The 72,089-nt window shown below is 36.7% G+C and overlaps 1 protein-coding gene across 1 annotated transcript; it reads right to left on the bottom strand.

Moving 5' to 3' along the window:
* Window positions 1-40,122: 40,122 nt before the first annotated feature.
* LOC148932564 (uncharacterized) lies at window positions 40,123-41,933 on the bottom strand. Its single transcript, XM_089065159.1, has 2 exons — window positions 41,728-41,933; window positions 40,123-41,503 (listed from the first exon to the last, which is right to left on the bottom strand). Exons 1-2 carry the CDS (start codon window positions 41,931-41,933, stop codon window positions 40,123-40,125), a joined length of 1,587 nt encoding a protein of 528 aa, XP_088921285.1.
* Window positions 41,934-72,089: the final 30,156 nt, after the last annotated feature.

The raw sequence follows: 72,089 nt of genomic DNA, 5'->3' as shown, positions 1-72,089 counted from the left end.
AGTTGAAATCCTAGGATTTTGTGTTTGTATGTATAATACTATGAAAATCAATGAGATTCTCAGTATTAATGATATTGGTGAATGTGGTTTGTTTAATATGTTTTAAATTTAATTATTTTTTTTAGTTTTCAGTCATATATTTCAACGATTTCAACGATATCTTATTTGCGATTCAATTTTCAAAAAACAGACGACCTGTTCGACGGAATTCTTTGTTGATTTTGAAGTTTTTCGGTCGATTTTACCGACTTTGATTTTGTTTTTATGTTTTATTTGTGTTTCTCCAGTCAAATTTGTTCCTAATCAATTTTTTCTTTTTTTTTTATTTTCTCATCTTTAGGTTCGACTTCAATTCGTAATCAACAACTAAGTGTTATTTGATGGATTCTTCATCTTATTCCGACTCTACATCGACCAATGGTGGAGGTAGTTTGGTTTGATTTTCATTAACATGATTTTTTTGTGTTATGTTGGTGATTTATGCTCTGTTGACATGACTTAAAAATCTGTTGACATGATTTATGTTCCTTGGTAAATATTCTGTGTTGTTGCTATGCTCTTTGTTGATTTTCTGTTTCATTAACATTATTTTGTTGTGTTATGTTGGTGATTTATGCTTTGTTGACATGATTTATGTTACTTGTTAAATATTCTGTTGACATCGTGTGTTTGAATTGGTGTATTCTAATTAAACTGGACATTTTGATCCTGGTAATTTGAAGCATGTTCTGATATTTTGGCTTACATAACTTATAACAATTGTCTAAGAATTTTACAAGAGTGCAGCCACCTCTTTAGATATAACTATAGGTGTAATTTTCTGATTTATGTGAAGCTACTTGAGAAATCAGCTCAATAATTCTTGATTGAGGAAATAAACGTTAGTCTAAGTGGATCAATGTTTGGTTGGATTTTCTTGAATGTAAAAGTCCATATGATATAACCATGATGAGAGTCCTTAACTTGACATAAAAAAAATCGGTTAGTTATTGGCTAAGCAAATGACTATAAAGCCTGAGAAGGTTGAGAAACATGGTTGAGTTTGGAATCTATGGATACTTTAGGTGCAAACTGTTAAACCCTTTTTTCTTAATCAGTTATGAGCTTTCAATGGAGATGTATGGGTTATGAGCTCTTTGTTGACATTCTGTTTCATTAACATTATTTTGTTGTGTTATGTTGGTGATTTATGCTCTGTTGACATGACTTGAAAATCTGTTGACATGATTTATGTTATCTGTTAAATATTCTATGTTGTAGGATCTGTTATTCCAATTTACAAGCCTGAGTTGAGGCCTTATCAAGGTCAAAAATTTTCTTCCCTTGAGGAAGGAATTTCCTTTTATGAAAAGTATGCTCAGGAGTCTTGTTTTGATTGTCGAAGATTTGGAAATAGGTCTAGTGGTGGTGTTATTATTTTTCAGTATGTTGTTTGCAATAGACAAAGATTTCATACAGTAGATTCGTTGGATGTTGATGTAAGTGTATCTGAGGATGGTAACGTATCAGATGATGATGAAGTATCTCCAAAGAAGAGACGTAGACGTGGCACCAAAAGGTGTGGATGTGGAGCGAGAATTAGTTTTATGTTTTTTTCTGATTTTGGTGTTAAGTATTACCTTGTGCATCAATTCGTTGAGGAACACAATCATGCTATGGTTGACAAAGATCATAAGCGATTTATGAAAGGTAATCGGAGTTGTTCACATGATATTAAAGAGAAATTAAAAGAAGTGGATGTGCAAATGATCCTAAATCAGATGCAAGAGAAGAAGAGAATTTGTGAAGGATTTTTTTACAAATATCAATTATCACCTGAAGATAATAAGTTAGTGAGCTTATTCTGGTCTGACGCTGAGTCTCAGAAGCATTACCACAGGTTTGGAGATGTTGTAGCATTTATACAACATATTCAACAAACAGGTAGTTTATTTATTATACTTAGTAATTGATAGAGATAGTAGTTGACATGGTAGTTGACATAGGATACATTTGTACTTTGCATCATTTCTGATTTAATAGTTGACATAGCATATACCTATAATTGACATTGTTGATGTTTTGTGTTGATGTATTTGTTCAATAGGTATCGTATGGTGTTTGGTCCATTTACCGGGAAAGACAATCATGGTTGTCCTATTGCGTTTGGAGCTGGTTTCGTATCTGGTGAGAATTGTGATGCATTTTCATGGCTTTTCACTGTATTTGTTGAATGCATAGGTGTTGCTCCAAGAATCATAATCACTGACCAAGATTGAGGAATGAGGCTTGCCATTGAGAAGGTATTACCTGGTACAAGGCATCGTTTGTGTATGTGGCATATTATGAGTAAGTTATTTGAGAAGATACCTGAATCAATTGCTGATAGAGAAAAGTTTAGTAAGGAGTTTAAATCTTGTGTTCAGAGTTGTTAGATCCGGATGAGTTTGATATATTATGGACTAGTATTGTTGAAAAATATAGTGTAGAAGATCATAAGTGGTTTAAGGATGTATTTTTGATTAGACATATGTGGATCCCAACCTTCTTTAGAGATGTTCCTATGGGTTCTTTAATGAGAACAACATCTTTTCAGAATCTGAAAACAGTTTTTTTAAGAGGTACTCGAAACCGTTGTTCAATTTTGCTCTTCACTCTTCAGTATAACAATGCCATTGATGCTCAAAGGAATCAAACTGAAAGGCTTGACTATTATGATTCTGTAATCACTCCAAAATATGTCACTGATTTAGCATTTGAGAAGCAATTGACATCTGTATACACATATAGGATGTTTAGAGTGGTACAAGAATTGATTGCTGAGGCCGATAAGAGTTGTCAGATGATTATCATGTCCACATTGGAGAACATCGAGGTCTTTAAAGTTTCTGATGCTAGAAAGAAGATCTTTACAGTTACACATGAGATAGAGACTGAGTCATATGAATGTGAGTGTAAACTATTTTTAAGGTGTGGTTAGATGCAGCCACCTTTTTTTCATCCTTAGAAACAAAGATGTCAACAATATTCCAGAGAAATATGTTGGTAACCGTTGGCTTAAAAGTGAATTACTAAAGGCAGTTCATGGTCTCACGATTGATGAAAGTGCGTCTGACAGAGGTATGCAAACTGTTTTCTATAGATATTTTCGTTTAAGTTTTAGCATGTGTTGTATAAGCTGTTGACATCTTATATAGGTTGTTGACATTTTATATGTCTGCAGGTTCTAACAAAGATGACAAACTACAGATTGCTAATAGGTGTCATGGACGTTAGTTTGGTCTATATCAGCGTGCTTTTAGGAATAAAGATCATTTGATTGCTTTGGATAATTTTCTTGCGGGTATTGGTCCTCAAATATTTAAAGATGACTGTGCTGGATCGTCGTCTCTTGATAAAAATGATTCAATCATGAACATATATGGTATTGTTGTTCCTGAAGAAATAACTGCCCATGCTCCAGATGTTACTGATCATAATGCTAGAAGTTGTGGCAGAAAGGAGACATGATTGTTTTTTTTAATAGTCAGAGTTGTTTTTTATTTGTTGACATAGACTACAAATTATTGACATTTTCTCGTTTGTTGTTTATATCTGATTTTAATCTCTATTGACATCTATTTATGATTCTGTTTTTTTTAATTTTATGATTTATTTTCTGAGTTGTACACCTTTATACAAAAGTGTTGACATTTGATTATAAGTTGTTGACGTTTCAATACAAGTTGGACATGCCTTGCTTTCATGCTCCTTCATGTTTTTAATGTGCACATGTCAACAACTTAAAAATTAAGTCAACTATATATACTGGCCATGTCAACAAGTAATATAATTATGTCAACTATGGTGCACATCGTGTCAACGACACATACCAGTCATGTCAACTACGCTACATATCGTGTCAACTACACGTACAAGTCATGTCAATTATGTTACAAGCCATGTCAACTAAACGTACTAGCCATGTCAACAACTAATATAATTATGTCAACTATGGTGCACATCGTGTCAACGACATATACTAGTCATGTCAACTATGTTTTAAGCCATGTCAACTACACGTACAAGCCATGTCAACTATACATAGAAAACATGTTAATATCAGTATTACAATTATATCAACTATGGTGCATATCGTGTCAACGGTACATAAAATTCATGTCGACTACACGTTAGAGCCGTGTCAACTATATTACATAGTATTTTAACTACTCATAGAATCATGTCAACAAAAATTATAAGTCATGTGAACTACGTATAGACCCATGTCAACTACGTTACATACTATGTCAATTACGCACATAATCATTTCAACAACAATTATAAGTCATATCAACTATGCACAAAACTATGTCAACAATAATTATAAGCCATGTCAACAATAATTATAAGGCATGTCAACTATGCACAGAACTATGTCAACAATAATTTTAAGCCATGTCCACAATAATTATAAGTCATGTCAACAACAGTTTTATCAACTATGGTGCATATCTTGTCAACTTTACATTAAAGTCATGTCAATTACACGTTAAAGCCTTGTCAACTATATTACATACTATGCTAACCACACATAGAATCATGTCACCAAAAATTATATATCATGTCAACTACGCACAGATCTATGTCAACTATAAGTATAAGCCATGTCAACAACAATTATAAGTCATGTGAATAACAATTATATCAACTATGGTGCATATAGTGTCAACGGTACATAAATGTCATGTCAATTACACGTTAAAGTCGTGTCAACTATATTATTTACTATTTTAAGTACGTATAAAATCATGTCGACAACAATTATGAGTCATGTCAATAACAATTATAAACCATGTCAACAATAATAATAAGTCATGTGAATCATAACAAAATTAACAGAAAATATACATTTTAATAAGTTCAAAAGTTAGAAACCACAATAGTAGCTGTTTTGAAATCCACCCCAAAACAAGAAAGTTAACAACATTAAACGTTAAATACATCCCAAATTTTGTTTCACTTCTTTCTATTAACAAACCACTTTCTGTATTTGTTGTTTAAACTATTCAATTTGTGCTTGTTTTCTTCCATCCATGCATCAGCTACTTCTAAAATGGGCACTCTCTGGTTGTTGTAACTTGATGCAATCAAGTTGTAGCAATATCTTCCACGCAGTACCTAGAGTATCTTTATGCTGCGTGCAGAGAAGCCAACATTCCATTCACTATCTTTGTTTCCAACATAAGTTTCCATGTGTCTCATTAAATAAACACCACAGTCCTTTATGTTGGTGCTTGTGGCCCACTTCAAGAAAAGAACATCGATGTAAGACTTGTTAATATTTTCGAATATCTCTAACAGGTTCTTGTTTTTGTAGTATGCCTCCAACATATCTTTCTGCAAATATATTAATAAATAAATAAAAGTACACATAAAAAATATTTTAACATTGTGCATAAATTATATCAACAAAATGTAGAGATTGTTTCAATAAGATAAACAAAATCATACCAGTAAACCAATTTCATGTCCATACTCCTCTAATGCATCCATGCCCTTAGCTGATTTTCTGTTGTCTATGATCTCAATCTTACTTTGTTTCACCCAAAATACTACCAGGTAGTAATGTCGGTTTTCACATATTGGAAAGAAGACCTATATCACATGGAAGATAAAATTACATTCAAAGAACACATCCTAATATTTTCTCAAAATTTTAATTGTTAGATCTAATTACCAAATCAATGTTTCTCCAATCAAATTCTAGTCTTTTTTGAATCTCATTCTCTATTTCATTAATGAATTTGTTCGTTGCCATCGTAGTATTCCAACTTTCTGGCCGATTTGTAACATTGAAATTCTGCAATTAACATATTCGGTTAAGGAGACCTGTAATTCAAATATTTTACATAAATTTTTAGATTACTTACGGTTGGAGATGTTGTCATGAAAAAGCGTGCAGGTGATGTTGTTGGCTTTTCTTTTTCAATGTTGTTCAAATGTGAAGCCCATGAGTCAATAACACCAGATTTGATTTCTTCATGGGGCTTCAGTGAGTTGAACAATTCCTTGGTTGCCCAAGTAAAATCATCATCATATACACATGTATTCCTGAAATGAAGTTATAAAAGTGACATATGAACAACAATCATAAATCTTGTCAACTGTTTAGAAAACTAACTTTTTTTTTTATATTGTGAATATAATTATATTATACATACTCATCTGTTCTTCCTGTTTCTACTATGTAGTAGTAGAGATCTCTTTCATGAACTTCCAGGTATGGCAGTTTATCAACAACATTTACTTCTGCTGTGTAGAGTTCTGATTTGTTTTTATCTCCTGGAAGTGCAATCTCAGATAATGAAGCAATATTCTGTTTTCAGTGGACATAAAATTCATGTCAACTACAAATTCTTGCCATGTCAAATACGGTTCATATCTTGTCATAAAAGTAATGTCAACTACGGTACATAATATGTCAACTACTCATAGAGGCCATGTCAACAACACTTATAAGTTATGTCAACTACACGTAGAAGCCATGTCAATAATTATTATAACTCATATCAACTACACTATCAAGTCATGTCAACAACACTTCACTCATTTTATAAAAATAATATACTGTTTAATCTTAGTTTTAGTTACCTCAACAATATTATCTTCTTTATCCAGTGGATTTTCTCTGTCCGTTTCAACATGTGTGTCATCTTGGTTCTCCTTATCTTCCTGTTGTTTCAATTGAAACACATTACGTTATGTCAATTATATTTTTACCTACAATATGCAGAATATCTTTATAGTTTAAGATAGTTATTGTAAATTCTACCTGTTCAAGATCTTTCTGATTTTCTGTCTCAATCCCCTTGTTATCAGATTCTAGAACAGGTGGTGATATATGAGACGCTGATTCATTATTGACACCACATGTTGTGTCCTCTTTTGATCCTTGTCCTTCTTCTTTTTCCTTTTCTTGTTCTTCATGTACTTCTTCTTCAGCAGTCTACTGAAATAGTAATTTATAATTAATATTAAATTAATTTCAACTTAGAGAAAAGTATGTAAACAAAATGATGTACTTACTTTGTTATAGCAATCTCTCCATTTGAAAGTTGGAAATTCAGTCAAATCTTCAAGTGCTTCCTTTTTCTTTTTGACAGTAACTAGTGATTCAGATATTGTTTTACAGTTGTCAAATGCATCATCTTTGTCTTGAAGAAATGACTCTGCCAATTTTACACACTTGTCTTTCACAGATTGAACAGAAGTTGTTGGGCTTCCAATTGCAGATCTAGCAATATCACACACTAATCCAAATAGATGATTAGTTTTGACGTGTGTAGGAACTTCTTTAAGGGTTTTTCCTAGATTGGTCTTCCCATAATTCATGATTTGAATGTATTTCACTACATTCTGCATGATATCTTTTGGGACAATGCTTTGGGAAGACCCAACCCCACTGTCAACTACGTGGGGAATCTGTTGTTGAGGCTCCTGCTCCTGATCCAGTTCACGGATATATCTTTTGAAGATAAGTCCATTACCAAATATTCCCACATCTATCTCCCGATTTTCCCTAGCCTGGAGATGTGTGCTTGTCCAGCCTTTCATTAATGGGAATGTGCGAGGAACTGAACGTTTGGCTTGTAAAACTCTATCCATGTAGCAGAGCTTTATATAAAATACATATCAATAACAATTATAAGCTATATCAACTACACATACAACCTAATGTAATTATGTCCACTGTTAATAATCTTTAATGTGAAATGTAAAACATACCATGAGCAATGGAAGTGGTCCTGCAAAAACATTCTTCTCTGTCTTTGACCAATTTTCCTTTGCAAACTTCAAAACAGACAATGTGTACGAGCACCAGTTGACATTTCGAATATTGTCAAGATCATCAACTATTTCCCCAATCTTAGACTTTATTGTTCCACATGTTGATGGTTTAATCAATGCTGATTCTAATAGTAACAAGAACAATCTTTTGAACCATGGCCCTCCTTCACAATCTTCTAACATAAGCTCTTCAACAGCTTTATGGCTAACATTTCCTCCTTTTTTTGTTTTACAATATCCGGCTATATCTCTCATGAAAGACGCATTACTTTTACAGTTAGCTCTGGAGTAATTTATCCTACCTCTTGGAAATCCGTATATGAGCTCCACATCGTCCTTTGTGATACTAACACTCCTCCTATTATTTAGCTTTATCTTGCACTCTTTTTCATCAAAACATTTCACCAATTCAAATGCCAAAAAGATAGGAATGTACTCGACGTTGAAATGAAAAACATTCCCAAAACCCAAGTCCTTGACAGCATTAACCTGTGCCTCGTTCAATTTCCTCAGTGTTTCAATAAAATACAACGTCTTCCTTTTGACTAGAAGCCGTTTAGAAAAGCAATTACTTTTCTTTTTTGGTTCCTTAGCCTCTGTATACTTTTCATTCTGTTTTTTGCTTCTAATCTCAGAAGCAATTAATGGTCTCTTGTCATCCTTATCAATTGATGTACTTCTTTTTCTTTTTGTTCTGTTCTTTTTTTCTAGTTTAAAATCAAGTAAAATAAAAATGTCAACAATACAGTAATATAATGTCAAAATTAATAGCAACTACAACTCTACATATGACAAGTGCAGTCATATGTTGTTTAACATAAACAATCCTTTCTCAACAGAACATATCTAGTTTATATCAACCATATAACTATCTTGACAACCATTTAAACAAGCTCACATTATGTCAATAATTATTGTATAAAATGTCAATACCACTATTTCAACAAAATGTCAACAATACAGTATTATCATTTCAAAATTTATAGCAACTACAATCATACATATGACAATTGCCGTCATACCCTGTTGATATACTCTGTAATCCTCTGACACTTCACATATGAATTCATGTTTGTGTGTATGACACTTCACATATGAATTCATGTTTGTGTGTACAGAACATATCTATTTTATAGGAACCACACTTCACATATGAATTCATGTTTGTGTGTACAGAACATATCTATTTTATAGGAACCATATGACTATGTCAACAACAATTCAAACAAGCATACATTACGTTAACAATTATTTTATAAAATGCCAATACCACTATGTCAACAAACATCTTCTAATGTCAATAATCATAACCAAATTTAAATACATACTACTTAACCTCAAAATTATTCTTCTGTTATTTTAAAAAAGCAAAAGTCGAACTCATCAGATTATTAAATAATGAAATCTAAAAATAAAATCTTTTAAATAATCAAACTGTGTTTTAAAAAACTGAAATTGAAGTCATACAATTAATAAACGAAAGAAATCTTTAACCTGAATGAGTCGTTTCAGTACTTTTTGTTGATTTGCTGTTGACCTCCATTTCTGACGTCGTTTTTCCAGGAACGGTCGACGATCCAACTGAATCACTTGTGTTTCTTTGTCCGGTTGACATTCCTAATACTCTTAATCGAATTAGAAATCTAGAAAAGAGATGAAGTCGAGTAGATGAAGGGTTTGTATGTGAGAAGGTAGTCGAAATGTTTTGAGCGGTAATCTATCTGTGAGAGAGTAGATGGTTGAGAAATATTTATTACTCTGCTTTTTATTGAGTTAGCGAAATAGTTTGTAGAGAAGAGAGTTTTGAATTAATTTTTTTTCCTCCATTTTATTAGAAAAAAAGACAATTGACATCGTTAACATTTGAAAAAAAAGCAGTTGACATGACATTTATTTAGTTATTGACATTACATATAGTTTATTTGTATTTTCTTTTTTTGTTTTTGACATTTAATTTGCTTTATATTGACATGTATTGTATGACCATAATTCATGAATATGTTCCAAATATTGAGTTATCTGAAATTTTATATGAAGCCTATTGACAAGATGTTCAAATTTTTTGCTATAAGTTATTGACATTTGATAATTAAGGTATGAACAAAATGTTGAGTTTTTATATGGAAACTATTAACATGTTTTTTTTGTGATAATGATGCCATTACATATTTAAAATAAAAAAATTAAGAAAAATAGGTGTATATTTTTTTTAGTTACAATGATTGTTTTTGAGCTGTTGACATTCAATTCAAGTTGTTGACATTTCTATTTAAGTTGCTGCACTGATTTCATAGTTGACATATTATTATAGACTGCATAGTTTAAAAACCACATTTGATAATTGAAGATGCTACGACTGTTTAGACTGTGTGCACAGAAAAGAATAACAAGTTTCCTAGGTCCAACAAATCCACTAGATCACAGGGTCTAGGAACTCACTGGTCGTTGGGAAAATCTCTGTCGTCGGACACACAAAATACTTCTTCAAAAACCCTCAACCACTTATACTAAAACTTAGCACAGGGAAGTAGGGATCGATCCCACAGAGATGGCTGCGTAATGAACATGCTCAAGGATTTGGGAATTATTTTTGGGTTGGCTGCTGCCACGCATTTTTTTGGGTTGAGGAAATTAGACTAAACTTGGAATTGAAATCTGCTACGCTAACAAATAGATGTAGGCAGAATAGAAATCATGCATGTAAACTGAAATCGAGACAGTCACTAGATCTAAGAAACTATTCTAAATTACCTAGACCTGGGAAATAAACTGACGGTGGGGACCATGACTGAAAAGCAGAGTACGGACGAAAAGCTGGGAAACAACTAACTAAAGTACTAACTAACAGCGACATCATCTTCTTCAAATCAAATTTCATCAAAACTCAGCAGAAACAGGCGTGAAGCGTAATCGGAAAACGAGTAGACTGGAATTAAACAATTTAGCGAAGAACAATTATGAACTAAACAGATCTACGGCTACTAGACGAAGTAAAACAGAAAGGAAGTAGAAAAACTCAAAAATCCATGCACTATTTGAATCCCCTGTTCAGATCCAACCTCGAATGCTAAATCCACTCCGGATCCAAGCATCCGACACAAACTCCGGCCAAAAACATTCCATGACTACAAAATCACCAAACAACCTCCGATCAACAACAACACCACAAATCTACAGCCAAATTCCCCAGATCAAGCACCAAAGTGACAAAAACAAAGATTAACATGCAACTTGCCGAAATAAAACTTCAAACAACAGGATCAACGTAGATCAACACGAGATAACACCAATATAACAGAAACTAAAGGAATGCATAGATAATCAGTAACTGCAACAACCAAATCGACTTCCAAAAGTGACGTTCGAACGAAATAAAGTGCAAAGGAACCGAAAGTAAATAGATTGTATCTTCGCCCTTCACGCGGACGGTGTTACGACGGACTTTCTCTGAAGATGAGACCCTTAAAACCCTAAACTACCCCAGAACTCCCATTTCCCAAGTGTGTGTGTTGTGTGTGAGCTAAGAGCGAAAATTGTATCTCTTGGCGTGTGCTGCATGCTCCTTATTTATAGGCGTTGAAGTGGGGCCCAGTGAGGTATAGATAGTCTTTGTTGCCCTCAGCTATTGACTCCCATCTTCTAGCCATTCTTCTCCTTTTCTGCTCACTTTCCTTCATTTCCTTCGTCTAGTCCATTTCCTCCGGCTTCTCCTGGATCTAGCGATTCTGTCACACACCTGACTTAAAAACTGTGTTAGACCCAGTAAAATACAGTGCTTTTCCACACTTAACCGATGCATGAAATTAGCCTTATCAGTAATTGTTTTACACATCCATCTAAAAAACATGATAACATCAAATATTCAATTCAAGACAGCAGGAATTATTGGTTCTACGGCTAAGCATCAAATCAAAACATGATAATCTTTGTCCAAATATTCAAAACATGATAAGCATCAAATCACTCTTTGTCCAAATCAAAATAAAACAGTTGTTTACTTATTGGTTCTATGGCTAAACCATTCCTTGTACTTGTTCTGTAACACATATAATCTTTGCTTGTTTGCATTCATCTCGATGTTAACATCGCGTATCATATCCATACACTTCTTGTTGCTCTCTGATGTAAGCATTGCTTCGCAATATCTTCCTCTGAGTACCTGTAGAATCTTTAAGCCACGTGGAGAAAAGCCTACATTCCAATCCCTTCCCTTGCTGCCAAAGTATGTCTCCATATGTCTCATCATATAAACACCGTTGTCTTCTTTGTTGCTGTTTGTGGCCCAATCTAAAGCAATAACTTTGTATGGAGACTTCTTTATATTTTCTGATAGATCTGTCATGTTATTCTCTACAAAGTATTCCTCAAACATATCTTTCTGCAAATATATAAACAACTAAATTAAAATTTGCATACAAAGCACATTATCAAGATACATAAATTATGTCAACAAAAATCTAAACATAATGTTAGCTATATTTAAAAAAGTATACCAGTATTGCAACATCAAAGCTATACTTTTTCAAGGGATTCCTATCTCTAGGTGGTTTGGCACTATCAATTATCTCAATTTTGTTCATCTTCATCCAGAATAACACAAGATAGTAATAGCCACTTTTAAAAACAGGAAAGAAGACTTGTATTGTATGATAGATAAAATTAGAGAAAAGAATTTGACAACTCCTGTCCAAAAGTATGATAGATAAAAACAGGCGCGGAGGTGACGATTCTGCCCTTTCTCTTTCCTTGTAGTTCAGGTGCGCTGCCCATACATCAATTACACCTATACTGATTTCTGAATGGGGTTTCAGAGATGAAAACACTCCTTTGTTTTCCCAAACAAAGCCATTAGTGTAGACACATGAATCACTGAAATGACAGCGTGCAGACAACATTTATATATCATTCATAAATTATGTCAACTGCATGGAAATATAAAAGGATTGTATAGATTATTCAAAGAATTAAATTATGCATACTCATTTGTTCCTTCAGTTTCTACTATGTAGTAGTACATATCTCTTTCATCTGGGTTCAGGGTTGTTTTCATATGCACGGCTCGTATTTCAAATGGTGAGCGTAGCACTGGGCTAGGACGCATTTCAGCACGAGTCTGTTTCTCTCTAACTTCAGCCAGTGGAATCTCAGAGATCGGAACAGGGTTCGGATGCTTTTGTCAGTGAATTTAATATTAGTTGCAATTACAAATCATGTCAACTATATTACACTAACCGTGTCAATAACTAGTATGATTATGTCAACTACACTACATATCATGTCAACTGCACAAACAAGTTATGTAAACTAATCTACATGCTTTGACAACTACACATACAAGCCATTTTAACAACTATTACAAGCAATGTAAACAAAAATTCATTCATTTTTTTAAGAATAATAAGGTTAATTTTAATTTTTTTACCTGGTAAACAGTCATTCTTCTGTCCGTGTTTTCAGGAGTTTTTCTTTTTCCTCATGCATCTTCTCTTTTCCTTAATGTTCTTGTTTTTGTATGTTCGATTCAGGAGGGGTGTCATCCAGTGTTTCAATACCCTCTCTCATCATATACTCAACAATTGAGCATGCAGCTGCATCCTCCCTGTCTTCCTGAAACTCCATGCTATACCATGTCAATTATATTTTTATCTATGTCAACTGCAATATCCACAATACCAATAACTAATATAAAATTAAATATAAAGATTCAAGAGTTTAATATAATCATTATAAACTGTACCTGTTCATTTATGATATCAACAATAGCATTTGTAGCCTTGATTGCTTCTTCATTGTTGTTGATTTCAAAGTCAGTACATGCTTTTAATAATATATGCAAGACATTTTGTGTTCTTAAGTCTATATCAGCTTCATCTTCTGCTTGAATTTCAAACTCACTTCTCATGTTCTCAAATCCTATAATTGATGCTTGAATATAGACATGTCCAGGAGATTCATTTGTTGGTGATGTCCTATCAACTTCATCTTCTACTTGAATTTCCAACTCACTACTATTCTGTACGATTAAAATTTTTAATATAATTATGATCATGGTATTGTGTTTTTCAAATGAAGGAACTACCATTTTCATTTTGGAGGCAACATCTACCTGAAAGGGAAAGTCATCAAATTGTTCTTACGAGTTATCGTCGACATTATTCTATGAAAGTAACACAATTTGATGATGATTTGCTAATATTGCATAGTGGTTGGAGAATTTTCTATGATGAAAATGGTTTGGAAATTGGGAGCATAGTTACTTTTGTGCTCTTTCCAGATTCATACATCACTTTCAAGGTTTCGATTGAACCATGATATTTCAAGCTTTAATGATGTATATATTTCATATTTTGTGTAATTTTTATTAGTCATATATGTAAGATGTTTGTATTTAATAGTATAAGTGTTTAATTATTCAGTATAAATACTTCGTATGATTATATGTTTAAACGTATGCTTTTGAATTTTGTGCACAATTATTGACGTTTTATTAAGGATGTTCTGGCATTGTTGTTATATGGTATGTTTATTTATTAAGGAGTACTATACTGAATGGTATGGTGTATGAGATATATTTTGTATTTTACAATTTTGATGTAAAATGAGAACTGTCAATCGGTGGTAGTGTAATGATGATTTGAACAATGTTTGTCATTAATATTTGTTGATTCGTGTTAGATTTTGTAATGGTTTCATTGTGGTGCAGTTGTTTTCTTTTATATATATTAATTTTGTCAATTTGATTTCATTTTTCATTAATTAAAATTACATATAGAATTAGAGTGTTACTGTATTTGCTTTTAATGATATTGCTATTTTATTACTATTTGTTAAGTATTTCTATATTACTATACTATTAAGAGCGAAAAAGCAATAGTGCAAGTAAGAGGCACGTAGGGGGTTTATATTAGTAGATGTTTATATTTGCAATCAATGTCATGTAATTGATAATTGCATCATAAAAGAAAACAAAATAGATATAATTTATGAGTATATGCAAGATATAGTTTTTGTACTAATACTAAAAGTGTTAAATTTTGTAAGAGTTAGTATTTACTTTATTTTTTCCACTATTATGTATTTAGTTTAACATAATTCATGATATTTATTTATTATATTAGATGTTTAAGTTCTTAATAATTAGCATGTTGTCTATAATTGCATTGTAAATATAATACAAAATAGATGCTAAATCATGAGTACATACTATATTTTAGCATACTACTAATAGAGTACTTAAAACATAATTAAGTAAAAATACATATTGTTTGTTTCACAAAGCAGTGTTTTTGAAATTGTCTACCTGATCAGCAAGTCCTCAAATGATTGTATGTTGTCACCTGTCATCACTGCTTTAGTTAATGCAAGATTATTTTTTTATTCATCAATCAAAGAAATATTATTGTATTGAGTTAAAAATATAAATTATGGACTAATTATGATTTACCTCAGCCACAGTAACTTTGAATTTGAGTGTAGGGTTGCTCCTTATCATCTGAAAATTCAATCGCATTCGAGCATGAAACGATTTCTCATTTTAGAAATCTTTCCATCCTTTGTAGACTATCACCTTATCTTCAACCTTCTTCAATTTTGTTTGCCATGTTTTCTTTTGGAATTCAAAGATTGCGACTTCAATATCTTTGTATGTTACATGTGCCCTCCAGAATTGGATTGGTATGTGCTATAATGTTGATTACATTAATTTGTCAATTTCAATTTTTCAGTTTATAAATATGTAAACACAATCATTATTAAATATATTTATGAAACGAAAATATTAATTCTTACCAATAATCTGTAATTTGATGTTCTTAAGATCGTTTTGAAAGAAGGCGATGCAATAGGTCTGGAGATGATGCTCTGTCGATTTCAATGATAGCGCCTTCTATAAAGGATTGATTAAAACATGGAATATTGAAATATTTTGACAAAGTTGAATTTACTGTAATTACTTACCCCAATCTGGTTGTTATTCTTTACCACATTGCGTAGTACCATCAAATATAGTCACGTAGAACCTATTTGGTGAAATCAGCTCCAGACTCAAGAAATCTCCTTTTTTCAAGTGGTTATCGTTGAGGAAGTTTTTCCATCCGTCTTCCAAGCACAGTCTTCCGCTTGGTAGTATTCTGAGTTTTGTTGTCTAGAATCTATGGAAACCGTTTTCGAGTTCATATGTTGGGCCAAGCTCATTTTGATATTTTGCTTGAAATTTTTGTGGGAAGATCTGTTGTATTATTTAACATAAATATAATTATATTTTTGAAACTAGATGACATAGTGAATGTTATATGAAAAAAACAAAAGTATTAAATAAATTTCAATACTTACCAGCTTTGATTGTTTTTCGGATGAAATTACTGTAAAGAACTGTACAATGCTATCTGCCTAGTGTCTCTCCTCTGGTTGCATAGACATTTTTTTAACAAATTGAACGTTTGAGATTAACAAAAAGAATAATTGAAGATGAAAATGGTTTTTGGTAAGAGAGAAAATTTACAGGAATAATTGTGGAAGATGGAAATGGTTGTTGTCTTTATTGAATGGTAGGTAAGAAAGATTTAAATATTTTGTATTCGATTTTGTACATGCGTGTTCTTTGTTGAAAAATTTGTTATTAAATAATATTATAATTATAATTATATCATTACGTAACAAATTAATATTATTTATATATTTGTCATCATTAGGGATGTTATCAAATGAAAACTCTAAATATTGTACAAACTCAAAACTGTGATCTGGACAATTGAAAAATGTTAACAGATCACAAAAAAGCATCAACAGGAAAATATCAACCGAATTTCAACGGTAGTTAGTGATTGATGCTTTGTTGATATTGTGTTGATACTATGTTGACATTAAAATCTTGAAATTTTACGTTGTGTTGATAATGTAATGAAAGGAGTTTTGAGTTTGTACAGTATATAAGTTCACATTTTATCAGTACCCGTCATTATTAACTCACATAGGTTTATTAATGTTTATCGGTTGGTGGAGGTGCACCTCCATGTCATTACTCAATTAAAAAAAAAAAGGAATTGAAGGTCTTCCTCTCTCTTCAACCGTGGTCTCATGGTGGGCAACCTCCAACCACTTGATTGCTCATGTCATTTATTGAGTTAGCCATTGAGATTGTGCCAAATGGCATAATATCATTTGTTGATATTTTGTTTTTATAAAATTTATATATCTTTTACATGTTATGTTAAAAATTTATAAAAGTTATACCAAAATTCATAATTTTTCATCCTCTATAAATACAGATCACATTTATTATAGTTTTGTACACAAAATAATTTCATATTTTTTATTTGTCTTTTTTATATAATTTTTAATTTACTTATTGTATTTTTATAAATTTTATTTTGTAATACTAATATTTCATATTATTATAAAATATAAAAAAAATAAATATAAACATTTTGAATGGTTACTGATCTAGCTATTGGAGTGTAGAAAGAGCCAAAATGGGGTAATAACATTCTATATTGTAGATGTAATAATTAACTTCGGTGTCATTATAGATGTAATAATATCGATCTACAGAGATAAACATCTTGTCAACAAATTTAGTTTATTAAATGTTTTTTGCAATATTTTGTATGTATAATTTTTTATTTGTCATGTAGATATTTCTAAACAAATAATTATAAATATGTATATATATATAAACCTATGTTTCCAAATTTTGTACATCCAAAAATTGGTTTATTATGTAATAAATTTGTAATTTGTTTTTTGTATTATTATACGATACACTATTATTTGATTTTCTAGATTGTCATGTTTTTGGAAAACCTGTTGTGCACAAATGTGGTTCTTATTCATAAAAGGAGGTTTTCATTTTAGAAATTGTATTTTTATCGTTTACCTGAAATTTTTTTTTGTTTATCATTAGGTTTACTATATTTATGTTAAATGTTTGTATTTGTAGTATATACTAGGCTATCGATACTTGCATCGTAAATGTAATATCATATTATTATTTTATAGTTACAGTTGTAGAGATTTTTAAAGTGATAACATGGAGTAGATATAACCAAAATATTACTCACTTCTACAAAGCATTAGAAAGAGAGGTAATTAAAGTACATATTGTTTGGTCTTTAAAATATTGTCATCAAATTAACTTACCTGATTAGGCTTTTCTTCAAAATACTTCATTTCATCAGCTGTTATCACTGCATAAGATATAGTGCAAGATTGCTTATTTATTTATCAAACAAACATTTATTGTTTTATAGAGTTAAAATATAAGTTTTGTACTCCACTAATTATGATTTACCTCGATCACAGTAACTTTGAATTTGATGGTAGGGTTGCTGCTTAGCAATTCAAATTTCAATTGCATTCCAACATACAATGAACTTTCATTGTAGAAAGTGGACCATCCTGTGTAGATTGCAACTCTATCTTCAGCTTTCTTCAAGATCATTTGCCATGCGTTGTTTTGGAATTCCAAAACAACCACTTCAACATCTTTGTCTGTCGCATGTGCTCTCCAAAATTGGATTGGTATGTGCTATGATATTGATTACATTAAGTTATTAGTTTCGATTTTTCAATTTATAAATAAATTAACACTATGTTCATCTCAAATGTGTATATGATGTAAAAATATAAATTTTTACAAATGTTTTTCGGTTTGATTTTGTGATGGTTGATTTGAAAGAAGGTGAAGCAAACGAATGTGAAGATGATGCGTTGTGCATTTCTTGGCCAGTTGAACCTATAAAGGAGTAATTAAAACATGGAGAACTAAAATTTTTATTGACAAAGTTGAATTTATTTTAATTAATTACCCGATTGTTGGAACTCTTTACCAGACCCTGATTTATCAAACATTTCCACAGAGAAATGATTGTGTGCCACATAATGAAAAATCAAGAAGTCTCCAGAGTTTAAGTTGTGAGCCTTGTGGAATTGCTCCCATCCCTCATCCAAGGACATTCTTCCATTCGGAAGTATTTTGAGTTTTGTTTTCCAAGTTTTGCCAAATTTGTTCTCTATTGTACACTTTGGTTCCATTGTATCTCCATAATGTCTTTGAAAACATCTTGGAAACATTTGTTTGAATATTTAAAATGAATGTATTAGTTTTGTTTATCTAGATCAGTTTCGCTGTTTGAAAACTAAAAGTACCAAACAAATTTCATTATAATTGATAATCTATCTTAAAAGATGTTGTTCAGCATATACATACCAGTTTTGATTGTTGCTCTAAATCAATCATCTTGAAGAATTTGCTAAAATCGTCCATGTATACTATGTTGTAAGATGAAGAATCTAAAGACATTTTGTGACAAAGAGAACTTTGTTGAAGATTTAAGTGGACTGACTTGAGAGAAGATTCGCGTGAGTTTTTGTTTTGTATAGGTGTAGTTGTTGTTGGTTTTATTTATTGGTAGGTGAAAAGTAAATAACTAATATTATAATTTGATGAAAATCTACGAGTATTTAAAAAGAGTATAATTACATTTTTAAATATCATTGTATAAAGATTATACTCAATATTGTAGTGCGTATAATTTTATTTCATTTACACTTGCTTTATTAAATATTATATTAACATTATATGGAATATTGAATTGTATCTTATAAAAGTGAGTAATAATATTGTACAAATCATGATATATCAAAGTAATATTAATAGTTATTTACTTATATTCAATTCGTTGTATTTCGTATATTAATAGTAATTTTTCTATATTGTAAAGTTTTAAATAGATTGAATCATTTATTTTTACCACAAAAAGTAATAGTAGTAGTACTTATAATATTAAGTATATAGCCTTAAAATATTGTTAAATAATTTCCTTCATTCACACCTCGCTCGGATTATAGGATTTGGTATGAATTTTTGTCGGCTAGCCTATCCGCTAGCCTCCATTGCGGCCGGCGAGAATAATTTAGGCTAGCCGATCGGCGAGCTCTAGCCGATTCGTGGGCGCTAGCCGATCCGCTGGCCGATGCGCTAGCCGCCATTGCAGGCTCGAAATCGGCTATCCGACCGGCTAGAATTTTTTTTTCCTTTTTTTTTAAATTTCCGAACTCATACGTGAATGGCGTGTGGCGACTGGGTCTGAGTGTGTGGAAGTAGGAGGATTTTTTTTATGTATTTTTTTTTTATATTGTACTTTTTTTTAGGATGTGCTTTTTTTAATATAAATAAAATTATTGCATTTTCCCGTACCTTGTCATAAATTTAATTCCGTGTTTTGCGTGATTGTAATTTATTTGTTTTTTATAATTTTATTTATTGTGGCTAGTCCTAGTGCTAGTACAGTTTCTTTTCCTAATGATGTGGCAGACAGTTTCTTGTCCTAGATGATGTGGCAGGAGAAGTTTTTTGGCTAGGCTATTGCTGGCCTATTGTTGGGCTATTGCCATTGGAGATGCTCTAATAAATGTCTCATTTGCATTTTTACTACTTTTGATAATGGACACCATATTCTATTAACTTTATATCACTCACATTTATTATTTACTTTCCATCATTTTTTTAAAAAACATGTGCTAAATCAAACTGAGTTTATTATACGTAGATGAATGGAGCATATAATTATGTACTCAAATGATTACTGTAAAAGTCGTTTGTCGCGCATCACGCGGGAGCTAATCTTGTTATCTATAAAATGGCAAGTTTTGGCCTTATTTTTAATATTTAAGAAATCCAGGTATATATTTGAGTATTTATAAATATAGGGTATGAATTCGAATTCATAACTATATTCAAAATAAAAATTAAGTTAAAAAAATAAAGTAACTGGTAATATATGACGAGTTTTGGCCTTTTTAATATTTATGAATTCTGATTATAAATTTGAATATTTATATATATAAGATATGAAGTTGAATACAATTTATAACTATATTCAAAAATTTTATTAAGTTAAAAAAAACGTTAAGTAACAGCTAATATATAAAGGTGAATACAATGAAACCGCTATATTAAAAAAAATCAACCAATCAATTACTCCATTCGTCCCATAAAAATTTGAGCAATTGAAATGACATAGGAATCAATACACAATTGGTAAATAAGAGAGATGAGGAGAAATGTAGTGTGTTAGTGGAACCCACATTATTATTAGTGGTTAATAGGCTGTAATGGTAGGCCATACTTGTATAAGTTGTAAATCAATTGATGTACATGGGTAATGAGTTAAGGACAACATTCCATTAATGGAAATGCTCATATTTTATGGGATGGACGAAAATTGAAAGTGCACATATTTTTATGGTATGGAGGGAGTACAATATTATATTTATACACAACCAATATTCAGACAACCTAAATATAATGGCCAATTGATGATTCCAAAAAATAACCTCAATTAATGAAATATATTATTTTGCCCAATTGCGTATCGCAAAACCCTACCCCAAATCTTAACGAAGCCCGACGGAGAAGTCTCCGCGCACAGCCATCAAACTCTACCACCGACCCTACAATTGGATGCTGGAACTCAGCCCTCTTCGGGCTATCAGTTTATCTTGAACGGTTAAGGAATTCTGTCCTTAACAACTAGTGCTTTTATCTCGTGCTCATCCTCCACTCAGTAATCCCGATTCAACCCTTAGTTGATCGACGGAGAAACTTCCACGCCAGTGAACGACAATTTTGACATCATCTGGTGAACCTTCCACTGGGAACATTACTCTTTCACCAAACACTGCTCCCACCAACACCACCTACCAAACTAAAATCCACAATATTCAGTCCATTCTTCAGCTAACTAGCCTTTTCATCCGCAAAGTGGAAGGGCCTCAAGATCACTTTTTCCATTATCAGTTCCGCGACTTCTCACCATAGCCTACCTCATTCATCATGTCACGCAACTACACCAGAATGGGGCGCTGCGAACAACTGATCGATCAATTGGATGTCACTACCTCGAGGTTGGAATAACGTTGGGAAGAAATCGATTGACGCGTCAAAAGCAACGTATGGACAACATCCCTAGCGACAGCTACGCAGCCCATATGCGTACAATGGGTCGAGGCAGCAAGACCGTGCATGAAACTACCTGCCAGATCGCTCGAGACTACCACCGCCCTATTCTAGTCGGGATGGATTTTTATGTGCATCAGCGATGTTCCACCACGAGACACTACTCGTGGCTCGACCAACATCCCTCAACCGGCTGGTCACTGCCACCACCACGCTGGTGTCCACCGAGTCCTGTCATTCAGAAGCCCCACCGTCTGCTGCGACTGTATTTAGTTTTCTTGAGAAGGTCGACGGGTGCTCGAAGACGGATTCTGTTCTTGACAAGAAAGCTATTCAAAACCCAATTTAGAAAAAAATGGTTGTTTGGTCTTTGTTTGCATCGGAGCCGGAGTGGGACAGATTCATCAATTTGTGGTAACAAAGTGATGCACTTTTTATTAGCACTAAATATACCTGCAAGTATACAGGGTAGATCTAGTATAGCTAAAGATCAGTACCGGGTTGTCGAACACGGGGAATAATATCATCGACTGGTAACCTTCTACTAAGCTTCTTTTACTATTTGGAGAGACAAAGATTTTTGGAAACTTTTTTAAAACAAGAGTACGGAAAGCAGTAAAAAGCTAATTGCAACAAAAACTAGAGTAAAATATATGAGATAAGAGAATTCCAGGGATGCGCGTTCACAGTTATGGTTATACAAATTCCAACTACAATACCCTAGCACAGTTTATACTTCGATAGAACGAGTCACACTAGTTATGCCCATGCGGTACAAGCGTAGATTACTAACACTAGGGTTGTCAATCCTAGATTCGTAACTCCTAAAAGCTCCTAAGACCCTTGAAAAGTCCTCACTCTCAATTAACAGTACCGTTTTAAGGGAAGCTAATTGTAGTGTCTATTAAGTGGATCTAACTCGCCAACTTGCTCTCACGATTATGTAGCAAGTTATATTAAATCTTCATCGAATGTGTTACTCAAACATGAAGTATTACGGAACAACTTAAGGAAGAAACGAAGTAAAAACAAAACGGATATTAAATAGAAAAAGGAATTGTATAGCCAAAGTCGTTACTAACACATGATAGAATAATCTAAAAACATAGTATGAAGGGAAAGCAAAGTAAACATAAGAACTAAAGCGATAAAACCCAAAGGTAGAATCCTTGTAACCATGATCTTCACTTGAATCCGTCTTCAACCTCTTGCACAACAAAGAACTCTCAAATATTATGCTCTAGAATTATGAGGCAAAAAGTGTGTAAAGTAAGGTATGAGTTTATGTGATTGAAGAGGTTTGAGGGGGTATATATAGGGAATAATTCGAGTCTTATGGATATAAGGAAAAGGTTGGCTAATTTTGGTAAAATCTGGAGAAAATCTAGGTCAAATCGTGCGCCGCGTTTTCACAGCGGACCGCTGCACCATGGCCAGCATTCGTTGTCCGTTGTCCGTAGCTTCTGCCCATTTGTGTAGCGGTCGCTGCATGTGTTGTAGCGGTCGCTGCAAATTAGTCCAGTGGCTTCGAGACCTTCTCGAGCGGTCGTTGCGCACTCCCCAGCGGTTGCTTGACGTCTTCAGATTTTTAGCACAACTTTCTCCGGAGCGGGCCGCTGTAGGTGTAGCGGTCGCTATGGTCCAGCGGTCACTGCACATGGTGCAGCGGGCCGCTGGACGGCTTGTACACTTCAGACTTCCATCTTCGACTTTTTCCTATCTTTTTGGCTCAAATATGCACAATTCTCATAAAACATGTAAAAATACCAAAATAGATAAAATATGTAAAATATGGACATGAATTGTAAATTAGACATTGAAAACCGACCAATTATGGGCCTTAAAACAGTGCAAAATCCGACAGTATCAACTCCCCCAAACTTACATTTTTGTTTGTCCTCGAACAAAACAATAAAGACAAATATAGACGCACGGAATGCACAAGGACTAGACCTCATAATTGCTTCAAAAGATAAAAGAATAGATTAAGCATGAATTAACGCAATCAAATCAAGCAAGGCTTATTAGTGCACTTTCATTACTAACTCATGGAACACCTTGAATTCAAGCACTCACATGTGGCAAACTTCCAAAGATGGGAAGTGTTCTTTCTCTCACTCTCAAAGTGTATATGGGTTAAGTGTATAAGCACTCAAATCATGCACTCAAAATCTAATCCCTCCTCTACTAGAAGTGATTAAGCATCAAAAGTCCGAAAGGTCTTTCTTTTTGGTTGTAACATAGGCACTTTGGTAGGCGAGGAATATTTGGCTAAAAAGTGACTAAACATAAAAATATCCCAAGTAGAGTAAAATTGACTCCACTTTTCTAAATCCCCAAGACACTTTTAACACATTATTTTTCTCCATCAACTCACTCTCCAATCCTTTGATTTTTTTCTTTTCTTTTCACAAACTTTCACAACTTTTTCTCCTTTTTTTTTCCCATAGGCATCCTTTCTATGATCAAGCACATATTTGAATTTTTCACTATTTCACAACTTGTACTTTTTCTACATTTAAGTACACTACTTTTTTTTTTAACTTTTTCTCCTTATCTCTCCAATTCCTTTACAAAATATATAGAACTATACTAACCCAAGGAATTGTCCTCATTTATTTGGCTTCCAAAGAAAAGGCTTAAAGGCTCTAAATTGGCTCTAAAGGGAAAAATTTGAAAATTTTGAGAGGGTCGAAAATTTGGATAACAATTAGGCTAGAAAAGATGGCCTAACATCTTCCCTTATCAACTTAAACACTATGTAAATTTAGGCAGACTAGGAGCAAGTTCTAGAAACATATACATGAATGCAGATATATCACACAAGAAAGGATTTAGGCTCAAATCTGACAAGGTATAAAGCATGAATCAAGGCGAGGAACAAGCAATTCACTAATTATGCACCTTTTCACCAAACCATCAAATCAAGACGTCAAGCCACACTTAAACATGGATGGAATGTAATATCATTGGTAACTCAGTCTAAAGTGTGTCCCTAAACATGCGTGTTTCTAAGTTACTCATGTAATGCTCATGACATATTTGCACAAGAAATTCATCTTCAGATTTTATTTCAAAACAAAAACAAAACAAAAACTTAAAAATCTAAAACAAATACCCTAAACTTACGGTCCACAACGTCAATCCCCCAAACTTATTTACAACAAAGTGTAAAATAAGTTTGTAGAGTCGGTAGGGATGTGAGTAAACTAGAAAGCAATAAAGATACCTTGAAATTTCTCGTGGGGTCCGGACGGGGCGAAAATTCGAAAATTTTGAAAAATTGCGCTGGAAACTGAAATTGGGCAGTGGTTGCTGTGGACGAGTCAGATCCTTCGTGGCCAGCGGACCGCTACGGCGTGCGTAGCGGTCGCTGGCGGGAGTCCAGACGCTGCGAAAAATTTCAAGGATTTAAAAACGAAAATTAAAACCAAAATAACCAAAAACTTAACCAAAAATTGTCAAAATATGGTTGGGTTGCCTCCCAACATGCGCCTTTATTTTAAAGTCGTTGGCTCGGCTTCACCCCTTTTACTCCTTTCGGGGCTCATCCAAGTCCACATCCTCCTCCATCACTTTGTCGGTGCTATAATACTTCTTCACACGGTGGCCATTTGCTTGAAACAGCTTACCATCCGGAGCCAACAATTCAACCGTTCCACTGTCATAAATCTTCTTGATCATGTAAGGACCGGTTCACTTGGATTTCAACTTGCCAGGAAAGAGGGAGAGTCGCGAATCGTGTAACAAAACAACATCCCCAAAGTGAGCTCTCGTGGACTAATCATCCGGTCATGTATGCTTTCATCCTTTCCATGTATGTAGACGAGCTATCATATGCTTCCATTCGAAACTCGTCCATCTCATTTAGAAAGAGACGTCTTTCCTCGCCGGCTTTGTGAAAATCTTGATTCAATTTCTTGATCGCCCAATAAGACCTGTACTCCATCTCAAAAGGCAAATGACATGATCTTCCAAAGACTAATTGGTAAGGAGACATACCTATAGGAGTTTTGTAGGCAGCGCGATATGCCCACAATGCAACATCCAAACGGAGTGCCCAATCTTTCCTATTAGTACTTACTATTTTCCGTAGGACAGATTTGATCTCCCTATTGGCAAGCTCGGTCTGCCCATTAGCTTGGGGGTGATATGGTGAAGTAACTCAGTGCTTGACTCCATATTTGTCCAATACGTTGTCGAGCCACCTATGTTGAAGTGAGATCCTCCATCACTTATGAGAGCGCGTGGCGTACCAAATCTGCAAAAAATGTTTTTCCTCACAATAGTAGTTATGACTTTATATTCGTTAGTTTTGGTAGGAATTGCTTCCACCCATCTAGACACATATTCAACTGCAAGTAAGATGTATTGGTGCTCTCCTTCTTCTTTGATATTCCCCCCGTGCGCTGGCATTCACTGCATTGCAGCACAAAACTGGCAGAATCACGGTAAATGGTTGGCCAATAGAACCCACTTTGTAGGATTTTAATGGCGGTCCGTTGTACTCCAAAGTATCCTCCAGTTGGTGACGAGTGGCATCTTTCTACTATGGCTGCCCAATCCTCTTGTAGTGCGCACCTCCTAAGAATCGTATCTGCACATCTCTTAAACAAGTAGGACTCGTCCCAAACATAAGATCTAACATCTCTATAGAATTTCTTCCTTTGATAAGGAGTGAGATCGGGAGGGTGTACCTTGGCTGCCAAATAATTGACAAAATCGGCATACCATGGAAAAGTAGCTTGAGTGTAGAACAGATGCTCATCGGGGAAGTCCTCATGGATTTCTCGCGATAGGTCATCTCCTTCCACCGGGTGCTCTAACTGCGACAAATGATCTGCCAAATGTCGAATAGTTGCATGGTCAGTGTAAACTATGGTCTTAGTTCCAACAAGATAAGCCTTGAATTTATCAAAAGAATACACTATAGCGAGCATCTCCCTTTCTGTGGTCGTATAATTTTCTTGTGCAGAATCCAAGGTTCTGCTAGCGTAATAAATGACCCTAAAAATCTTATCTCTCTTCTGCCACAAAGCGAACCCAACAGCTATATCGCTTGCGTCATACATGATCTCAAATGGTTGGCTCCAATCTGGGGTGATGAGGATGGGCGCGCTCACTAAAGCCTTCTTCAAATCTTCAAATGCCTACAAATAATCAGATGTAAAATTAAATTTCACATCTTTTTCAAGTAATCTATAAAGAGGCTTACAGATTTTCGAGAAGTCCTTGATGAATCTTCTATAGAACCCTGCATGCCCCAAGAAACTTCTCACGGCCTTCTCGCTAGACGGGGGTGACAATCTCTCAATGGCTGCAATCTTGGCTCGATCCACTTCTATCCCTGCAGAAGATACCTTGTGTCCTAGAACAATACCTTCTTTTACCATGAAATGACATTTCTCCCAATTAAGGACAAGGTTACTCTCAACACATCTTTGCAAAACCATAGCCAGATTTTCAAGATATTGATCATAAGATTTGCCAAAGACAGAGAAATCATCCATAAAGACTTCCATTACCTTTTTAATCTGATCATGAAAAATGGCCATCATACATCTCTGAAAAGTAGCAGGGACATTACAATGACTAAAAGACATCTTCCTATAAGCATATATCCCATAAGGGCAAGTAAAGACACATTTATGTTGATCCTCGGGAGCAATTGCAATTTGATTATGACCAGAATAACTATCTAGGAAACAATAGTAATCATATCCCCCTGATCTATCAAGCATTTGATCAATAAAGGGCAAAGGGAAGTGATCTTTCCTAGTGGCCGCATTTAACATCCTATAATCTATGCAAACTCCCCACCCTACTCTTGTGGCAATCATCTCACCATCCTTTCTGGGCACAACAGTCATCCCCCATTTCTTAGTTATTACCTGCGTAGGACTAACCCTTTCACTATCTGTTATAGCTTAATCACTTCTTTCCTCACTACATCTTGCATGATTGGATTAAGTCTACGTTGGTTTTGCACTCGGGATTTATGCCCTTCCTCAAGTAAAATCCTATGCATGCATATGGTTGGGCTAATCCCTTTCAAATCACTAATAGACCATCATATGACAGACCTATACTTGTTCAAAACACATAGCAGCTTATCACATTCCTCATCACTTAAAACAACAGACACAACAATGGGGTAGGTGCTATCTGGTCCTAGAAATGCGTATCTGAGGTGTTCGGGGAGTGGCTTCAATTCCACTTTAGGCGGACCTCGTGGCTTTCCCAATGCTTTCTTCCTCTCTTCCTCTTCCTCGAGGGTTTGCAATGGCAAGAATGTATTCCCCAATTGAGGGACTCTTTCGGGGAGTACCTCAAGCTCTGCAATCATAGCACATACATTGGCGTCAGTAGTAGTGGGAGTGAGAGAATTTGATAGACAAGATTCCAAAGGGTCTTGTTTCCGATGATAAGTGACTTCTACTTCCCCCACGCAATCCGTGACCACTTGGATGACATTTCACTCTTGATAGCCTTCTGCTCATTCCTTTCAGGAAACTTCAAGGCGTCATAAATGTTGAAGGTGATGCTTTCATTGTGTAGTCGCAACGTCAGCTCCCCCTTTTAAACATCTATCATGGCCCCTCCGGTTGCTAGGAATGGTCTCCCAAGTATCAAAGGTACCTTCTTGTCATCCTGCATGTCAAACACTACAAAAACAGCGGGAAAAATGAATTCACCCACTCTTACCAAAACATCTTCGACGATTCCCCTTGGTGTTTTTGTTGTTCAATTGACGTGGGGCGGAGAATGTCAATGTCGAGCTTCCTCTAAAAAGATAAAGGCATCAAATTAATACTTGCTCCCAAATCACATAATGCCTTACCCTCTACATTATTTCCCAAATCACAAGATAGAGTAAAACTCTCTGGATCTTTGTGCTTGGCGGGTAGCCTTTTATGGAGTATAGCACTGCAGTTCTCCGTGAGGTTCACTGTCTCGTACTTTCCCCACTTCCTTTTCTTAGCCACCACATCCTTCAAGAACTTGGCGTAATTGGGCATCTGTTGCAGTGCTTCCACTAATGGGATGTTGATGTGGACTTTGCTTATTGCATCCAATAACTTGTTAAATTGGGCATCTAACTTCTTACTCTTCAATCTCTGGGATATAGGATGACGGGAACACTGGAGAAGACCGGATCAGGGATCTGGAGCTCAGGTAGTGGACCGCTGGCGGTGCGTCATTATCGCTGTCCAAGTCTGGTTTAGCGGTCTGGAGATTTTCTGGCGAACCGCTGCGAGGTGGTGCAGCAGCCGCTGGCGGTTGATCAGTGGCCGGCCTCAGGTCGATCGGCCCCTTTTCTTTCTCTTTTCTCCCCCTTCCTAGGTCCGATGCTTCTGGAGGTTGATATGTAGACCCACTCTGGAGCTGCACGGCATGACAGTTTCCCTTAGGATTGATCTCTGGTAAACTCGACAACGTTCCTAGCATGTGCTTGCTCCCTATTGTCGTGGCCAACGCGCCCATGTTGAATTCTAACTCCGCCACTTATACGGCTAGGGTCTCCAGACCTTGCTCCAACAGTGTTCCTTTCCAGATTTAGCAACCTTTGGTTTGCCACCTTCCTGTTTTCCTGGATCTCGATAATGCACACGTCCAGTATCTCATCCCATTTGGAGGAGGTCTGCTCCTCCATACCTGCACAAATTTTAGAATTATCGTCCACATAAAGATCTTGTGCGTCATATGAGAAATTAGAGCAGTTTGGGTCATAATATGACCCCCCTTGGTCGGGGCTATAGTACTCCTCGTAGTATCCACCCAGCAGCTCATCAGAGTATGGACTCTCCATTCCTATGAAGAGATCCATTAAACTAAAAAGAAAAAGAAAATAAAAAAAATAAAAATGGAAGCAGTAAAATCTAAAGTAGCAAAATCGTTCGTTGGAAGATATCAATCACAAAAAATAGTAATTGAGTTCTAGTAGGAGATAAACACTTTGTGTTTGTTTTTCCCGTGTTCAATATCCGGTACTGGCCTTTAGCTATACTATTCCTACTCTGTATACTTGCAGGTATTCATAGTGCTAAAAAATAGTGCATCAAGTTTTTGGTATCGTTGCCGAGGAAGACAACTCACTTTGGAGTGATATCTTCAAACGGAAAATTTTACTACATTGGAATTTAATTGCTTTCTGTTTTTGTTTTTAGTTTTAATTTGTTTTGTTTTTGATTCTTCCAGGTTTTGTATGCGAACGTGTTCTGGGAAGGACAGCCTAGAACCGCTTGATCTAGAACTTGAAAGAACTCGTAGGAAAATAAGAAGTGAAAAAGGATCAGGTTCAATGAGTGACAAAACGGACCTCGAGAAGCTGCAGAAGATGGTGTAGCTGTTCATGGATGAGAGAGATGCGGAAAGGGCAGCCCGCGAGGCTTTGGAGAAGAAGAACAAAGAGATAGTACATGTGATGAACATGTTCAATCACGAAAATATGGTTACTTTTCCAGAAGCACCTCGTGTAGATGCTAACAACTTTGAGCTACGCATGACCCTTATCCAAAGGGTCGAGCAAACTCCTTTTGCAGGTAGGGCTGCAGAGGATGCCAACCGCCATCTCTCAAAGTTTGTGGAAATTGCCAATACTCTGAAATTGAATGGTGTCGACGACGATGTCATAAGGGTAAGAAGACTCTTTCCCTTTTCTCTAATTTATTCTGATAAAGAGTGGTTTGAGTGCATGCCCACAGAGAAGGTCTCCACATGGAAAGATATCATAGCGGCCTTCCTCGATAAGTATTACCCGCCGGGCACTATCTTGAAGCTTAAGAGCGAGATCTTCCATTTTATCCAAGGCCATGACAAGCCCCTCTACGAGGCATTTGCTCGTTTCAAACCTCTTCTCCGAAAGTGCCCCAACCACGAGTTCACCATGGACCATCAGGCAGGAATCCTTTACAATGGATTTAACGAAAAAATTTGTGCTATTTTGGATTCAGGGGCAAACGGAGGATTTTTTAGGAAGACAGGGGAGGATGCCATGGCGGTAATCGAGGAATTCGTCACCAACAGTAGGGGGTGGTCGAAAGAAAGGCACAACACAAAGAGAGTAGTTGCAATAGAAGAGGCTGAGGAGAACTCCTTTGCAAAGGAATTGGCGGAGCTCAGAGTTAGGATAGACCAAATGGATACATTGAGGAAGGAGGATCCGGTTCCACCAACCTCCATCATTGTTGTCTCTAAACCCGAAAGTCTTGCCCCGATAGTGGAAGAGATCAACTACATGTAAGGAGGGGGTCTCAATAGAAATTACAACAACAATTATCGCCCTAATCAGGAGAGCGGTAATTTCAATAATTATAGTGGGAATCGTCCTCATCCTAATCTGTCATATTCTAACAACAATTTCTTGCAACCCCCCGCAGGATTTAATGTTAGCAAAGGAGGAGTAGTGTTAGGTTTGGTATACTGAAAAGTATGTTTCGAGCAAGTTTCGCTCGAATAGAATCTTGCTTGTATACGTAAAATTATATAATCTACTTTGAACCCGATTTAGTATTATTCGAGCAGTTTCGCACAAATAGAATCAGTATATTATTACATTGTGTTTGCTTGTGCATTTATAAGATGTTTTATAAACATTTAAATGTATAAGAAGCAAACAGAGTCTGAGTCTTTTGCTTAGTAGACTGGTTGTGGGCGACGTCCACTTTAAGGTAACACAGTCGGTTCTATGCAATGCTTTGCAAAAGAAAAAGAAGAATTTCACAAGCCAGATAGGCTTAGACTACCTATCGTGAAAGGTTGCAATGTCAGTCCGATTATTTCTAAGCCTTACTGAAATAAGATGACGTTGGTGTGGTATAGCACTGAATGGATCTAAAAGCAAGACGTGTCTTTATGCTATCTACTGAAAGACTAGATCTTGATAAAATAATATTTCTTAATCTACATACGTTAGCATTGAGCATACGGTATTGATTATGCACTACTTTGACTTATGAAATGGTGCGGGTTTTTCGCAACCCAATAATCCTGATATATTGGGTAGTGGTGATTAATATCTAGCGGTGCTAGGATTGCTATTATGTTGAATCGCGCACGAGGTGAGTCTCGTTTGATAATGTCCTCAAGAGGAGCTCGAACAAGGTTTTATTATTCGGGAAATTGGCCAATTGGAGTTTTATTACTCTATGAATAATAAATAAGTGTTTCTTGCTAAGACCACTCTTGGAATTAATAAGATGTTAATTAATTAGTTCAATAGCAGACATTAATTAATTAATGGACATTTATATCTTAAGCGCGGGAAATAAATAATGATCAAAACGGAAGCCCGGATTACTTATAATTTCGGATTTGGATGGGGAGTGCAATATTACTTCTGTAGTGGCTGCTCGTAATATTCCAATATAAGCTTGTATTAAATTATGGGTTCAATTTAATTAGTAAAAAGCTAATTGGGGGAGCCCATATCCAAAACCTTCCATAGATCCCTGACTGTGCCCAATATGAACTTAATATAAATAGGAGAATAAAGGAGAGACAGAATCACAATTATTAGATGAAATTTTCGTCCCCCTCTCTAATTAGTAGAGGAGCTCGAAAATTCTTCAGCTCTCCTCCGTGAGGAATTTCTGTCTTCTTTTTTATTCAAGTCCTAGTATTTTGATAAGATCAGCCCATAGTCTATGTGTTGATTAATTAATTCCCTAACATATGTAATCATTATAAACAATGGTTAGTTGTGTATGTAATTGTTTAAATTACTTACGGTTATCACATGGAGAATCAATTGTTTGGCTTTTGTTTGAATCGGTGTCTGTTCGTGATTTGTTTGCGACAAGAGAGAACACCGTGATCAAACGAAAGCAGCAACAAGTGATCTCCAAAGGGCAGCAGCGTGATGGGGCTGGCCTAGGATCGTGACAGCAGCAATGGCTTTTTGGGTCGATCATGGCAGCAGCAGCCCCAAAGCGGAGAAGCAGCGCCAAATATCTGCGCGTGACAGCAGCGCCTGCGACTGCGGTACAGCTGCAGCAGCGGTTGCGATCAGAGTGGGAGCTTGCCGTCGGTGACTTCCCAGACTCGTGAGGCAACTGCAGGGCAGCAGCAGCGTTGGGAGGCAAGCTGGGCACAAGCGGCAGTTCGATCGTCGCAGGCTGGCCAAGCTGTGTCAGCAGCCCAAGCTCTCGAGCTGGGCCGCTTGCGCGACGCAGAACAGCAGCAGTTCGCAAATCGAGTGGGAGCCCTTCGTGGGCAGTTCCCGAACTCGACGGACGATGGAGACGTCGCACGCCTCGTTTCGTGACTTCGCTTTTCAAAATTGATTAGGATTTTCTCATCCTTGGATTCAATTTGGAAAGAAATCAAGATTAATTTGGAAATAAGATTTGAATATATCTTTTGTGGATTTTATATATTATATAAGATTTGATTTAGTATTAAATCATGGATTAATTATAGATTTTATCCTTATTTTATGGTTTTGTAGGGATTTAATTCCTAGATGAATCCTAGCTAAATTTGGATAATGACAATCTAGTTTTTATCTATATTCTATGGATTTGTATGGATTTATTCCTAGACAAATCTTAGTTGGATTTAGATAATAATAATAATAATAATATTATTTTAACCTTATCCTATGAGTTTATATGAATTTATTCATAGATAAATTCTAGATGGATTTGGATAGTGATAATATAATATTTTATTCTTATCTTATAGATTTGTATGGATTTGTTCCTAGATAAATCTTGGACAGATTTGAATAATTATAATATAATATTATCGTATTCTATGGATTTATATGGATTTAATCCAAGATAAATCCTAGATGAATTAGGATAAACATTTATATTAATTCATTTTATCCTATGGATTTGAATAGATTTAATTTTATTAAGACAAATCTTAGATGGATTGAAATAAGTATTAATCCAAGTTATCCTTATCTTTTGTATTTATGTCCTAGATAGATTGGGATGTTAATGATACATAAGAAAATCCTTATTTAATTGAATTTAGATAAATTTATTTATCTAAGAAATCCTAAGTAATGCTTGATATATTCTGGATGTCTATTTTAAATAGAATTAAGATTTGTATAAATCTTAATTGATTGGATTTTATTATTATCTTATGGATTAGGATGGAAGTGTTTCTATCTAGTAATATCCTAGTACGATTTAAATAATGATAATCCTAGATCAACGTTATCTTGAATTGTAGGATTTGATTTTATCGAAATAAAATCTAGAATAATCCTAAGTGGATTTAGATAGTTGACTCTATCTTGATAAATCCTAAATGAATTTGGATAATTATTATCCAAGATAAAACTTAATTATTTAATTGATTCTCCCTTGACTAGATTAAATAATTTTCGATAATTATCATGTGTGTTTAAATGTCATGCATTAAATGGATTTATCCGTTTATTTGGTGTTTATCTATTTTAAGTGGATTATCTGCTTTATCTGCTTATGTGATAATTATGCAAAAACCATATAAAAATATCTAAGTGATGATTACAACAAGTGCGTTGTATACGGTCTCCATCGATTGGTTTGCAAATTTATGAAACCATTTTCTAATATTATCGCCACCCATGTTGTGGGGACAATAATCCTAAGAAATAGCAAGTTCATAAGGGCAGACTTCTCAAATATAAATAGTATGAACTTGAATGTGGTTTCTAATATTATCGCCACCCATGCTGTGGGGACAATAATCCTAAGAAATTACAAGTTTCAGAAGTTCAAACAAAATTTATAAGATAGCTTGGTTTTGTTATCAGCACATGAGCATTGTTATGAGAGTGTGTTGTAGAAACAAGATTCTGTAATGCTAAATCTGATGGTAGTGCTTAGGCAACATTTGGCGGCCATGCCGTGCTGCGGTCTCTGGACTATTCGTCGGTGTTGTGACTAGTAAAATTGCTAAAAATTTAATGCGTATTGACCTCTGCTTGAGGGTATAAATTTTTAATTTTACAGTTGCAAGATACATAATTGTTTTGTGGTTATTTGCGATTATGTATTGAGCATGAGTATGTGATAATAAGTTTATTTGCCGAATCTTCATTATGTCATTCAATATTTGTCTGCGATCCTTAAAGAAAGTAAACTCGAATGCCTAAATTATGTAGACCGGAAACGAAAATGGATAAGATTCTCATCGCTGAAAGCTTGGAGTTTATACTCAATGATTCATGTCCTCCAATTCCTCGACATAATTCCACGAAGAATGTTCGAGAATGCATTATGCATGTACTTGACAAGCTCTTTGAGGAATAAGGTCAAGCTATTTTCCTTTTAAGTAGCAAGGCAAGTCTTGGCTAATGACGATCAAAGATGGATATCAATAGAATCTGTCAAGATGATTCGATTAGAATATCCTAGAGTGACAGAATGTTTTGAGGATCTTTTGATCACTCAAATAGTTTCTGACGCAAGTCATCGCCTAAAGTAATAAGAAATGACTACAAGAAGGTTTAACTGAAAAGTAGAAAATCTTCAGAATAATAGTCGTTATATTACTGTTAGAGGAAAGTGACATGATATATGACGAATTCAGAAAGGCTGCATTTTTCTTAAGTCCTAGTTCATTTGAACAAAAGACTAGATATGGAAATGGGAGAGCCTGGATTGTCATCGAAGTTTGTTTAAAGCGAGAAAAGATGCTTTGTGAGTTGGATTGACCTATTTTATAGAAGGACAATGACTTACATGAAAATGCAACTTCTAAGTAAGAGATCTTGATCCAGTTAGGTTTTTGTTGCAGTGGGAGCTATTAATGCTCAACCATTGTTTTATGGTTGATGCTTAAGGCATCATAGTATTAAAATAACATAAGTGCGACAAGGTTGAGTATTCAACAACACATCAACTTCTTAATCATTGAATGATAAAGTATTTATGGCTCTTAGCCTTAAGGCCAAGAAAATACTTAGAAATTGTTCGAACTGATCTAGACTATCAATATTTTAACATTTCGTTAAATAGCTTGCCAGTTGAGAAAGTCTGTTTAATGCACTATGAGTTAGAATCATTTGATTTTTCAAGAGATTCAGACTACTTATAGAAGTGCAACATAGAAAGACTAGCAAGTCTTAATGGTTTACACCATAAGGAGACGAGCAAAGGGTTATGATCAGTAGTGGGAGTCTAATCTCCATTAACGTATCCAAGCATTCATCTAATGAATGGAATAGTTATGTAAGAAGGAATCTAAGTCTTTCTAAGACAAGATTGATTAAGTGATGAGTTGTACTCATTAAAATCTTATCATTGATGGGATAAACATTAAAGAAACTACCAACATCAGTACCTTCTACAAAACACGAGTTGTGGACTGGAGCGACTCTAGTCTAGCACATCTCAAGGTGTAATGTTGTTCCAACACGTGTTGGAAAAGTGTCCAAGAAATTGGAGTTGAGTAGTGAGCCATGTTTTAAGGTTTGTCCCAAATGATGTAAGGTTATAAGTTCTGTAATCTTCAAAGATATAATTCTTGTATGAAGATCAAGAGATGAACTACAAGCCTAACAGCTGATAACTCTCAAAAATAAAGAGAGAGATATCGGATTTTCCACATTACCAAGAAGTCATACCATTAGAAACTTTTGCACTAATAAAATCAACTTCAGTACCTAAGATTGTATGAACCATATCGTAGTGGGAGCGTTCCACTGGAACACAACAAGTTCATGGGTCTAAGAGTGTCGTAAGACTCAGTCTTAGATTAACTTGAACATAATCCCTTTAACTACAAAGTAGTATTGGTTAATTTGGATAATCATCTTTGAAAAGGTGATAGATTCAATATTACAATCTAAGATAGACAACATGTTTTACAAGACTTGCAATACTATCCACAGGCTGTGTCAGTCAGTGGGAGCAAGTATCTTTGCAAGTGTAAATGTGGATCCTAAATGGCTAGACAATGACAATGGGTTATGCCCAAAGAGAATTATCTTCTCACTATCGTTGTGCCATAATTTATTTGATCATATTGTCTATTAGAACTTACATAAATTAGAATGTATGTATTATGATTGTCAAGACAGCCTTCTATAAATAGAAGTCTTGAGGAAATCATCTACTAGAACGTTCTAATGGATACGTAATTAAGGGCAAGAAACGCATGATTGGAAGCTTATAAAGACCTTCGTGGTCTTAGGCAAGCATCTAAATCAGAGTATATGTGTTTTATCAAAATTATCAAATATCTGGAATTTGACTTTTTCCCATAGCAGTGATGTAAGCACCAGAAAGTTGAAAGTGCATTAAATGTGGTATTATTGGTACTCGTTATAAAATGTCTAGACAATGACAATGGGTTATGGCCTAGGAGAATTTTCTTCTCGTTATCGTTGTGCCAGGATTTGATCGATCATATTGTCTATTAGAACTTACATAATTTAGAATGTATGTATTATGATTGTCAAGACAGCATTCTATAGATAGAAGTCTTGAGGAAATCATCTACTAGAACATTCTAATGGATATGTAATTAAGGGCAAGAAACGCATGATTGGAAGCTTATATAGACCTTCGTGGTCTTAGGCAAGCATCTAAATCAGAGTATATGTCTTTTATCAAAATTGTCAAATATCTGGAATTTGACTTTTGCCCATAGCAGTGCTGTAAGCACCAGGAAGTTGAAAGTGCATTAAATGTGGTATTATTGGTACTGTACGATGATGAAATCTACAAAGTTGCAAACAACTAAGATTGGCATCTGGCGTAGGAAACTGGTTGTCTACCCAGTTTAAGATAAATGATTTAAGAGAAACTAATTACATTCTTAGCATCTAAGTCCTTTTAAGATTGCTAGAAGAATATTGAGATTCTCTTAGGAACCCTATATCTACACATTGCTTGGAACATTTAAGCATTAGAAATTCCATGAAAAGGTTTATACCTCTCAAGATGGAATTGTCTTGTCTCTAGTCAAGTGTCGTTTGACACTTAGTGATGTGGATCCATGTATTTTATGATCCATTTCCCAAGGATTACCCATTTAATGATGCTTGATCTAACTATTTTTGTGAGATTGATTTTCAATTTATCAACACAAGACACAAGATAATAAAGATCCAACCAACAAAAATTGAATCTAAACAAAAATGGATGGAAGATTAGGAATGGAAAGCATGTGTATAAAGACGAGATAAGAGAGCTACAACCATAGGACCTTCACCAAAAAGATGGAGACAACCCTAGGCAATTTTCATTAGCTCTATCACCCCTTGGCTCCACTACTCAATGGATACACTCCATTGATGCATACCTCTACTTGAATCAATCAAAGATGGAAACAAGCAACCTTCAAGGAAGGAATTGGATACAATCCTCAAAGAGGAAACTCTCTAGGGAAGAAACTTTAATTCAGCAAAAACCCAAAGAAAAGAAATGACATCAAGAGGTATTTATACTATGGGTCCAAAAATAGAAAGTTGGCCCACAAAATCTAAAAAATCGGCATAATCACCCGGTCGGGCGTTTTTCACATGCCAAAATGCCCGGCCCGGGCGTTTTCCCCGTCCCCGGGCGATTTTCACAAGCGAAACGCCCGGTCAGGCGTTTTTCCGGAAGCTCCCGGCCTTCTCTGCGCGAAAACCGCCATAACTCCCTCATTCGGACTCTGATTGGGATGTGCAAGATACCCACGCGAAGCTGTTTCCAAGACGAAGACAATGGTGGTAGTTTCATAGCTTTCGGATGTCATCTCAATAGGACGATTTCCAGTTGAATCCAACTGTAGTTGAAATCCTTGACGCACGGCTTCCATGATCGTATCATCCTCCCCTTCTTGGAAAGGATTTGTCCTCAAATCCGAGCCGTCTCTATTCATTGCCTCATCGGGAATCCCTCTAGCTTTGTTGGACCATTGGCTTGTCTTCTCTTTCATCCTTGGGCACAATCAACCCATGGCTCACGCCGAAATGAAGACCCTTGACGTCTAGCACTCGTGGTCATATCATCCTCCCCTCCTTGGAAAGGATTTGTCCTCAAATCCGGATTTCGTGCACCTATGAAATGGAAAAAGAGCAAATCAAATATGAAAGTATGATGAAAAGGATTAAGACCACTAACGGCTCTAAGAGACAATAATATACCAAAGACGTTGTGTGGGCCTCCAGAATCATGTTCCCTCAAGCTCAAGGCCAAGTGACAATAAACATGAGAGCACGAATTAATGATTCCTTTCATGTCCAAATCCCTCCCATAAGAAATCAAGACAAAATCATCAAGATACCCTTCATAACAAAACTCAAACAACCTCACAATATAGGTATAAGATATATGTGCAAATAAACATAGGCATTCCTTCACAATGTAGTCCCAAACAAAGCCATTAGATATAAAGTTCTTCACAAATAGACCATAAAACATCTCAACTCCATTGAATGGTTTGATGGACATGCAATAAAAGCAATCAACATGCCAAAACACAAATTCCCCAAGCACCTTGTTTCTATTTGGTTCGATCATCCTCATACAAATGATGCCCAAATCCTTGAACATCTTCACAAAAGATTTGGCAATCTCAACAAGACTAGTGACGGCCTCTGGTTGGTCTCTTCCACTCTCTTGAGTGTTGATGGCGCAGAAAAGAAACTCATGCACGAAAACTTGACTAAACATAGCTACAACTTTGAATCAACAACTCCCGACAAGAAATACTTAGAAATTGAAAGCAATAACTAAATCTAACTTTCCTAGGCAGAATGAAGCAAACTCGAACCAAAGTGACATGCGAAATAGGAACTTCATAATGTAAATGTTTGAAAATAACAAAGTACTTCAAAAGAGCAACAGCGATGAGTGTTTGCAAATAACTAACGATGAAAACAAGTAAACTTTAAACTAAGAAAGCGATTAAGATTGTTTGTGCCACTCCGGGCGATGATACTACTACACTGCTACGATAACTGGCTGGAACGGCGGACTGATGACTTCTCCGGCAAACTCTTCGACGTCAAGTGACCATGGCTGTGGCGAGGAACGAGAGGTGGGATAATGCTGAAGGAACTGATCTTCTAGAGAGAATTCTACTAAGTGTAATTGTCCCCACTCTTCTCTCTCTCCAAGTGGCTTCTTTTATAGGGAGGCTTGCCCTTGCTTTTAGGGTAGACTTCTCCCGCGTTTTGACCTTTTTGCCCTTGTCAATGATCATCCCAGTTGTCCTCCTTCTCCATCTCGAGCCTTTTCTCTGGCATGCATCCTGGTCAGTATCGCACCCTTCTGGCGCCCTTTTCACTTGCGTCACCCGAATCGTCTCCTACTGACTTGGATCCTTTAATCCTGCACACTTAAGCAACTGTTTTGCAGATAATACATGCATTTCACGACATACTGACCAGTAACCAAGGCTTAGAATACGACTTATCAACTAGGCATATACAAGAAAGGGTCCTCATAGTGTGTATATTCAAAGGTAACCGAATAAGGTTTATTCACAAGATTCCTATTCTCAAGGTTAAACAACAAAAGACCATAAGGAACCATTGATACATCATTCTTGCTCAAATGAGAGCTACTCCACAAATTGACAAGCCCATATTTAACACATAGAGTAGGTTCATCACAACACACATCAAGTTTGCAAGAAGGATTATCATTTAACAAACAAAGTTCATCAATATGGATTTCATCCCATTGCCCCATCAATTTCAAGAGATTATCAAACATAAGGGAGCAATGTGTCCATAAACCTTCATGCACGACATGGAGACAAGACACAACACCATGCATATGATACTTGTAAAAAACTACATCAAGTATCATGAGAAATGTTTCCAAATTAGCCCCACACAATTGCTCTAGCAATTTTAAAACAATACCACAAACATGAGAACGATGCAATTTTATGCCATTAGTCACAACATCATCCTCAAGAGACATATGAGTGGAAAAATCCTTCACAAAACGGCCATAGAATACTCCAATCCCATTGAAGGGTTTAACCACTTTGCAATGAAGACATAGCAAACACCAAGTTCTAAAGTCATTATCCATGTTACTCTTCTTGGTCTTAGTATCCTCATCCACATAAACATGAAGCTCAAAATTACAAACAAATGAAAGTTTAGGCATCTTAGCATGCAAGGAAGTCACTCCAACATTCAAGGTAGAAGCCACAATAGAAATGTCATGTCTCTCAATGCTTGATTTTACCAAGAAAGGATCAATATATGGTGCAAAGGTAGATTTAGCATTCAAAGTTTCAAGCTCATGAGACCACTTTTTACACAAGACATCAATAACAAATTTATCAACACAAAGGGGCTTCTCTAATATAATCTCATTCAATGAAATATCACAAGGAGATAAGGATAGTGCACTTGAACCTTGGGCAAGGAGTTCATCCACTTGCCCTCGTTCCTCTTGTTCCTTCTCCGGGTGAGTAGTTTCCAAGCCATGTACAACATGATGCCTCACTTCCATGCCTTCAATTAAATTTCCTACAAATTCATGAACACAAAAAGACATAGAAGAAATGTTATTGGGTAAGGGTTTAGTTTCCTCACCAAGGGCAAGAGGCAAAGGATCATTTGGTGCCCACCCAAGGTTGACCTTAGAATCTAACAAGCACCCTTTACTCACTTGTGCTTGTGGTTTTTCTCTCATTTGATATTTTTCTTTTCTCTCACCCCCACCACTCTCTCTTGACTTTTGCACCTCACACTCTTGTCTTTTATCACACTCTCTTGGCTTTTTAGACTCACATTCACTCTCAAGCCTTTTCTCTCTCTCTCGTTCTTTTTTTCTACTAATTTGGATTAAGCTCTTCGAAGAGGAGACATTTCCATATACATCAAGAGACTTATGTGATAAATGGAAAGAAGAGGGTGTAGCCAAATTACTTGATGAGTTACCTCTTTGGTTTGTGTCAACACCACCATGTGGGTAGGTAGGCCTCAATCGAGCTCTATATGAGACTTCTTCTTCAATTGGCCTCTCAAACCCCTTATGGCTAACTTGATCTCTCACCCTCCTAGAATACCACTCTCCATGAGACTTGGGAGCTCTTTCCCACTATATCCTCTATCAAGCACATCTCCATGGTACCTTGATTCATAGTCACCTTTAAAACGGCCACGAGCACCATTTCTTCCCCCAAACCGATCATTCTCCATGTGATTGACTCTATTTCTATCATTCCCCCTTTGCCATCCCTCATACACCACTTCTTCCATCATCTCCTCCGGGGCAACATTAGGTAGATTGTTACCCCTAGAAGTAGGAGTCCTAGATGTGCGGCCTCCCTTCAAGGTGTTGAACTCCTCAAATAAAGTGTTTTGGGCAGCAAGCATGCGGGCTTCGGATTCTTTTGATTGAGCAATGGATTCTTTTGCTCACACATCCATTTGGATCATCATCTCTTGTTTGAATTCCTTCATCATGCGTGCCATCATGCTCACAAGATCACCTTTGGGTTTGGAACTACTTGAGCCCGCCCCCTTCCTTACTTCCTCCTCATGGACGTCCCCCATCTTGTTAGATCGAGTAATAGGAGGCATCCAAGTTACCTACAAACACAAAGACAAAGACTAGAAACTAGCCTTAGAGATTAGCAAAATAAAAAAAAGAGATTTAAGAAGCTAACTCACCCCAATGTAGTATCCCCTCACCCCCCAAGTCACTCACCAATGTCACTCGGTAGGTTTAGAATATACTGGGGCTAGTATCACACACTCTCGATCCAATTCCCACTCGTTGGCGCCCGGACAACTCAATTAAGGTATACACCTCAAGAACATATGGACACCAAGTAGTAAATACCAAAGTAATAATGATTAAACATATGAAAGCAAAGAAAACTAAGCCTAGAGCAAACACACACACTAAAGAACACAAGACATGGGATGAAGCTTTATGCTGAAATCTGGCTGATCTTTATGAATTTTTTTGGTATTGATCCCCGCGCCCAATTTGGATGAATTTTAGTAGATAGATTTCCAAACAACTCTAGATCAAGGTAAATATAGCCATATATAGTCATATTTGATGATTGGATATGTTTTGTATGGTGTTTCCCCAACTATGCCAAAACACGGCAATGATATTAATCTCCACGGTTAACTAGGCAAACGAAGGAATGTTTTGATGAAATTTTGCAGGTACGCTGGTCACATAACATAGATCATACACACCAAATTTCAGCTTAATATAAGCACAATTGATAATCCGATCATCCCAACAAAACAGAGCAAAAACAAGCAATCAAAGATGGAAACAAGCAACCTTCAAGGAAGGAATTGGATACAATCCTCAAAGAGGAAACTCTCTAGGGTAGAAACTTTAATTCAGCAAAAACCCAAAGAAAAGAAATGACATCAAGAGGTATTTATACTATGGGTCCAAAAATAGAAAGTTGGCCCACAAAATCCAAAAAATCGGCATAATCGCCCGGTCGGGCGTTTTTCACATGCCAAAATTCCCGGCCCGGGCGTTTTCCCTGTCCCCGGGCGATTTTCACAAGCGAAACGCCCGGTCGGGCGTTTTTCCCGAAGCTCCCGGCCTTCTCTGCGCGACTTCCGTAAAACCGCCATAACTCCCTCATTCGGACTCCGATTGGGATGTGCAAGATACCCACGCGAAGCTGTTTCCAAGACGAAGACAATGGTGGTAGTTTCATAGCTTTCAGATGTCATCTCAATAGGACGATTTCCAGTTGAATCCAACTGTAGTTGAAATTCTTGACGCACGACTACCATGATCGTATCACTTAGTGAGATCAAGAATTATGAGACTAGTTTCGGAGATAGTTGTCTCATGTATGCTATAATGTGTACTAATTTTGATATTAGTTGTGCTTATGCATAGCAAGTATATATCATATTAACCATGGCAAAGGATTTTGATTGAGGTAATGAATATACCCTAGTGCTTGAGAAAGACTAGTAACTATATTCTAGTTTACCAGTCATTCATGTAATGTCCTTGGGGTTACACTGTCTTAGTTTTATTACTAATCAGTGATCGAGTAAGTCATCCTCTGAATATGTGTTTACCTCAGGAATATCTTCCTAATAGCTTTAATCGTAAGTTTGAGTGTGCCTATGAGTATTATTTTTTTACTACTCTAGTGAAGGCTAACTCAAGGAACACACGAGTTTATTAAGCTAAGCAATCACATATGGGGATGAAATTAATTAAAGATCAAGTGCGCAGCAAAGATATTATGGTGAAAAAGATATTATCAGAGAACAACCAAGCAGATTTTTCTTTCACCTTGTGAAATGAATGGTAGTTCGATATATCTAGTATCAATACCTGCTTTGTGTATAAGTGGGAGAGTTTTTGGCAGTGGGTATACTCGAAAGCATGTTTTGAGTATAAGTGGGAGATTGTTAGGTTTGGTATACTGAAAAGCATGTTTCGAGCAAGTTTCGCGCAAATAGAATATTGCTTGTATACATAAAACTCTACAATGCACTTTTAACCCGATTCAGTATTATTCGAGCTGTCTCGCACGAATAGAATCACTATTATTATTAGATTGTGTTTGCTTGTGCATTTATAAGATGTTTTGCAAACATTTCAATGCATAAGAAGTAAACAAAGTCTAAGTCTTTTGCTTAGTAGACCGGTTGTGGGCGTCGTCCACTTTAAGGTAACACAGTCAGATCTATGCAATGCTTTGCAAAAGAAAAAGAAGAATTTTGCAACCTAGATAGGCTTTGGCTACCTATCGTGAAAGGTTGCAATGTCAGTCCGCATATTTCTAAGCCTTACTGAAATAAGATGACATTGGTGTGGTATAGCTCTGAACGGATCTAACAGCAAGACGTGTCTTTATGCTATCTCCTGAAAGACTAGGTCTTGATAAAATATTATTTCTTAATCTACATATGTTAGCATTGAGCATACGGTATTGATTATGCACTACTTTGACTTATCAAATGGTGCGGGTTTTTCGCAACCCAATAATCCTGATATATTGGGTAGTGGTGATTAATATCTAGCAGTGCTAGGATTGCTATTATGTTGAAACGTGCGCGAGGTGAGTCTCGTTTGATAATGTCCTCAAGAGGAGCTCGAACAAGGTTTTATTATTCGGAAAACTAGCCAGTTGGAGTTTTATTACTCTATGAATAATAAATAAATGTTTCTTGCTAAGTCCACTCTTGGAATTAATAAGATATTAATTAATTAAGTCCATAGCAGACATTAATTAATTAATGGACATTTATATCTTAAGCGCGGGAAATAAATAATAAACAAAGTGAAAACCCGGATTACTTGTAATTTCGGATTTGGATGGGGAGAGTTTAATATTACTTCTGTTGTGGCTGCTCGTAATATTCCAATATAAGCTTGTATTAAATTGTGGGTTCAATTTAATTAGTAAAAAGCTAATTGGGGGAGCCCATATCCAAAACCTTCCATAGATCCCTGTCTGGGCCCAAAAGAAACTTAATATAAATAGGAGAATAAAGGAGAGACAGAATCACAATTATTAGATGAAATTTTCGTCCCCCTCTGTAATTAGTAGAGGAGCTCGAAAATTCTTTAGCTCTCCTCCATGAGAAATATCTGCCTTCTTTTTTATTCGAGTCCTAGTATTTTGATATCGAGATACAGTTCGGGAACCAGTCAGAAGATCTGTTGTCTAGTATTGAAGATCATCGTGGAGAAGGCGCGAGCAATCAACGATTCTTTGGAGAATCAAAATCAGTAACCCTAAACCGTAGAAATCATGTTTAGGATTTATAATTTCTAAGCATGAATTATTTGCGTTCTAGCATGCAATTATCTGTTTAACATGTGAATTGATTAATCGCATAATTGGTCAAATAGATCCGTGTCTGATTTATTTGTTTTATACAAGTCTTCCGCTGTGCAAGGGGATTCAAACCCCATCAAGTAGTTGAACCCGTCAAGAAGGAAGAAAAGTATGACCAAAGAATCTTGAAGATTTTGTAGGTAACTACACAAGATAGGAAAGTCAATGATACCAAGATCAGAGTTGTAGATTCTAGAATCAATAACCTCAAGCAAGGGATAAACACGATCTCGACTGCCATCTCGAATATCAACACTCAAATGGAGCAAGTCCAAAAGAAGCTTGATGAGTATAAGGCAAAGGCAGCAGCTCGAGTGGACGACATCAACAAGAAGTGGGTGGCGAAATAAAAATTTATGGACTGCCCAACCGCCGGCGGACCGCCGCAACCACCGCAGTAGGCCGCCGCTGACCCACCGAATGTAGTCTGTCCAACAGCTAGTGGACCGCCGCAAACACCGCAGCGGGCCGCCACTGAGACGGCAGAATCGTCCACCAAGAAGGAGCTCGTGCGGCACAACGGGATTGTACTCCCTTTTCAGCCGAAGAGGAAGTTTAAGCTTGAAGAGCAGTTCAAACAATTCCTAAACATGTTTTGTAAGGTTCATACTAACATTCTTCTTGTTGAATCGTTGCAGGAGATACAAAAGTATGCAAAGCTACTAAGGGAGATGGTGATGAGGAAGAAGAAACCAACTAAAGCCGACCTTAAGCTACCACATCATTGCAGCGAGATCATTCAAAAGGAAAGGGCAGTGAAGCAGAGAGATCCAGACCAATTTATTATTCGGTGTCGAATTGGAGAAGGGAAAGTTGACAAGGCTCTATGTGATTTAGGGTCTTCCATCAATCTAATGCCACTGAAGTACTACGAGAAGCTCAACATTGGGCCCCTCAAAACTTCAGACGTGCCTTTAAGGTTGGCCAATAACTCGACCATCAAAACAGTAGGCATGATTGAGGATGTGTTGGTGAAGGTAGACGATTTCATCTTTCCTGTCGATTATATTGTTCTTGATATGAAAGTAGACAAAAATGTTCCCCTAATCTTAGGCAGAGATTTTCTAGCCACTTGCAAAGCATTGATTGATGTAGGTCGTGGAGAGATCACCATTAGTGACAACTACAGTCGATCCACTTACAAGATCGAGAGCGAAATGCTTAAGTGTGAGGAGGCAAAGCAGGCAGAGATGGAACGGCAATGTAGGGCGGTCATGGTGACCGACTTGACTAAGCCTCATGATCCATTCGAAGTGGAGGATCCTTCTACCTCCACTATCTACATTGTCAACAAGGTAAGTCGTTCTCCCAAAAAGAACGAACCTAACTCTTCAAACTCTGATTTGCAGAAAAAGAAGAAAAAGAAGAAGAAAACACCCAAGGAAGACCCCGAGATCTATGTGGTTAAAACTAAGAAGGGGAAATACAAGTGGTGGAAGAAGATAGGAACCAAATTGATCCAAATGCCGATTTTCAGCACTAGGATCGTTGATCTGCCCAACTAATGGGCCACTTCAGGTCTAGCCGACGACTCAAAACAAAGGCTCTTGTTGGGAGGCAACCCAATTCTATTTTTTTCCTTTTATTTTTTTTTCATTTTTCTATAAAAAAAATTAATTAGTGGCGGTCGCCGCAAAATCCACGGCGGTCACCACACGTGTGTTCAAGTGTGCAGGTTAGGTCGGGCCTAGGGCAGGATTAGGACGGGCCGGAGAAACCGCTGCGCGGGCCACAGCAGCCCTCCAGGAGAGTGTCGTTTTTCGCAGCCCGGTGGCGGCCCACCACATGTTACCTGGCGAACGCCATAGAGAGACCAGAAACGGGATTCACCTTTAAAAGGTAAGTTTTCCTTCTCTTTTCTTCATTCCTTCTTTAATTCCTTCCTTGCACACACCCCCACCATTATAAATCACCAAATTCACGCACCCACACTCTCATTCTCTCATTCCATTCCAAGTTTAGAGCTTTCTTCCTTCAATTCTCTCCAACACAAGCTATGAACCCTACACTCAATTTCTGAGTTTTGCTTCAATTCTTTCATGGGTTATGTTCTTTCAATAATGAATTGTTCGGTAGAAACGCTTATTCTATGATGGGGGATAATTGTGTGAGCTTATTTTTGAATTTCCATGGTTGGATTTTTATATAGGGTGATGATTTGTTGGTTTTTGAATAGTGATTCCCTCTTGTTCTTGAATGTTTATAAGTTGCAATCATGTTCGTAGCATTGTAAGGCTATTATTACTTCCATGGATTGCAATACTTAAGAATTTTTAGAGATTGTTGATTTGTATTGATTTGTTGTTGATACGTCTTTGCATTGGGGATGAATTCATGTTGGGGGATGGATTGATGTGTCCTATTTTTGTTGATTATGATCTACATGTCTACATGCTAAAATTTAGGATGCTATTTTGTACAAACTTGCACTTTATTGTTGGTTTTTAATCTATGTTTACTTGAGTGCAAGTTTGGGGGAACCTTTGTATGCCTATTTGTTGGTGCTCTTTTTAAGAGTTTTAATTTCTTTTGTAGGATAATGGCATCAAAGGGAAAGCCCGAGAATGTGAAGTGTTAGAGTTTGTATACTAGAAATCATGTTTCGAGTGATTGAATACTGTAAAACTCTTATTTTATTTTCCAATGAATAAAACAGATTATTTTTGTCATAATGTTGTTATGTTTTACATTTAATGGATGTTAATGCATGTTTAAATGTATAAGTTAACTTAACAAAGTCTAAGTCTTTGTTTTAGTAGACCGGTTGTGGGCGACGTCCACTTTAAGGTAACACGGTCAGTCCTAAACAAAGAAAAAGAAGAATTTCACGACCTAGATGGAATTAGACTATCCATCGTGAAAGGTTGCAGTGCCAGTCCACATATTTCTAAGCCTTACTGAAACAAGATGACATTGGTGTGGTAAAGCACTTAACGGATCTAACAACAAGACATGTCTTTGTGCTATCTACTGAAAGACGAGCTCTTGATAAATATTTGTTTCCTAATCAATGTAGGTTAGCATTGAGCATACGATATTGATTATGCATTACTTTGACTTATCAAATGGTGTGGGTTTTCCATAACCCAATAATCCTGATATATTGGGTAGTGGTGATTAATATCTAGCGGTGCTAGGATAGCTATTATATTGAATTGTGCGCAAGGTGAGTCTTGTTTGATAATGTCTTGTTTGCCACCCACAACCGGTCTACTAAAACAAAGAATTAGACTTTGTTAAGTTAACTTATACATTTAAACATGCAATTAACATCCATTAAATGTAAAACATAACAACATTATGACAAAAATAATCTTTTTTATTCCTTGGAAAGTAAAATAAGAGTTTCACAGTATTCAATCACTCGAAACGTGATTTCTAGTATACAAACTCTAACAATCTCCCACTTATACTCAAAACACTTTCTAGTATACAAAAAAATGTGCTAACGCCATCGTGAAAGGATCTGCCATGTTGTTTTCTGACTCAATCTTGACCACTTGTATGTCTCCTATCTGCACTATATCTCTAATGATATGATACTTGCTCTTTATGTGCTTGCTCGCTTCATGAGCCCGTGGTTCCCTCAAATTCGCCACAGCACCAGAATTGTCACAATAAATGGTGATGCTCTTGGGCATATTCGTAACCACACCTAAGTCCAGAAGGAAGTTCATAAGTCATACAGTCTCTTTTGCAGCCTCCGAAGCGGCCACATATTCGGCTTCCATAGTAGAGTCTGCAATGCATTTCTGCTTTACGCTCTTCCAAATTACAGCTCCACCTCCTAAGGTAAACACATGTCCGAAAGTTGATTTTCTCGAATCTATATCAGCTTGAAAGTCTGAATCAGTATATCGTAAAGGACAGAGCTCGGCTGCATTCTAAACTAGAACATAGTCCTTAGTCCGATTAAGGTACTTGAGTATGTTCTTTACAGCAGTTCAATGTCCTTGGCCTGGATTTCATTGATATCTTGCTACCATGCCAACAGCAAAGCAAATATCAGGTCTTGTACAAAGCATAGCATACATGAGACTACCAACAGCCGATGCATATGGTATCCTTCTCATCTCTGCTATCTCAGATGTTGTCTTTGGACACATCTCTTGAGATAAATGGATGCCGTGTCTAAAAGGTAAGAAACCTTTCTTGGCATCTTGCATGCTAAAGCGTCTAAGTAATGTATCGATGTAAGATTCTTGGGATAAGCACAACGTTATCTTTGCACGGTTGTGAAGAACCTTAATACCGAGAATGTGTACCGCATCACCCACATCTTTCATCTCGAACTGGCTTGAAAACCATGTTCGTACTGATGACAACATCTTTTTATTGTTTCCAATTAGAAGAATGTCATCTACATATAAAACTAAGAACACAACATTTCCTTTTTCAACCTTCTTGTACACGCAGCTTCATTAGGGCACTTTCCGAATCCAAACTTTTGAACAGTTTGATCAAAACACTAGTTCCATGATCTAGATGCTTGCTTGAGTCCATAAATGGCCTTCTTAAGCTTCCAAACCATGTGTTCCTTGCCCTTTACCACATAGCCTTCGGGTTGTTCCATGTAGATGGTCTCCTCAAGATTCCCGTTTAAAAACATAGTCTTAACGTCCATCTGCCATACTTCCCAATCTATGTAAGCTGCTATAGACAAAAGGATACAGATCGATTTGAGCATGGCTACTAGGGAGAAGGTCTCATCGTAATCAATGACCTCCCTTTGGGTATACCCCTTAGCCACTAGTCTTTCCTTAAAGACTTTAACTCGTCCATCGGGTCCACGTTTACGTTTGTATATCCACTTGCTCCCAATGGCAGTACAGCCTTCGGGTAGGATAGACAAATCATAGACGTCTTTGTCTATCATTGATTGTAGTTCCAAATCCATTGCTTTCACCCATTCGCAATGATCGATATCTGTCTGCACCTCTGCAAGATTCCAGGGATCAAGTACATTGCTGCCAGAGGAGTGATCCATGCACTCTCCCAAACCAATGTATCTTTCGGGCTCATGAGAGACCCTCCCACTGCGACGCGGCACTACAACATTAGGAGTAGTAGTTGAAATTTCTGGAATTGTTGTTACACTAGGTACTTGTTCTTGGTTAATGGAACTTGTGACTGAAGTTAGGTCTTCAAGAGTTATCTCACTGCTGGACTTATGATTCATTACAAAGTCTTCCTCTAAGAATGTGGCATGTGTGCTCACAATGACTTTCTTATCTCTGAGACTATAGAATTCATAAGCTTTCGATCCTCTAGGGTAACCTATAAACACACATATCTCTGTCCGAGATTCCAGCTTATTAGTTGGATCCTTTTCCAAGACATGAGACGGACAACACCACACTTTGAGATGCTCCAGATTGGGCTTACGCCCAGTCCACAACTCATATGGGGTAGTAGGAACTGATTTAGAAGGTAAATTTTCTAATATATGGATTGTTGATAGCAAGGCATGTCCCCAAAACGAAATTGGTAACCGTGCATAACTCATCATCGATCGGACCATTTTAACAAGGTCCTATTCCTTTTTTCAGCTACGCCATTCTGTTGGGGTGTGCCCGGCGCAGTCAGTTGAGATTGAATTCTCGACACAGATAAGCAGTCCAAAAACTCGGCACTTAAATTCTCGCCTCCGCGATCAGATCGCTGGCATTTGATACTCTTGCCATGACACATCTCTACATTAGCCTTAAACTCCTTGAACTTTTCAAAAGTTTCAGACTTGTACCGCATCAAATAGACGTATCCAATTTTCGAGAAGTCATCAATGAAGGTGATGAAGTATCGAAAACCGCCCCTTGCCTTGGTTGACATTGGTCCACACACATCAGTATGAACAAGCTCAAGTACTTCCTTGGCCCTATTACCATTTGACTAAAATGTCTCTTAGTCATCTTGCCTTCCAAACAGGATTCACATTTTGAAAACGACTCCTTCTCAAGACCTTTAATAAGATCTTGATCAACCATAGCATGAATCCTTCTTTTGTTGGCATGACCAAATCTAAGGTTCCATAAGTACGTTTCGTTCATTGAAATTGAAATTCTTTTCTTTTCTTTGAAACTTTCGATGTAGCATTGAGTTCTGATTTACGTTGATTAAAATGTGTAGAAGTGATTGTGTACAAATTGTTTTCCCTGATACCACGACAGATATAAGAACCATCTTTCTTAATAATGCAATTGTCATTAAAAGAAATCGAATATCCATCAAAAGACAATTTAGAAACTAAAATCAATTTTTTTCTAAAAGAAGGTATCAGCATAACATTCTTCAAAATCAAAAATCTATTACTACTAAAACGTAAATAAACATCTCCCACTGCAATGACCACCACTTTAGTAGCGTCGCCCAGCTGGACTTCGATCTCACGATCATGTAACCATCTTGTCACCTACATTATGTCAGGATCAAAACATATATGATCCGTTGCTCCAGTATCAATAACCCACGCATGAGTAGATGTCGAAGCCAAACATGACTCGACTACTAGAGCATGGTGCATACATGTAGCCTTGCCCTTTTTAGGACAGTCTGGCTTCCAATGACCTTTCTCTCCACACTTGAAGCATTTTCCAGTAGGCTTCTTATCGGCCTTCTTCTTCTTCTTTCCCTTAGCATTCTTAGCTGCAACTGGGTTCGGCGCCTTTTTCTTTCCAGCGCGAGGCTTAGAGCCAGAGGAATTAGGTGCCAAACTCGGCATTGCTACCTTGGCTTGAACCATGAGGTCCTCCGCCGGCTGAAGCTCAGGCAGCAGCTCAGCTATAGTGTAATCCCGCTTGTTCATCTCGAAATTGAGCTTGAACTGCTGGAAGCTAGGGGGAAATCTGGGACTCGAGATCAATCGTCCCTCCCAAAACCTCAATTTGGCTGAGGTGGCTCATCATCTCGAGGACATGTTGCCTCACAGATGTGCATTCCTTCATAGTCTTCGTCATGATACTCCGAAAAGCTTGAGATTTAGCCGTTCGATTCTGAGTACCAAAAAGATTTGCAAGATTTTTCATAATCTCGGCGGCAGTCGCCATGGCAGAATGCTGATGCTTGAGTACTGAAGACAGAGATGCCAACATGTAGCACTTAGCCATCTCATTTTCCTTATGCCACCGTTTATGCGCATTCTAAACTCCCACCGCTGCATTAGCCGCGGGAACTGGAGGCTGTGGAGTAGTGAGCACAAACTTGTACTCTTCTGCTATGAGAACGATATCCAAATTTTGTTTCCATTCTATGTAATTTTGGCCCTCGAGTTTGTTTTCTTTGTGTATTACACAAAGAGGATTAAAAGACATCTTGATGGATTTTATTGCACTGCAAACAGAAAAATTTACTAATTGTCTTAAACTTATGTAAGGAAATTGAGTAGATTAACCATAAAATTTTGTAAATTCTTACAACAACAAAATTAAAATTTTGTACCCTCCAGAGGAGGTTAATACGCATTAAAATTTTGGCAATTTTACTGGTCACAACACCGACGAATAGTCCAGAGACCACAAAATGGCATGGCCGCCTAATGTTGCCTAAGCACGACCATCAAGTTTAGCATTACAGAATTTTATTTCTACAACACACTCCCATGACAATTTTCATGTGCTGATAACAAAATCAAGCTATCTCATAAATTCTGATTGAACCCTGAAACTCGTAGTTCCTTAGGATTATTGTCCCCACAGTGTGGGTGGCGATAATATTAGGAACCACTTTCTAGTTCATTCTATTTATTGTGTGAGAAGTCCGCCCTTATGAACTTACTGTTTCGTAGGATTATTGTCCCCAGAGTGGGTGGCGATAATATTAGAAACTAGCTTCAAAAAATTTGGCAGACCAACCGATGGAGACCATACATAAACTTTAAGTTCATAATTATCGCTTAGATATTTGGGTTATGGTTTTTCATTAATTATCCTTTAGCCTTGAGGCAGATTAAGACTAATTAAATTCTGTTGGTATTTAATTGACTGGATAATTAAATCTTTTATTATCTTTAAGAATCTTAGTTTAGGAATTAATTAATCTTAAAATTAATTCTTATTCATGTCATACTATAAGATATATCTAAAATAAAGTACATTATTTAAATCTTAATTAGACATGAAAAATTAAATTCAAATTATATCCATGTTCAAGATTAGGAAGAAATAATTATATTATTTAATGTAATCTTACATATCTATCCTAGTTAGGATTCTAGATATATAAAATAATCAAAATATTCCTAAAATCTAGGGAAATCATCCCAAAATATTTTATTTCATTAAATAATATTATTTTAGTGATATCTTTTAATTTAGGAATTATATAATCATAAAAATATTCCTTCATCGTTATCTCATCGTACGAGGTTTGCACGCACAATTAACGACGAAATTCCGGTGAGTTCATCACCGGAATCCTGCAAGCCTGATCGCTCACGTGTCTTGACCAGCAGCGTGCGCGATCGAAGCAGCTGCTCTCGGCCACACGTCACTGCCCTCGGCTCGGCTTCTCGACTTGAATGTCTCGAGACGCCGGCGTTTGCTCTCGGCCAGGAGACTCGCGCGTTGCACGGAGCTCCTCTCGGCCAACATCGCCGGATCATCTCGCCCAGCTGCACCGACGATCGCTCCCACTGCATCGGCCATCGCCTCACGTCAACGCGCGACGATCTTGGCCAGATTCTGGAGCGGCGTCGGACCTTCCGCTTAGGGTTAAGGGTTCGGTGTCTCAGCTCTCGGTGTTTCTCAGACGAACCACCACGCCACGCTTACCATCGCCGATCTCGCATCGGGCCGCCGCCTAGGGTTTGCGGTTTTGCCCGGCGGCATGCACGAGCCCACGCTCATCTACGCGTTGCCCCTTCACCGTCGAACCTCGGCTCCTCCTGCTTCGACATCCCTAATCTCCAATCAAGCATAGCGCGATCCGTCACGGCGCGAGCGCCGACGGATCGCACATCTCGTATGATCGTATAATTCAAGTTCTATTGATTCGAATGTTCTTGAGTTTATCATGCATAAAATTTAACAATAAAATACAAGAACATGCTTCGTAATCAAATAACACATGCATACATGAGTTTCGCGAAATTTAAATCCAAATAATCAGATCCAAAGACTGGCTCTGATACCAATTGAAGGAACTGGCAGCGGAAGCGCGTTCGAGTTTAATAATTTAATAATTAATCGAACAAATAAATCACATAATAATCAGATCTATTTAGAAGATTATTTAGACAAAATCTATTCGCGTAATTCTCACATGTATCATGCTTATAACTTGAATTAATCATGCTTTAAGTATATATAAACCTAAAACATGCATTTCTACGGAGCGAAATTAATACCTTATTAATTCTCCAAAGAATTGACGATGGCTAGCGACTTCTCCACGTGACGCTTTGAATACTAGACCACAGATCTTTTCTCTAGTTCCCGAACCGTACTCCAATATCAGTGTGAGCTGATCTCACCGGAATACTAGGACTTAAATAAAAAAGACATAAATTCTACTCCACGGAGGAGAGGAAAAATCGTCCAACTCCAATAGGGGGGAGGGGGGACGAAAAATTTGAAAAATAATAATGTGTTGTATATTTTTCTCTCTCTTTTATTCTCCTATTTATATTAAGTTCCTTTTGGACCCAGACAGGGATCTATGGAAGGTTTTGGATATGGGCTCATCCAATTTACTTTTTACTAATTAAATTGAACCCACAATTTAATATAATCTTTAATTGGAATATTACGAGCAGCCACTACAGAAGTATATTGAACTCTCCCCATCCAAATCCGAAATTATAAGTAAACCGGGTTTCCGTTTTAACTTTCATTTCCCACGCTTAAGATAAAAACGTCCATTAATTAATTAATGTCTGCTATGGATTTAATTAATTAACTTCTTAATAATTCCAAGAGTGGACTTAGCATGAAACGCTTATTTATTATTCATAGAGTGATCAAACTCCAACTAGCTAGGTTCTGAATTATAAAACCTTGTTTCGCACTTCTCTTGAGGACATTATCAAACGAGACTCACCTCGCGCACGATTCAATATAATAGCAATCCTAGCACCGCTAGATATTAATCATCACTACCCGATATATATCAGGATTATTGGGTTACGAAAAACCCGCACCATTTGATAAGTCAAAGTAATGCATAATCAATACCGTATGCTTTTTCACGATGGATCGTCTAATTCCATCTAGGTCGTGAAATTCTTCTTTTTCTTTGTTTAGGACTGACCGTGTTACCTTAAAGTGGACGCCGCCCACAACCGGTCTACTAAAACAAAGACTTGGAAAATTAACATCCATTAAATGTAAAACATAACAACATTATGACAAAAATAATCTGTTTTATTCCTTGGAAAATAAAATAAGAGTTTTACAGTATTCAATCACTCGAAACGTGATTTCTAGTACACAAACTCTAACATTGACCCCAACCCCGAGGAGGAAAATGACTAGTGAGCAGTAGGACGTCGCGGGTTATGCTAAGTCTTCGTCCATCCGCAACCCCGTCTTGAGGTACCTCCATCGAGCTATGACCCAACTCATGTTTGCTAGGGTCGACGGGGGAAAGTGTCTCCCAAACGGAGCTCAACGTGATGTGGTGCCTCCTCAACAAGATGTGGTGTTATTTGTTGTTGGGGCTTGATCACAGCGATTGCCAAACACTTGGGCATTTCTCTAACCGGTTTGGCGGAAGACGGCGGGGAACGGTTCATCACCTATGAAGTGCTCTTCTCGGTGGGGTTTTTGAAGACCAATTATTGGGGTCAAGGCTACTTTTTGCAAGTGGAGGGGGATCACTTTCCCGTTCCAATCCCGTAATTGACCAAGGTCGATGTTTGGGCGAATCAAGCCAATTGGAAGCTCCACACTTCGCACCGAAGAACCATTGAGGCTAACCCCATCAATGGGGAGTTTAGAAAGAAGAACATTCCTTCCCGCATCCCCTTCTTTGAACCCGAAGATGACTCCGCCTATGATGCAATCGATAGCTACAATGAAGAGGCGGAGCATTCGCATGCTCAAGGAAGTGGAGTGCCACCGCCACCGCCACCTCCATCCCAACATCGCCAAGAAGAAGAAGAAGAGGAAGTGGAGGATCATCGCCGCCGAACTCGAGCAAACTGCCGCCACGGAATGCCAAATCCTAATGAGGAGTTCCAATAGAACACCTCTGCCCAACTAGGAGATATGTTCTCCGTCCAACACTTGGGACAATCGTTGGGCGGAGCAAACGGGAGAACGCCTACAACCGCCAAGGATGGACGGCTCAAGGCGATTGGCGCACGGCAAAGCAACAATTTTGGGAGCAACAACGGTTGGAAGACGTTTATCGATGTCAACAAATTGAAGAGCTCCAAAGGATGGCCGCCGAGGCTCGACAAGAGCGCCAAACCATGATTAGCGACATCGCACATCTCATTGGCGCATTCGACGACCTCAACGCCCGTTTCCCTCCTCCTCCTCAAGATTGAAGAAGTCAAGCTCAATGACTTTAAATTAGCACTTGTATCATTATTTTGGATGTTTTCGAGACAATTTCTTTTTATGTTTAGACAATTTTTTCTTTAATTTTTAAGTACTTTTTGGTTTTGGTTTAATTTTGTGCTTTGAAAAATTTTCGCAGGTTCTGACCCTTGCGTGGCGACCGCCGCATGTGTTGCGGCGGACCGCCACCTGCTCGCTTGAAGAATCTGACGATGTGCAGCGACCGCCAAATGTCCACGGTGGACCGCCACCTGAGCACAGTTCCCGGCGCGATTTTTTTGAATTCTTTGAATTTTTGCCCCGTCAAGCCTTTATGCGAAATTTTTCAATGTATGTTTTCTTTTTGGTAATTTACTCACTTCCCGATCGACTCTACAAACTTATTTCACACGTTGTTGTAAATATGTTTGGGGGGATGAAGTGGTGGACCGTGAGTTTAGGTTTTTGTTTTAGGGTTTTTAGTTTGTTTTGTTTTTGTTTTTCAAAAATCACGTAGGTGAAATTTATTTTCTAAAGTTTTTCTTGAATCCATGTCATGAACTTAACATGAAGAACTTAAAAACATGCATGCTTAGGGACACATTAGACCGAGTTTCCAATGATATTACATTCCATCCATGTTTAAGTGTGGCTTGACGTTTTGATTTGATGGTTTGGTGAAAAGGTGTATAATTAGTGAATTGCTTGTTCGCTTTGATTCATGCTTATACCTTGTGAGGATTTGAGCCTTAATTTCATTCTTGTGTGATTTATCTGCATGCACGTATATGTTTCTAGAACTTGCTCTTAGTCTGCCTAATTCTACATAGTGTTTAAGTTGATTTAGGAGGATGATTGGCCATCTTTTCTAGCATACTTATATATCTAAAATTTTCGACCCTCTCAAATTTTCAAAATATTTCCCTTTGGAACCAATTTTGAGCCTTTAAGCCTTTTCTTTGTAAGCCAAAATAATGGGGACAATTCCTTGGGTTAGTATAGTTTTGTTATCTTTTGTAAAGGAATTGGAGAGATAAGGAGGAAAGTATAAAAAGTAGTGTGCTTAATGTAAAGAAAGTGCAAGTTGTGAAATAGTGAAAAATTCTAAATATGTGCTTGATTCTAGAAAGGATGCCTATGAAAAAAAAAAGAAAATTATTTTTGTGAAAGGTTGTGGAAAGAAAAAAAATCAAAGGATGGGAAAGTGAGTTGAAGGAGAAAAATAAAGTGTTAAAAGTGTCTTGTGGTTTGGAAAAGTGGAGTCAATTTTACTCTACTTGGGATAATTTATTTTGAGTCACTTCTTAGTCAAATATTCCTCACCTACCAAAGAGCCTACATTACAACCAAAGATAAAGACCTTTCGGACATTTGATGCTTAATCACATCTAGTAGAGGAGGGATTAGACTCTGAGCAAGCCTATAGTAAACTTTGCATGATGCATGATTTGAGTGCTTATACACATTACCTCTATACACTTTGAGAGTGAGAGAACACTTCCCATCTTTGGAAGTTTGTCACATATGAGCGCGTGAATTCAAGGGGTTTCACGAGTTAGTAATGAAAGTGCACTAATAAGCCTTGCTTGATTTGATTGCGTTAATACATGCTTAATCTATTCTTTCATCTTTTGAGGCAATTATGACATCTAGTCCTTGTGTATTTCGTGCGTCTATTTTTGTGTCTTTATTGTTTTGTTTGATGACAAACAAAAATGTAAGTTTGGGGGAGTTGATACGGTCGGATTTTGCACTCTTTTAAGGCCATTATTTGGTCCTATTTTTATGTCAAGTCACTCTACACGTCCATTATTTGTATATTTTATCTATTTTCGTATTTTTACGTGTTTTGTGAGAAATGTGCATAATTGAGCCAAAAAAGGGAGTCAAAACGCAATGTCTGGAAATCTGGAGTCAGACGGCGACCGGCGACCACCGCGAAGTTGTACGGCAACCGCCGGCGCCTGGCGGTCAGAGCAATGCAGCGGTCCGCCCCGGAAAATTACACTTGGAAGAGAGTCTCGCCCGGCGACCGCCGGAAGTCGTGCGGCGGTCCGCCGCCGGAGGAACAAGGACTCTGGACTCCAACATGGCGACCTCCGGCCAAGGTGCAGCCGCCCGCCGGAGAAAGGCGGCGAATCCGAATTGCCCTAGATCTACTCCAAGATTTACCATATTTTAAAGATCATTTCCTTCTACAATGAGAATTGGCTTTTCCCTATAAATAGGACCTCAAGCTTCATCAACCAGAGAGCTTCTTATTGCAACATAAATTCCCAGAGATTAAAAGCTAGAGTACGACAAGGATTCAACCTATGGGTTTTATTTGCTTTAGTTTTATGTTCAAATTGTCTTCCCTTCAATCTATGTGTTTAGCTTATTCCATTGTGTGTAACTAAACTCATAGGATTCTAGGAATGTGTTGGTAACGACTTTGGTTATACAATTCCAATTTTCTATTTAATATCCGTTTTATTTTTACTTTGTTTCTTTCCTAAGTAATACTGATGCTGCATGATTGAGTGATACAATCTTGTACTCCCTCCGTCCCATGTTACTCGCACTTTTCATTTTAGGCCGTAAATTTGGGATTGATTTTTTAGTCTAATTAGATTAGAATTTTAAGTGTAATAAGACATCACTTAATAAAGGACCTCTTAATTTAATTTAACATATTAATTAAATGCATTAATTCTAACTTAAACTATAAATAGTGTAAGGAGTTTGTGACGAGCCGAAAAGCAATAGTGCAAGTAACATGGGACGGAGGGAGTATGATTTAACATAACTTGCTTCATAACTGTGAGAGAATTCTAGCGAGTTAGGTTCACTTAGTAGACACTACAGTTAGCTTCCCTTAAAACGGCACTGTTAATTGAGAGTGAGAACTTTTCAAGGGTCTTAGGAGCTTTTTGGAGTTATGTGTTAGGATTGACAACCCTAATCTTGTAATCAACGTTTGTATCGCATGAGCATAAGCTAGGCGACCCGTCTTATCAAAGTAATAACTGTTCTAGGGTATTGTAGTTTGGAATTTGTATAACCATAACTGTGAACGCACATCCCTGGAATTCCCTTATCTCTATCGTTTATCTCTGTGTCTTAATTGCAAATAGTTGTTATATGCCTTTCAATTTTTTTCTGTTTTTAAAAAGTTTTCAAACCCTTCCGTTCTTCCAAATATTAATTGAGTCTTAGTAAGAGATAGACAGTCCGTGTTTGCCTTCCCCGTGTTCGATATCCGGTACTGACCTTTAGCTATACTATATATACTCTGTATACTTGCTGTTTTATTTAGTGCTAAAAAATAGTGCATCAACACTCCACCAAAAGATATTCTAAATCGGTAATACTTTATAAGCAAATATTGTCATCAAGTTTTTTTATCAACAAAGTTCCTTTCAATGATAATGTGATTGTGTTGTTTTGTTTCTTGTCTAGAAGAAGAAGAAATGGAATACGAGTGAGAAGAACATTAGCTTGAATGTTCTTCAGAAGTGCTTCTCCGAAATCCTTAAAGATGCTACAAGTAGCCTTGATGGTGAGTGATTGTTTTTTCTTTTTGCGTATCGATTGATATCATTGTTGCATAATCGAAACATGTAGAAAAATTGTTGAATACTCGTTCCATATTTGGAAAGTCATGATGAAGGCTTACTTGATCTCGTCCTAAATCTCTGTAGTGTGTCTTGCAACTCTCAAAAGGATATGCAGGCAACATGGAATCGCTCGTTGGCTTTTTCGCAAAATAGAAAGGTCGATCTATCTCTGAAGAAGATACGAGGCATGCTTGAATCTGTTCCAGGTACAGATCTCGATCGTGGTAGAAATCTTTTCCTGACTGGTTGAACTAGTTTGTCTGCACAATCAGATGTTGTCGAATCCACAACAGCCTGTGATGTTATTGGTGTCGAAAGGGATGGAGAATGTCATTTGGATATGTCTTTTAGATATGGAAGATGTACCGAAGTATGATGGATCCAAGTTGGTTGCATTAGATATGAGTTCATCATGGTTGGGTAGTTTGAACACGATTCCTTGGATGACTACATTAACGGATCCGCACGGTCCGTTTCTTCAAGCTGGGAACATTGGTTGGAAAGCATGCTCCGGTGATGAGTTTAACAAAGGGATGATTCGTACGAGCAAGCATGCATCATCAGACGTGACTAACTCATTGTATGTCTCTGAATCTGTGCTGATGATGAACGTAAGTTCATCAAGCTACAGTAGTTTCGTTGAAATTACATATGTGAAGAGAGATGCAACCAGAATCACAGTGAAAGCAACGGACGGAGAAAACACGATGTGGTTCAAGTTTGAGACGATTGCAGGGTGCTTTGAACTATATTCGGAGGTGGCGAAGAGGTTCAAACTTTGGACAGGGGAGTTCAAGCTTAGGTATCTTGATGACGACAAGAATGGGTGTTGCTGGTAACTGATTCGTATCTGGTCGAATGTGTTGAGGTGTTGGAGTTGCTTCACACACGTACGACGAGGTTTCTTGTACGTCGTGTCGAGGAATCGAGGTACAAAAAATAGTTTCTCGACAGACAGAGGGCTATTCATGTCTATATCAACCTCTTTTTCTGACAAATGACATAATGGCATAGCTATCTTAGGAACCCGACATGCCCAAAAAAGCTCTTCACTCCCTTCTCCGTTGTGGGTGGTGGGAGTTGCTCAATTTTCACTATCTTTGTTCTATAAACCTCGAGCCCTGCAACAAAAATCTTGTACCCAAGCACAATTCCATCCCTAACCATAAAATGAAACTTCTCTCAATTCAAGACGAGGTTAGTTTATTCAAAATTCTGCAACACACTTGTCAGATTTTTCAGACAATGAGCAAAAGAAGCACCATACACAAAAAAGACACCCATAAAACTTTCATTGTTTTCTCAATCATATCATGAAAAATAGCCATTATGCATCTTTGAAAAGTAGTTGGAGCATTACACAAACCAAATGACATTCTCCTAAATGCATAGACTCCATATGGATATACAAAAGCATACTTATGTTGATCTTCTGGGGCAATTAAAAATTGATTATAACCTGAATACCCATCAAGAAAGCAATAGTATTCCTAGCCCACTAACCTAACCTATCTAGCATTTGATCAATAAAAGGAAGTGGGAAGTGATCTTTTCTAGTGGCTACATTCAAAGCACGATAATCAATACAAACTCTCCATCCTGACACAACTCTAGTGGCTATGAACTCATCATTCTTTCCTTGCACAACATTCATACCCCTCCCCCTTCTTAGCTACTACCTAAGTTGGACAAACCCCATTCACTGTCATATATGGCATAAACTGTTCATGCATCTAACTACTTAATGACTTCTTTCCTAGCTACATCTTGCATAACTGGATTAAGTCTTCTTTGATTTTGAATCTTAGGTTTATACCCTTCTTCTAGAAAAGTTTTATGCATGCACAAAGTCAGGTTAATCCCTTTAATGTCAGAAATAGACCATCCAATAGCACTCTTATGTATGGACTCTCAATAACTTGTCAAGCTCAAACACAGATAGGGAGGAAGATACAACTACCGGATATGTTTCATTTTCTCCAAGGGCTGCATACTTCAAGTGAGATCACAGTGGTTTTAGCCCTAGTTTGATCTCCTTTTCTTTCCCTTCATCCTCGTTCTTTATTGGAAGGAATTTCTGTTGACGTCGAGGGATCTCTTTGAAGGAGTCAAGTGCACCTACAAAATAAAGTAATTAACAGTTAGCATCAGTTGTATCATTACTATTAGAAGAATAGAGAGATTGAAATAAACATCGCTCAAGTTGATCGTGTGTAGAGTTGATCTTAGCTACTCCTTCAACACAATCTTCCACCACTTGCACATAGTTGCAATGTTCTATCATCTCCACTCCTTCATCATATGCACTTTCATGGCTTTGTAGATGCAGAAACTAATAACTCTCATTGTCAAGGCGAAGTGTAAGCTCTTCCTTTGCCACATCTATCATTGTCTTGCCCGTAGCAAGGAAAGGTCTTCCAAAATCAATGGGATCTTCTGGTCCTCTTCCATATCTAGCACAACAAAATCCACTGGATAGATAAATTTATTCACTTTGCTAGAATGACTTCCACAATGCCTTTAGGATATGTGACTGTCATGTCTGCCATTTGGAAAGTGATGGTACAAGAAGGCTTCAATGTTCCTATCTTGAGCATTCTAAAGAATGATAGGGGCATAAGATTAGTGCTTGCCCCTAGATCACTTAATGATCTCCCCACTTGATTGTCCCCCACTATGCAAGAAATAGCGAAGCTACTAGGATCGTTAAGCTTGGTAGCAGTTTGTTCTGCATAATCGCACTGCAGCTTTCTGTCAAGTTGACAGTTTCATACTCTCCCCATCTTATTTCTTAGAGATAACAGACTCGATTTATTTTAAACACGAGAATTACCCGCAAGTGTACGAGATTAGTGTAGCAATAAACAAGTACGAGTATCGTATCCACAGAGACAAACTGTGCAACTTAAGTACCACGAACCGATTTCAACTACTATCTAGAGAATCCGAAAATGTTGGTTTTAATTTTGAAAAACAATTAAACATAAATAAGATAAAAGCACGCAACAAAAGAGAAGTTTCAAATAAGAGAACACGGTAGAGCCTTGGAACCAACTACAACGAACACGATGCGAACAATTCAACAACTTTGATTATCCATTTTACGTCTCTAAGATTACTAGGAAAGCCACTAGTCTAGGCTAAGCCCTCTCTCGAGTGCACTCAACCAGTTGATTAACCATTAATGTTGAAGTCTCCTTCTAATACTTCACAATTAACTCCTTAAAACAAAAGGCTCAAGCCCTCACTCTAGAATTCCTTCTCTCGAATGCAAATTATCTAGGTGTTGTTCATTCTTTTATCAATCCTAATTAGGTATCTCTCGATTACTCAAAACTAGGTCAACAAACCCAATTGGTAGCTAAGCAATTGAATTGAAAAAGCACAAGAATGAAACAAAGAAATCACAAGAGCAAAGGTAATCAAAAGTCCTTGAATTAATCAAAAGAGTTCATTGTAGTCTTCACCAAAACTCTACAAAAGATTTACCCACTCATACTCAAGGCAAATTCACAAGAGAAATCCAAATAAAGTGAATTGAACATAGGAAAACTAATAAAGATACTCCCAAAGGTGAATTGAATGGACAAATCGTCTTCGTCTTCAAACTTGTTGATGAATTAGACTCTTCGTCACTTCAATATGTTCTCAAAATGTGGAAACTGCTTCTGGGGCGTGTGGAAAGTGTGCTGGAGTCGAACCCTAGGTCATATTTATACCTGGGGTAAAAAATAGAAGAAAATCAGCGCACGAGCATAACCTCCGGCCGGACGATTTTAAGTGGTAAAATGCCCGACCCGGATATTAAGCCGTGATTTAGCACAAAATGCCTTACCCGGGCGATTCTCCATCGGAAAATGCCTTGGGACAGTGCATATGCCCGGCCTGTGAGGCAAAACGCCTGGTCTTGTTCAGTGAAATGCCCGGTCTTGTTCAGTGGAACGCCTGGCTTGGGTTCTTTGGTGATGTTTCCGTCCGTTTCCACTTGTTGTGACTACAAAAACTCGACAAACTCATCAGAACACTAAAGTAGGAGATCATTGATGAAATCTCAAGTAATGTACTACAAAACACTCAACTATGCACTGCTAAACTACGAGTTTATCAATGACATCTTTCAAAAACTTAGAATAGTTTGGCATCTCTTGCAGAGCTTCCACCAATGATATATTAATTTGCACCTTCTTCAAAATATCAAGAAACTTGGAGAATTTCTCATCTAACTTCTTCTTCATCTCAAATGGGAAGGGCACCCTAACTATTGCAGGAATGGAGGGAGGTGCCAGCTTTTTCTGGCACTACTCTTTATCGGTTTGAATGTCCACCTTATTCTTTCCTTTGGAAATCTCTTTTTCTCTGGCATCTTCCTCTAGAGTACTCTTCTTTTACCACTTCTCAAATTTTATGGCCTTACAGTGTTTGGGATTGTTTATGGTCTGCCTGGATGATGTTGGGCATCCACAGCTTGAGTGATTTGACTTATCTGGGTATCAATGCTCTTCATGTGCACGTTCAAGCTTTGCATGTCATTCTCAACTTTTCCCAGCCTTTGACTAGTATTCTCCATGTACTTTTCAGTTCTCTCTATGTACTTGTCGATTTTCTCCATGTACTTGGTAGTCTTCTGTAGTAGACTTCTTCTGCTCATCGACCATTCCATTAGCTACTGTGAACCCTGGTGGTGGTTGTAGAGCATTGTTAGGATTCCCATAGGAGAGAGTGGGATGCACCTTGTTACCATAGTGGTTATAGTTACCACCGCCTTGGTTGGGACGATAGTTGTTGAAGTTCATGTTATTTCCTCTTTGGTGCACATAGTTGACATCTTCAACTCCCCCTTGAATCTTTGGCCCAGACTGTCCCATCTCCATGATCCCAAATTGTGTGGTCAAAAGCTGCTTTGATATTGTGTCTATTTTATGATCATCTGATGTAGAGGCCACCCTATATGACTTGTTTCTGTCATTGTTCCACCCTTCATCATTAGAAGCTACTCGCTCAATCACTTGCATAGTTTCATTTTCTCCTAAGTGAAGGAGTGTTCCACCTGCACTCCAATTCATTTCACGCATTACATCTGGAATGCACCCCTTGTAAAAAGTTATGACTTGATTTCCCGGACTTAAACCATGGTTGGGGCATCTCTTTAGCATTGACTAGAATTTGGTCCATGCTTCTCGGATTGTCTCTTGAGGCTTCATCTGGAATTGAATTATCTCTGCTTGCCTCTTTAGAGCTTCACTTGGTAGGAAGATTTTCTCCAAAAATAGGCCTACCATGGCATCCCCAAGTTCTAATAGATCCTGGCCCCATGTTGTCGTACCAGTCTCTAGCATCATCTTTCAAGGAAAACGGGAATAACCTTAGCCGGATCTGCTCATCTGTCATTCCATTGAGCTTCACCGTGTTACCAATTTGAATAAACTTGGTGAGATGTTTGTTGGGATCTTCATTGGTTTTTCCTCCAAAAGCATTAGCCTTTGTCATATTAAGCAATCAAGTCCTAAGCTTAAAAGTGTTAGCATTGATCTGACCGTTGCCAACTGGTGGGTTTGCTACTCCTATGTAGGCGAACTAATTTTGTATTGCCACCATGGCTTGTCTTTGATTCCACTCTTTTAACTGTTTCACCACTTCTACATGTTGTTCTTAGAGCTGAAGAACTACATGATTTGGGTGTGCTCCATTGTCCCCTATGTTGTCTGTCATTGTTATTTAAAAAGGAGTAGGTGATGGTTCTCTTTTAACGGGTGGAAGTGATTGCAGAAAGCTGGGATCCTTTGGTTGAACCTTCTTTGAGCGTTCCTCTTTCGGAGGGATGTTTCGATGATCATCTGCCCTAGTGATAGCCACATCAACATTTCTTAGTCTAGTCTTTCCTTCTGCAGTAGTATTGCCCTAGTGTTCCGCCTATCAATTATACATTTTTCATTTAATTTTTAATGTTATTGTTTTTTTTTTATTTTCACAAATTATAAATAGAAAAATTAACTGCTAAATTAAATAAAAAGCATGCATTACTTAAATTAAAAAAAATTAAATTTATAAATTTTATATTTAATTTTAATCAAATAAAAATAGCAAAATATAAATACACTACTATTGAACACAACAAATTTAAATAAAACACTTACGTTAAACGATTAAGGTCAAAAATAAAAATAAAAAAGTTGAGATTGGGGCTTGAACCAACCACCTCTAGAATTTTTCAAGATACATTTATCATTAGGCTAAACATAAATTTTGTATTGAAATCAAACAAAGTTTTACATAAAACAACAAAAGCTCTCTTTTAAGTGTAAAACTAATTGTCCCACATCGAAATTACAAAGAAACTTGGAGTTGAAAACCTATCTATAAAACTACCATTTAGCCCACATTAAAGTCACAGTGAAAATTGGAGTTTAAAACCTATCTATAAAAGGTTTACTCAAGCAATGCAAAACTTGCTCATTTAGTGTGAAGGATTATATTCTACAAAATATATTATTTCACTAATTTACGGATCCATCTTTTAGTATGGATCATTGTGAAATTATAGTTTTTTATTTTAATTTAAAATATGATTTTTTAGAATTAAAAATCAATTTTTATAATTAAAAATTGATTTTTTTATAAAAAAAATTTTCCGAGATCGCCTCGTCCGCCGCCCTGCAATGGGCGACGATCGGGCAGACGTGTCGTCCCACTTGTTTGGACGATCGTCCGTCCGCCTGCAATGGGCGGACGAAAAAGATAAACACTGATCGGGCAGAGGGGTGAACCATTGTGGATGCTCTTAGAGAGAATGTGCATACAACCTGAAAAGAAAAGCACAAAAGTGAGACTAACTCAAAAAGAAAAGAAAAATAAAGCAAGTAAAATCTAGATTAGTAATCTTAATTTTTATCACGATATTAGGCTATAGTAAACACAAAATTTTCCCCGGCAACGACGCCAAAAACTTGACTCAACTTATTTTTAACATAAGTATACTTGCAAGTGTACAAGGGTAATGTAGCAAACAACAAGCAAGAGTATCGTATCCAAAGAGACAATAAGTGTCCACCTAAGTACCACGAACCAATCTCAACTGCTATCTATATGAATCAAAAGGTTTTGTTTTCAAAATCTACTTAAAAACAAAAGCATAAACAACAACCAAAGTAAATAGATACAACCTGGACAAATAAAGCAAATAAAGAGATAATGGATGTAGATCAAGAATTTGGAAGGTAGAATCCTACGGGATCGATAACAACTATCATATGTCCAACTGGATTCCAAAATATGCCAACAAAGGTTCTTAAGGGTTATTAAGCTATCACTAAGGTAAAACTATATCTTCTCTTGAAGCATACAATTTGTAGATTGCTACCTAGAACCGAAGTCTCCTTCGTAGAACTAAGGCAACAACTCCTAAAAGCTCCTAAGATAAATTGCATCACTCAAAGGCTCAAATCTTTCAATTATATTAGCAAAGACGTCAATTTCTCCTCTTTCAAATTAGACTATTCATCTTTCGATTATTGTAGTAAAATCCACATGCATTTATAAGGTAATCAGTCAAATAAATGTATAAGCACAGGAGAAATCATAATAACCACATGAGCTAAGGCATAAAAAAAAAGAAAATCAATTAAACATAAGAATTATCGTATCTCTCCTGTAGAACTCCATGGAGGATTTAGCTACTCATGTTTATCACAAAAGTCAAAGAAATACTCAAAAGCATTGAACAAAGATAAAACTAATATATGAACTCCTAGAATTAGATTGGGTGGATTAGAGGCCTCGTCCTTAGTCTTGTGATGAATATTCATTCTTTGCTCGTCCTTCTCTTCTTCCTAGGTTGAAAATTGGGGTTTTTTTGGTTGAAGGCGTGTAAAAGTTGTGTAGGAGGCGTCCCTTGCATCTTTTCTTCATTAGAGCCCTAATTTTCATCAATGGGACAGTCGACCGAATCTGGCTGATCTAGGAGTGAGCATTCGGGCTTCGGTTCGATTTTTCGTCCAAACCGAACCGAATCCGAAAAACCGAATTTAGGTGAAATATAAAACTGAACCGAAAGTGAAAACCGAAATATAAAAATCGAATTAAACCGAAAAACCGAAATTATATTATATTTTAAAAAAACCAAAAAATCAAAAAGCCAATACCCGAAAAACCGAAATTAAAACCAAGCATTCAAAGTAAAACCAGGGCATGATTAACATCTCAACCAACAAAAATATTTAAGCTACGTCATCACCATCAACAAAAATAAAATTACATAAATATGTAGGCAACATGGTTAACAAATGGAGCAGTAAGTTCCTTTCTAGATCTAAAGCCTTCGTAACTTTTCTTGCTCAAACTTTCAAATATTCAACACCTACAAAGAAGAAACATTAAGAAATATTATTGAAAATGCTAATGACAGTAGAGGGAAAATGCTCAATTTGACCATATGTCCATATGGCATCAGTAAAATGGAGAAAATTACACTCAATTTCAACATATTAAAATTACAACAAACAATTTCATCATCTAATAAAGTAACAATATATAAACTATATAGCTCAATATCAAAATTTTAAATCCGGGCATGGACATCTTACCCTTTAAAGCATAAACATAAGTCTGAATTTGTACCTAGCTTCCTGGAGACGGCGTGGATGGCTAATGGGCGGAGGCGACGGATGGTCGGGTGGAGAGGCGACAAAGTGGGGACGGGAGGCAGCGGACTGAAGCATAGCTGTAGGGCGGAGGAAATGAACTGGAGCACAGTTGTAGGGCGGAGGCGGCGACGGGCTGGAATCTGGAGGAGATAGCCGCCGATTTGTACTTGGGAGGATTGAAGATGGAGAATTTTAGGTTTGGTTTTAAGTATTCTTTATATATATATAAATAATTAATATATTAAATATAATTCGGTTTTTCGGTTTTTTACATCCGAACAGAACTGAACCGAACCGAAAAACCAAAATTTTCAAAATTTTAAAATCGAACCGAATCGAAAAAACCGTACCGAATTTCAAATTTTCGGTTTTGATCGGTTCGGATATTCGGGTTTCGATTTTTTTGCTCACCCTAGGCTGATCGCCAGGTTCGTTGAGCTCGAAGGTGGCGAGTCGCCAGTTGCCTACGGCATTTTGGTGTGCGAGGATCTTAGCGAGTCGCCAAGTTGGTCATGTGCGAAGCTGGCGCGCGGCTCCTTCACAAAATGGTCAAAATACCGATATCATAGAGAAGTAGCTACAACTATGTCTCAAAGTATACAATATATGATCAAAACCATGTAAAACAATTCGCTAAAACCATGCAAAAACCAAGTAAATCAGCATGAAATCAATTTAATCTGAAAAGTCTGAGCTCGTTCTAATTAATCGACTGCCAACCTTAACGGTTTTTTGTTTTTCAGTTAAAATGCAATATGGTTGAACCAACATAACTAATGTCATTTCCATAAAAATCCACAGGATTAATTCAATTGATGGCGAGTTGCAAATAATCAAATGTGGTAGTATTGACATAACAAAAAAATTGGAGGCAAAAATCAATTAATTATCAATCCATAGTTAAACCTATGATAACTCCATAAAAATACGCAACATTAATTCAATTGATGGCGAGTTGCAGATAATCAAATGTGGTAGTATTGACATAACAAAAAAATTGGAGGCAAAAATCAATTAATTATCAATCCATAGTTAAACCAATGTGTTATCAACAAGAAACAAACATATGAAGACCGATGAAAATGAATTAACCTGAAAATCCTTTTACCTATATTCACCCCAAAACACCTAATTTGATATTCTTATTAATCATTAATATATTAAGCATAATTGTTTTCTATGTATAGTAGATGCAACTTGTAAATGATATACTAAAAAAAAAACAGGCGTTCTTCTCTGATGGGAATCTGCAGAAGCATAAGCCACTAACCCTCATTGTTTAAGTTAATTAATCAATAAAGAAATTGAAAAAAAAAAAAGAAGAAGAAAACTCCATCATCAACAATCACAGTTTTTTTTTTAAATATTGTTACATATTTTCCAGCCAACTGCGCTATAAAATTGTTAATAATTTGTTAAGGCTAATCAGAAAGATTCGATTCCACTTCGAATTAAAAATATATTGGAATATTTCCAATGGTACGAAACTATTTATTTAAAGGAATACTGCCAATTGAACTGCATAATTATTTACATTGTTATTAGTATAAACAGAAAGGAGAACAAATTTATATGGAACAATTTATTATATTAGTACTAATAATTAATGTTATTGGTTTTTATGAAAACGTGCTAAGGCATTCATGATTCATGGAATAAGTTTGGCTTGAGAATATGGACAGTCATTAACCGCCAATTGCTTACACTCAAAGAAGAACGCCAATTGCTTACATCTCAATAAAAACCAAACTACATAGGAATTTTTTTAACGCAATCCGTTAATTATTTATTGATAGTGTTTTAGGTCGTGAATTAATTAGTTAAAAACTTTAGTTTAGTGTTATTCTTCAAGTGGAATACTAATCATCATCAATTAATTAGTGTAACAAGGAATATGTATGTAATATTAGCAATAACAGTTACTGGTTTGTATTGCTTTTGTAACTTCGTTGCGGCTCTCAATATTTTTCCTCCAATAATTGCTCCCTTTATCATTTGATTTAATTTAATGTCACGAGTTGTGCTCCTCTTGCCTTAATTCAAATTAGTTAATATGATCTACTGTAGTGGATAGTTGAAAGAAGTCGTGTCCTTTTCATCATGTGTACTTGAATTATCTATTGTAGTGGATAACTTGGATGTATTCATGCACTTTCCGTCGACGCCGAAAACGTCAGTTGTGTTGAAATTGTGTGAGATTTGCAGGGTGATTATAAAATGGGTTGAGGAGTAAACCCACGACTTTCATCACGTTTTACAATGAATTTTGGTCACCTAACATCGTTTAAGGAGAAAATTCGTCATTTTAATATTTCAAGAGCAATTTTAAATCAAATACTCGCTATTTTATGGCAAAAGCAATGAGTTTGACTTATCAATTCATTTTGCTAGCACATGTGAATTTTGACACACTTGACAATTTTTGCGTCTTACACGTCGACTAATGAAACTGCATCATGCATGTGTAGCTATTTAATATTGGAGGATGATTATTGATATTGCAAGTAACCGATCATTTTTATGGTTAGATTATGTATTTTCATGTCTTAATTACATTGGAGTCCGATTTGATTAGGCATGGTTTTAAGAAATGTAGAATAAAGTGAGTTAGAATAAATTAGTGGAACGTGAGTCTTTTTATATATACATTTACTCCATCCCATAAAAATATGTGCACATTCCATTTTCGTCCGTATCGTAAAAATATGGACATTTCCATTCATGGAAAGTTATCCTAATTTATTACCTCTATATATCAAGTTATTTACAACTTATACCACCATAAAAACACTAATAATAATGTAGGTCTCACTATCCACTAACACTACTTTAACTATCATTCTCCTCA

Source organism: Salvia hispanica, chromosome 2 (assembly GCF_029641045.1).
Source record: "Salvia hispanica isolate PSC_SH4W2 chromosome 2, Shi_PSC_v1, whole genome shotgun sequence".
In the NCBI taxonomy this organism is placed as follows: domain Eukaryota; kingdom Viridiplantae; phylum Streptophyta; class Magnoliopsida; order Lamiales; family Lamiaceae; genus Salvia; species Salvia hispanica.
This window is presented reverse-complemented; position numbering and strand designations above follow the sequence as displayed.

Bases quoted from the DNA above. Each gene is read 5' to 3' on its own strand.
- LOC148932564 (XM_089065159.1), bottom strand. From the start codon at position 41,933: ATGGAAGAAGTGGTGTATGAGGGATGGCAAAGGGGGAATGATAGAAAT. The intron at 41,504-41,727 runs GTGAGAGATCAA...CCAAATTAGTAG, and splicing joins GAGAGTGGTATTCTAGGAGG to AAAAAAAGAACGAGAGAGAG.